The sequence below is a fragment of the Musa acuminata genome, chromosome BXJ1-8, assembly GCF_036884655.1.
Source record: "Musa acuminata AAA Group cultivar baxijiao chromosome BXJ1-8, Cavendish_Baxijiao_AAA, whole genome shotgun sequence".
In the NCBI taxonomy this organism is placed as follows: Eukaryota; Viridiplantae; Streptophyta; class Magnoliopsida; order Zingiberales; family Musaceae; genus Musa; species Musa acuminata.
In genome coordinates this window covers 42,874,000-42,941,043 of record NC_088334.1, presented here as the reverse complement: position 1 = coordinate 42,941,043, position 67,044 = coordinate 42,874,000, and the positions used below count along the sequence as shown (strand labels likewise).

The 67,044-nt window shown below is 38.3% G+C and overlaps 12 protein-coding genes across 23 annotated transcripts in view; 5 read left to right on the top strand and 7 right to left on the bottom strand.

The window, feature by feature from the left end:
* Positions 1–1,095, bottom strand: part of LOC135584666 (protein MODIFIER OF SNC1 11-like) — a 4,470-nt gene extending 3,375 nt beyond the window's left edge. For both annotated transcript variants that reach the window (XM_065079845.1, XM_065079846.1), the window contains exon 1: positions 642–1,095. In XM_065079845.1, coding sequence (XP_064935917.1) covers positions 642–1,027 — 386 coding nt within the window. In that variant the 5' untranslated portion in view covers positions 1,028–1,095. The remainder of the gene's footprint in view (positions 1–641) is intronic.
* Positions 1,096–1,454: 359 nt separating this feature from the next.
* Positions 1,455–4,503, top strand: LOC103995434 (protein IN2-1 homolog B). The gene is made up of 11 exons (XM_009416024.3): positions 1,455–1,570; positions 1,657–1,731; positions 1,826–1,886; positions 2,028–2,111; positions 2,188–2,286; positions 2,370–2,478; positions 2,571–2,647; positions 3,114–3,221; positions 3,714–3,794; positions 3,904–3,941; positions 4,260–4,503. Exons 1-10 carry the CDS (start codon positions 1,548–1,550, stop codon positions 3,910–3,912), a joined length of 726 nt encoding a protein of 241 aa, XP_009414299.2. The 5' UTR covers positions 1,455–1,547; the 3' UTR covers positions 3,913–3,941; positions 4,260–4,503.
* Positions 4,504–5,826: 1,323 nt separating this feature from the next.
* Positions 5,827–10,701, bottom strand: LOC103995506 (protein NETWORKED 2D-like). The gene is made up of 3 exons (XM_009416099.3): positions 10,046–10,701; positions 6,238–8,947; positions 5,827–6,164 (listed from the first exon to the last, which is right to left on the bottom strand). The coding sequence occupies exons 1-3, from the start codon at positions 10,137–10,139 to the stop codon at positions 6,143–6,145; spliced, it is 2,826 nt and encodes a 941-aa protein (XP_009414374.2). The 5' UTR covers positions 10,140–10,701; the 3' UTR covers positions 5,827–6,142.
* A 163-nt stretch (positions 10,702–10,864) lies between these two features.
* Positions 10,865–11,521, top strand: LOC135587956 (histone H4). Its single transcript, XM_065079844.1, has one exon. The coding sequence runs from the start codon at positions 11,008–11,010 to the stop codon at positions 11,317–11,319; it is 312 nt and encodes a 103-aa protein (XP_064935916.1). The 5' UTR covers positions 10,865–11,007; the 3' UTR covers positions 11,320–11,521.
* A 137-nt stretch (positions 11,522–11,658) lies between these two features.
* Positions 11,659–15,711, top strand: LOC135587955 (uncharacterized). 3 transcript variants are annotated; one of them, XM_065079842.1, is made up of 6 exons: positions 11,659–12,247; positions 12,324–13,094; positions 13,191–13,228; positions 13,863–13,906; positions 14,136–14,545; positions 14,738–15,711. In XM_065079842.1, exons 5-6 carry the CDS (start codon positions 14,477–14,479, stop codon positions 15,269–15,271), a joined length of 603 nt encoding a protein of 200 aa, XP_064935914.1. In that variant the 5' UTR covers positions 11,659–12,247; positions 12,324–13,094; positions 13,191–13,228; positions 13,863–13,906; positions 14,136–14,476; the 3' UTR covers positions 15,272–15,711. The 3 variants fall into 3 exon arrangements, with proteins under 3 accessions (XP_064935914.1, XP_064935915.1, XP_064935913.1); XM_065079843.1 differs by lacking the exons at positions 11,659–12,247; positions 12,324–13,094; positions 13,191–13,228 and having other exon boundaries at positions 13,244–13,906; XM_065079841.1 differs by lacking the exons at positions 11,659–12,247; positions 12,324–13,094; positions 13,191–13,228 and having other exon boundaries at positions 13,244–14,266; positions 14,439–14,545.
* A 3,268-nt stretch (positions 15,712–18,979) lies between these two features.
* On the top strand, positions 18,980–20,508 carry LOC135587953 (probable membrane-associated kinase regulator 4). Its single transcript, XM_065079838.1, has one exon. The coding sequence runs from the start codon at positions 19,108–19,110 to the stop codon at positions 20,386–20,388; it is 1,281 nt and encodes a 426-aa protein (XP_064935910.1). The 5' UTR covers positions 18,980–19,107; the 3' UTR covers positions 20,389–20,508.
* Positions 20,509–22,622: 2,114 nt separating this feature from the next.
* LOC103995438 (uncharacterized) lies at positions 22,623–26,469 on the bottom strand. Of its 6 annotated transcripts, XR_672520.3 has the most exons (13): positions 26,331–26,469; positions 26,079–26,191; positions 25,761–25,856; positions 25,270–25,354; positions 25,006–25,127; positions 24,817–24,841; positions 24,643–24,726; positions 24,525–24,554; positions 24,309–24,414; positions 24,158–24,222; positions 23,263–23,297; positions 23,058–23,092; positions 22,770–22,888 (listed from the first exon to the last, which is right to left on the bottom strand). XR_672520.3 is itself a non-coding variant. In XM_065079840.1 (12 exons), exons 2-10 carry the CDS (start codon positions 26,166–26,168, stop codon positions 24,159–24,161), a joined length of 702 nt encoding a protein of 233 aa, XP_064935912.1. In that variant the 5' UTR covers positions 26,169–26,191; positions 26,331–26,469; the 3' UTR covers positions 22,772–22,888; positions 23,263–23,297; position 24,158. The 6 variants fall into 6 exon arrangements, 4 of the variants coding, with proteins under 4 accessions (XP_009414306.1, XP_009414305.1, XP_064935911.1 ...); XR_672519.3 differs by lacking the exon at positions 26,331–26,469 and having other exon boundaries at positions 26,079–26,324; XM_065079840.1 differs by lacking the exon at positions 23,058–23,092 and having other exon boundaries at positions 22,772–22,888.
* Positions 26,470–29,120: 2,651 nt separating this feature from the next.
* Positions 29,121–32,152, bottom strand: LOC135587950 (photosynthetic NDH subunit of lumenal location 1, chloroplastic-like). 2 transcript variants are annotated; one of them, XM_065079835.1, is made up of 8 exons: positions 31,999–32,152; positions 31,811–31,907; positions 31,323–31,406; positions 31,098–31,171; positions 30,839–30,961; positions 30,596–30,667; positions 30,126–30,222; positions 29,121–29,383 (listed from the first exon to the last, which is right to left on the bottom strand). In XM_065079835.1, the coding sequence occupies exons 1-8, from the start codon at positions 32,038–32,040 to the stop codon at positions 29,280–29,282; spliced, it is 693 nt and encodes a 230-aa protein (XP_064935907.1). In that variant the 5' UTR covers positions 32,041–32,152; the 3' UTR covers positions 29,121–29,279. The 2 variants fall into 2 exon arrangements, with proteins under 2 accessions (XP_064935907.1, XP_064935908.1); XM_065079836.1 differs by having other exon boundaries at positions 29,277–29,414.
* A 237-nt stretch (positions 32,153–32,389) lies between these two features.
* Positions 32,390–33,934, bottom strand: LOC135587952 (uncharacterized). The gene is made up of 2 exons (XM_065079837.1): positions 33,506–33,934; positions 32,390–33,087 (listed from the first exon to the last, which is right to left on the bottom strand). Exons 1-2 carry the CDS (start codon positions 33,545–33,547, stop codon positions 32,479–32,481), a joined length of 651 nt encoding a protein of 216 aa, XP_064935909.1. The 5' UTR covers positions 33,548–33,934; the 3' UTR covers positions 32,390–32,478.
* A 502-nt stretch (positions 33,935–34,436) lies between these two features.
* Positions 34,437–46,913, bottom strand: LOC135584650 (aspartate--tRNA ligase, chloroplastic/mitochondrial-like). Of its 3 annotated transcripts, none has more exons than XM_065079832.1 (15): positions 46,488–46,913; positions 46,268–46,411; positions 44,873–44,982; positions 43,252–43,363; positions 42,239–42,310; positions 41,802–41,893; positions 41,338–41,458; positions 41,092–41,214; positions 39,723–39,927; positions 39,452–39,639; positions 38,587–38,658; positions 37,928–38,026; positions 35,941–36,021; positions 35,103–35,160; positions 34,437–34,831 (listed from the first exon to the last, which is right to left on the bottom strand). In XM_065079832.1, exons 1-15 carry the CDS (start codon positions 46,878–46,880, stop codon positions 34,662–34,664), a joined length of 2,040 nt encoding a protein of 679 aa, XP_064935904.1. In that variant the 5' UTR covers positions 46,881–46,913; the 3' UTR covers positions 34,437–34,661. The 3 variants fall into 3 exon arrangements, with proteins under 3 accessions (XP_064935904.1, XP_064935905.1, XP_064935906.1); XM_065079833.1 differs by having other exon boundaries at positions 39,732–39,927; XM_065079834.1 differs by lacking the exons at positions 34,437–34,831; positions 35,103–35,160 and adding an exon at positions 35,197–35,445.
* Positions 46,914–56,239: 9,326 nt separating this feature from the next.
* Positions 56,240–56,911, top strand: LOC135587949 (histone H2B-like). Its single transcript, XM_065079831.1, has one exon. It carries the CDS (start codon positions 56,294–56,296, stop codon positions 56,747–56,749), a length of 456 nt encoding a protein of 151 aa, XP_064935903.1. The 5' UTR covers positions 56,240–56,293; the 3' UTR covers positions 56,750–56,911.
* A 1,172-nt stretch (positions 56,912–58,083) lies between these two features.
* Positions 58,084–60,840, bottom strand: LOC103995443 (short-chain dehydrogenase TIC 32 B, chloroplastic). The gene is made up of 8 exons (XM_009416037.3): positions 60,651–60,840; positions 60,130–60,361; positions 59,970–60,049; positions 59,713–59,866; positions 59,509–59,587; positions 59,127–59,211; positions 58,977–59,023; positions 58,084–58,455 (listed from the first exon to the last, which is right to left on the bottom strand). Exons 1-8 carry the CDS (start codon positions 60,766–60,768, stop codon positions 58,288–58,290), a joined length of 963 nt encoding a protein of 320 aa, XP_009414312.2. The 5' UTR covers positions 60,769–60,840; the 3' UTR covers positions 58,084–58,287.
* Between the last annotated feature and the right edge of the window lie 6,204 nt (positions 60,841–67,044).

The following is a 67,044-nucleotide window of genomic DNA, read 5'->3' as shown; positions in this document are numbered from 1 at the left end:
TAGCAGTCTATTATTTCCATAGTTCTTTTTTCCTAGCATTCGTGGGAATAGGACTTATTATATAAGAAAACTATATCCAACAATTCTATTCATCTTAAAAGATTGATTGACTAGTTTTCCAAAATTTCCAAAAGGAATACTTCTTTTCCTTTTTAGTTATTGGGAGACTTCTTTTCCTTGAATTAGAGAAGCACAAACTACAGGTACAATCCTTAAAAACGCTTTATCTCCTCATTTGACTCATAATTCATATTATAAATCTGACACACCTTTCTATCTGAATAAAACCATCACCAGCCTCTGGAACCTTGACATATTTACTCAGTTGAACTTTGGTAATCTTGACTACTTTCTAAGAAAAGAGGTGACTATCACGAGCCAACATACAAGAATATTACAATTCTTTTGTTTTAATGTTCTCTCTAAATGATTCTTATTAACTTTAGTCGCCAATTCGCCACGATTCCCTTTTGCCACCTGCATACATATCTGTCCACCACCAACCTAAGATAAAATCCTAAAAAATTCTTCTTGTTTTTGAGGAAAATTTTCATCATTAAGATGTGAAATCGCATCTTTTCACATAATCCAAACGAGGGAAGGGAAATCAGAAGAGCTAGTTCAAAGTTCAAACCCTGTACCTCTCAGCTCGAGAATTGCGTTTCTCCTGTTCCGAAAGCATCACGGGCGTCCCAAATCGCTCGGCTCGCCGGAGCTTCTTCTGGAGATCGGTGACAGGGGCTGCCTCCGAAGAACCCGAGTTGGATTGACCAGCAGCAGCAGCAGCGGCTTCAACGGCGGTCGGCGCGGTCTCCTTCTGCCCTACCACGCCGGTTGGTCCTTCCGCGTTCCCATGGATCTCGGGCTTCTGTGGGGCAGAACTAGGGTTTGGGAGGCGAACCGTCGGAGGAGAAGGCCTGTTATCCGGCACCGCCGCAGCAGGAGGGGCCACAACCTCCGCCGAGGGAGGTACACCCATGGCCTTCTTGCCCGACTGTGAGGAACCCTTGGGGTTTTGGGACGCCATGGGAATCTCGAATCGGAGGTGAGGGAGGCCGAGAGGCGGAAGAGGAGGCTAACGGGATTTCGGGGCGCGGTTTCAACAGAGCTAAAGGCCATGTGCGGTTTGCAGCCCACGGCCCAGACCGGTCCGGTTCAGTTAGTCCGGCTCAAGAGTCTTTATTGTTGCCGTTTTACGTGGAAGATTCCTATCGACGATCCGTTTTACTATTGACCCGAGATTTCACTGTAATATTTTGCACCCACTAATTATGATCGAATCTGGACGTTATGTTGTTCGAATACATTGCTTCGCGACGCCGTAGCGGATCACCTATCGGCAAGAATGTCGTCACCGCTGACGCTCTCTCAGAATCAACTCCAGAAGTCCTCCTTGATTAGATTAATCATGAAAAGTCTAATTTGCCCCCATCCTTCACTTTATTTCTTGAAACGTCTTCGTAGCACGCTTCCACTATATAGAGAGTGAGTGGTCGAGGTCGAGCTTTTAGAACGAGTTCTTGTGGTCGATCTTATAGCTTTCGCCAATGGCAGCAGCAGCGACCGCCAGGTAATTCGCGGGATCGTGTTCATTTCTCCAAGCCCTCCTTGATTCGATTAAGTGTTGCTGATCATGGAGGTGTGATGTTGGTGCAGTTTGACGAAGGAGGTGTTGCCTCCGACCCTCGATTCGACATCGGAACCACCGGAACTCTTCGATGGCACCACCAGGTAGTCAATCGATCGATCCATCCGGTTTTCGCTATGACGATGCTATTTGGATCGCAGCTTATTGATTTGATCCTTTCTTATTTGCTTTTCGAAGGTTGTATATCTCTTACATATGCCCATATGCGCAGCGCACCTGGATCACTAGGAATTATAAGGCAAGAAGTTTAGCAGGGTCAATTAGACAATCCTTTTGCATTATTATTTGGAAAGATTGGATTTTGAAGTGTATACACAAATGTATTTTAAAAGGAGGTGTACATGATAAATTTTATTCAATCTGCACCCTTGGGGAGCAGGGATTGCAGGAAAAGATCAAATTGGTTCCTATTGATCTGGATAACAAGCCAGCCTGGTATAAGGAGGTTTATCCCGCAAATAAGGTTTGATGCACCTTGATGTCCTCTATATGATCATTACCTTGTGGTGCTAGTATTGATTTGAACATTGGTTGAATAGGTACCATCTCTGGAGCATAATAATGAGGTGAAAGGAGAGAGTCTTGATCTGATAAAGTACATCAACAAAAATTTTGAAGGGCCAGAGTTACTGCCTGATGTAAGTAATTTCCTAGTATTTGTCCTGATAGGAACGCTACTTCATTCTATAAGTTTGTTTACATCTCGTAATGAAAATTACAGGATCCTGCAAAGCAGCAATTTGCAGAGGAGCTATTGTCTTATACTGATTCTTTCAACAAGGTTATGTACACTGCAATGACTTCCAAGGGAGATGTCGGTGATTATGTTGGTCAGAGAAGACAACATGTTCTTAGCTTCTGTGATATACTTATGGAACATAAAATTAAACAATTAGGCACTCATCTGTGTAAACCTGTTTAGGTGCTGCCCTCGACAAGTTGGAGGATGCCCTTTTGAAATTTGATGATGGTCCATTTTTCCTCGGCCATTTTAGTTTGGTAAGTACTTACATGTGGTTCGAGACCTTTCATCTACATGTCCATATTGTTTTGCTTTCCCCATTGTTTCTGGTCATCAGAATGGATGTAAGTCATGAATTTTTAGATCACTTTATTCTATTACTATGAATTTTTAATGACTTTGCCGATCGCCAATTGGTCCTTACCGAATTTCATAATTTACATATTGCTGGATATACTGGTGAGTTTTACATCTTAGTCTTGGTAATTGATTTCTATGAGTAGACATGATATTTATGTTATGGTGCTTCAACTATTTTGTTTGGTAATATGGTGATAGTTATTTAGGAAGCAATTGTTTGTTACTTCATTTCTTTTTTTCCTTGTGTTGTAGAGATGATATTTTTGTATGAAGACATGTAGTAAATGATGACTAAGTTCTATCATTTTTTAATAATGTTATTATTGCTGCTCTGAACTTTTTTTAATTCCTGATGTAATTTAGGTTGACATAGCATATGCTCCATTTATTGAAAGATTCCAGACTTTCTTGAAGGAGGTGAAGAACTATGACATCACTGAAGGCAGGCCTACACTAATATTGTGGATTGAGGTAGTTCCTTGCCTATTGGGAACATTGAATTCTCTATATTGTGATCTTTCTTATCATGCCAAGCTGTTCATGGTGGTGTGACATTCTCCTGCAGCTGTACATCTGCTTCATTTTGCAATTCTGTGAAAGAAAATTGATTTTTATGTGAAATTTATTGAACTTCTGATCAAATTAGCATGAAATTGGAAGATTATCTCCTTTCACTGTTCAATCAAAAGTTCTAATTTAGTTGGTTTTGGAAAAGAGAACTAATACTAGTCATCTGTGCCAAATTACATTGAATTGCATTAGTATTAAATCCATATTCATTTTGAGGAAACTGCTACACTTGCAAGCAATTACGGTGTGGTTTCTGATTTCTTTTACATAATTAAATTTGTCTTTATTTGTATAACCTCTCGTTTCTTTGCTACACTTACCTATCAAGCTTGTCACTTCTAGACCACCTACTCGTAGTTGTAGATATTCTGACTCAACTTATGTTGTTATGAGGAATTGGGCAAGATTGACGCCTACACACATACCAAGCAGGATCCTCAAGTGCTGTTGGCCAGGACTAAGAAGCGCTTGGGGGTAAAATATCATTATTGTTTCTCAGTTTGAATTTAGCTTCATACATTGGTGTTCGTTGTTCAAAAGCTAGATGATATTTACGTGTTCTTCCAATTTTCTGTTTTTCCAGATTGAGTGAAGAGTCCTCTATGCTCTTTTGTTTTACAGGTTCTGATCTCACCTGTTACATGTTCTTCTATGTTCATATGAAAAAGGACAAAAAAAAAAAAAAATGTTGGTCTGAATTTTCTTTATTCTTTCACTAGGATGTGAACTAACAAAGTGCAAAAGATCATGTTAATGCAGAAGTCGTTTACATCTTTCTCCTATTAATTAAGGAGATATACTCATTGGTGTTTCTGGGTTTTTTTCTCCCCAAAAGAAGTGTCTGTATCTAGATGCCTTTAGTCCCAAACCTACAGCATTGCAATCTATTTTGACTCCTCGATGTCTCTAATTCATAATTGTGATATGTAAATATTGCAGGTGGCTCGAATCTGATATAGAATATAAGATATACTGGGAGCTTTTTCTGAGAGATTAATCTTTGCTTCAGAGTTGGAAACAGAAGTAGAAGACAACCTTGGCCATTTCTGCAGCTAAAGTCATCTATCCTGCCTTTATACTGTTAGCAACATATAATAAATAGTTTGTGTAAGTGATGATGTCTGCAGTGTGTAGTGAACTGTTTGTTTGGTAATAGAAGGTTTATGCTTTAATGTCCTTTTGAGTTGGAGGGTAACTACTAAAGTGAACTTTAGAAGTAATATTATAGAAAATGCACTTACAGTTCCAATTATAAGACAAATTTCAAGGGCATTAGTGCTGATTTCTAGTTGGAAATTATTGAGAAGGGATCAAAGGCTGCCTTTTTTTAGTTGGTGCTCAGTTACTAAATTGTATACACAAAGTGTGTGTGTGTGTATATATATATATATACATATATGTATATATATATGTATACATATATATACATATACATACATATATATACATACATATACATACATATACATATATATATATATAGCATTTTTAGTATGAGTTTCTTGATAACAAATATAGAACAAATGCTGATTGAAAACAAAATTATGAAGTTTATGTCTCTTTTTTGTTATTTCCTTTTAAGTTGGTGGTTAAGTACTAAATTTGATTTTTAAAATAATATATAGAAAATGCATTTACAATTCTAATTATATTACAAAATTTAAAGGTATTATAACATATATTATTAATAGATTATAATATATATTATGAATTTCTTGATAACAAATGCACAACAAATGTTGATTGAAAAAAAAAATTGTGAAGTTTATGTCTCTTTTTGGTTATCTCCTTTTACATTGGTGGTTAGTTACTAAATTTGATTTTAAAAATAATATATAAATGCATATACAATTCTAATTATATTACAAAAAACCATAACATATATTGTTAATAAAATAAAATATTCCATTGTCAGGTCTCTCAGGTGAGAGCCGACTGTCCTAACCAACTAGACTACAACAGATTGATGCATATTGTTCACTTCTTGTTTCTGATTTTGATTAGATTATGAAATCATCGAGTCAATCAAATTAATCTCATCGATCTCAATCGGTTCCAAGAAAGAGGGCACATCAAGAAGAACATATGACACCAAACATTGCTAATACACCATACAAATGAAAGATATGTTGTCGCTATGCACTGAGAATTAGTGCCAGCCAGTGTTGTTTAACAACTGCTTTAAGATTGTGTTACAAGACCTGATGCAAAATTTGTGTTTCCTCATTTCAGCAAAGCATTTGCAGCACACTCAGAAATAGTCGAAGCTACATTTAATGATATGTCATTCTAATTCAGAGATGATTACCTTGATGCACAATTACACATGAAGCATATAAGTAGTCAAATCCAAACTGATCAAGATGAGCAAGAATTCTTATTGCATCTGGAAAATGTATCGATGAATACTATCGAGAATCTTAAAACATTTAAGAGCATTTCGGTGTTCACAGTATGCATGATTATATCTGGTATAAGCCTCATGGAAGAGTGACAAAATGGAAAGGAAAAAAAGAATTAACTTATCAACTTCTAACTACATTTACATGTAAGCTGGGAGCATATCCAGGCTTTTAACAAGAATTTGCATATTAGGATTTATTTTTCTTTGTTCCTCTTCGAAGAATCATTATCATCCAGATTATGATGGAATAACACTCGTTCCAAGGTGCACCAATATAAGAAAGTTAAGAAAAGCTGTTGTTGCTGTTCTTGAGCCGATGCATACGAGGATAACATGATCAGAATTTGTGCCTCTGAAGAGCCTTATGTGTCGTGGAGATGAGATTAATGTCGCTGCCTTCCAACCATAAATGAGCTACTCAGCAGTGAGAAGATTTAGACCTGTTCAAAATAACTCCACAAGTTTATACAGTAGAATCTGACCAGCATTAGGAGTTATTGATATATGACATACCTGTCATCAACTTTCCGGCGCCCAGCTCTAAGCTTACTGTGTTGGATGCGTGATAATAGAGATGGTTTCTTAGGCTTCACACCAAAAAGGAAATTTCGTAATGGTACCGTGTTCCTACTCAGAGCAAGTTCCAAGTCATCATTACTGCTGCTTTTTAACATAAATGGTTGAAAGTTCTCATATAGATCAGACAACTGTTCCTCAATTTCTGCTTGAAGCTCCCTCAGTTGATCTATTCCCACCTGTAATTCACTTGCAACCTTACCGTTCTCCTGTTTCATGTTCATCACCTCACCTTGAAAACTTCCCGCCTGAAAAGGAGTGAACAGGGCTTCTCCAGATTCTGGTTTCATGTTGACAACACTGGATATCTCTTCTTGCAAGTCACAAAGAGATGACAACCTACCTTGAAGCTCCCCACTTAGTAATGCACCTTGTTCCAACCATACATGGAGTTCAGTCTTCAATTCTCTAAGTCTTGTGGTAATTCGTGCTGATTCAGGTTTGCTAGCTTGATCATCACTAACATTATCAGTGCATTCTTTAATTTTGTTGCTCTTCAGCTTACTAATATCCGCTTGTAGGTCTTCGTATTTGGCTTTGAACTCGCGTATGAGATGGAATGATGTGCTGAACTTCAGCCAAAATTCTAAACTTTCATCAAGCAGTGAATTGATATCCCTCCTGAACTTTTCTTCGACAGGAGAAATGCTCTTTGGCTCATTGATGCACTGTGCATCAACGTCATTTGAAAGGGGATTTCGTGTTTCTCTAAACACAACAGACGAAGCTCTTGCAGCAGCCGATTCAATATTTAGATCTTCGGAAACCTCAAAAGCTTGATGCTTCGAGTGCTCTGTGACCATCGCAGAGCTACGTGTGATTTCAGGTCTTCGTTGACCGTGCCAAGATTCTTCAACAGGAGTGTTCACAGAACAATTCCGACTTATCTTTGCAGAGGCTGATGTCTGTCTCAGCAATCGTATTTCCTCATCTTTCATAGCAATGTCGTTCTTCAGTTTCCCTATCAGAGCCATTGTTTCTCGAAGATAGTCTTCATTCTTCTTCTCTACCTCAGAGAGCCTTCTCTTTGTCTCTTTGTAATTTCGCAGGATTGATGTGCACTCGGATAATAAAATATTCTCTTTGCCTTCTAAACCACTTAAAATTAGTTGCTGCAAGTTAAGAGTATCCTCTTCTCCATCAAGCATGATCTCTTTGGTGCTAGTTAGACAGTTGGTAAGATCTACTTTTGACAATTCTTTTTCCTCCAATGCATTTCCCTTCTCTGGGTCCTCCGAAGCACTTTCGAGTCGAGAACCAGCCTCAACCTGGGAAGGATGTTCTAGGCAAGAACCAAGTTCCTGAGATGTATGAATCTCCTCTACCAAATCTCCCTTCATGTCATGGATTTTGGCAGAAACCTCTTCCTCTGGGGATGCATCTCCGACACAAGCATTTTCCAGAGGTTTAGGAGGCTGCAGTTTCTCTAAAACACCATTGAGGCTATGCTGGGCTTCCACATAATTTTCACAGAAATTTGCTTCTTCATCATGGACAATTTTCTTAATTGCCTGAACTCTGCCTATTTCATCTTCAGCTTCTTTGAATCTTTTAGACAACTCATTTGGGTCATCGATCAATATACTTTTGTCCTCTTTAAACGACTGTATGCATTTTTCAAGTTCATCGTTTTCTGAAGTCAATCGATTTATTTGCACAGCATGTGATGAAACTGTGAGTTCCAATGTGATAACTTTGTTTGCAAGCTCTTCTATCTTTTCTGCAATCTCAATCACAGAACTTTCAGGGTTCATTTTGAAATGTTCCTTTATTTTCTCACATACGGACTGTAACTCGGTCCTCATCTTATTTAGAGAATAGTCTTCCTCCATGTTTTCAGCAGCAAAGGTCATTTCTGTGTTTTCATCAGACATCTCTGTACTTTCCACCTCAGATTGGCAATACTCACCTCTGAGAGCCTTCACCTTTGCTTTAGCAATCTTAGTTCTTTCGGACTCTACTTTTGCTTGTTCCAATGATTTCTTCCGCTGTTCCTGCATGTTAACTATGGTATCATCACAAGATTTAAGAACTGTTGATGTCATTATGGCACGTGCCTCCTCATCTTCAATGACCGCACTTGTACTAAACTCATCTTGCAAGCAACAAACTTCTTCTTGCATCTCCATGATTTGCTTCTCAATCTCCCAATACTTAGCTATCCCAGACTCATAAGAGCTCTTGATAAATTCTTTTTCGGTCTGCAGAACCAGAATTCCTTTCTGAAGCTTACTTATATCTTCTTGTGCCTTTTCTTTATCAATCGGAGACGGAGTACTCTTTTTACGTGCTTTTCTTGTCGATGACTCACTTTCCTTTTTCTTGTTCATTAATCCCTCTACTGTTCGCCTGTTAATTTTACTCGGATCAATTGGAGTTATTGCTTTTGGAATGGTATCCTCCTCCTCATCTAGCATTGCATACTGGACACGTTCAGGAAAAGCAGTCGCTATGGTGTGGTTGGCCTTGTGTAATTCTCCTGAAATGTGGTCATATCTATCAGCCAATGATCGATAAGCCTTGTAAGCATCTTCCACAAAGCTTATCAACTCTGGTCTCCTTTTAAAATACAACTCTGCCCTCTTAGCAAAGGAATCAGCATTGGTCTCGATAAGCTTCAGCATTTTTTTCACTATGTCTTCCATCTCTGAAATCAAAGTAAATCCTATTTGTAAGAAAGCTAGAAAGTAAAGCACAATGGCTGGTAACACACAATATATATATTTCTTTTCCATCAAGTAGAGGGCATTATAAAAACAGTAAATTTTAGTTTCATTTGACTTAGTACGCGTCAAAATTATGAATTCTACATAACATATTATCGGTGGACATAAGTTACCATGTCCGTCTTGATCCTTCATTACCAGAAAATAATCCTCGATACATACACTGGTTAACATAGATCAAAAGGCCAAGTTCCTCAGGCCTTTGACATTCTAAATGTCGTCAGGTAAGAACACAGAATCTTGCAACTCTTTTCAATTATACATCTGGAAACACACGAAGAGACTCAACAACGGCAGAAACTTGGTAGAGGCACACAATTTGCTTAATTTATGCATGCAAAAAAAAAAGTTTGACAGAAAAACAGAGCAACTTAAAGGCTACCATGTATCGTCCGACTATTTAAAGCAAACTAATTTTCTAGATTAGTACAATATCAAAGCGCTATAATTCAATCTCATAAATAGAAACAAGGGTTGGAGATTCAGTAGGTAATTGGTGTGGAACTGCTCGTGCAACAAATGATTCCATCCTGTTTGTTATCTGTTACAATAAATGATTGTTCGGTATAGTTGAATTAGAACTTTTCATTAATGTATTTTGTTCCTCAAAAGAGAACACACATCGACATTTTCTTTCAATCTGAAGGTATTCAGAAGGATGAAAAAGTGTAGATATATTGTACATTTTCCGATTGTTCATTCGTCAATCTACAGTTTGCACAAAGAACACTACTTAGGAAACTATTGCCTTGATCAAGTAGTCACTAAAATTCTTTCTATCATCTGTCTGTTTTTCTGTATTCATCTCTCAAGCAAATGTTATTTGGAACCTTGCCAAGAAAAAGACTGAAGATTCTGTTCTTGCAATTGCGAGTACATATAGATGCATTTGCATTTGGTTTGTGCAGATCAAATTAAAAGCAGGTCTAATCCTATTCGATTCAGCTGAAAAAGAAAGCACTTGTGTTGCAAAAGAGCAAAAGGAGACGGGATACAGAGGGGAAGGATCAAAGACCGACCTTGGAGGTTGCCGTCGAGCCATTTCGACTGCTTCGTCCTGATGTGGCTCGCCCACCACCACGAGTACGCATTGCTCGCGGCCCTCTGCAGCATCTCGTTCCCCGGTTCCTGTCTCTCCGCCTCTCGATCCCTCTCCTCCTCCGAGAGAAATATGAACCTGACGAGAAGAGAGAGGGAGAGGAGAGGGGGCGCGCAAAGAACCGTGCTTTCCCAGCTACAAGGCTAAAAAAAGGTGAGGGGATGGATGCAGAATAGGGGGGGTGCAACTCCGAAACAAAAGGAGGGTATCGGTGTGAAGAGGAGAAGCCATCGCGGCCTTCCATCCTTGCATTGCCCTCGCTGCCTCCCCTGGTTAAAGAAAGAAAAGGGAGGAGAGAGAGAGAGAGAAGCCGGCATGACAACAACGGGTGGGCGTGCACTGCACATCTGGTCTTCTTATCTCCACGGAAAAGGGCTTCTTTCTTCTTCTTCTTCTTCTTCTTCCACGACGATCCATCGCCTTGGCCGCCCGTGATTGCCGCCCTCTACGGCGGCGACGGTACTGTCGCCAACATCCGAGCTGGCCGGTGATGGATGCGTGCGTGGCCCAAATAAAACCCATCAACAAAGCACGAATCACTGAATTACGTGGCACCCGGATACCTGCCACGTCATTGATCCAAGTGCACCAGCTTAAGCACAATCTAACCGTTGATCTATTTCAATCTACGGTGATTAGCGTCTCTACATCCTCCAAGGGGGCTCTCATCAGACCATAAATAACCGTCTAATCTTACCCCGCTTCCTAAGTCCAACTTGTTCGCCACTTCTTAAAGCTCTCCGTCCTCAGGTGAGAAGTGGATCGATCCATTTCCTACTCCACTTAATCCTCCGTGTTCTCGGATCTCGAGATTCGACGTTCCGGATGCTCGATTCCTTCACTGCGGCGATTGAATTCTAGGTTTCTGGTAGCCGGGCGACAATGTCGGGGCGAGGGAAGGGAGGGAAGGGGTTAGGAAAGGGCGGGGCGAAGCGTCACCGCAAGGTGCTGCGCGATAACATCCAGGGCATCACCAAGCCAGCCATCCGGCGATTGGCGAGGCGCGGCGGCGTCAAGCGCATCAGCGGCCTCATCTACGAGGAGACCCGCGGCGTCCTCAAGATCTTCCTCGAGAACGTCATCCGTGACGCCGTCACCTACACCGAGCACGCCCGCCGCAAGACTGTCACTGCCATGGACGTCGTGTATGCGCTCAAGAGGCAGGGCCGCACTCTCTATGGCTTCGGTGGTTAGGGCTGCTTCTTTCTTAGACGCACTGTCGCTGTGACGGAGAAAAAAGAAGGGGTTTTTTAAAGACTAATAGAAGAAGAGAGACATGAACTGGCAATCTGTAGTTTGCTGTTGTCGTGAGGTTTGATCAGTTGGTCTTGTAGTGTCCTTTTGGATCAATGTGGAATTTTTATATAGAGTAATCCCTATATCGTTTAGTGTGATACATTCGCGTACTTGGAGTAGCAATTCCGGAAGCTCTCTTTGTGGAATTCTTATCCTAGTATGTCGAGGTAAAGAAGTTCTGACTACTGTGTGAAATTGCTTGCTTGTGTTCTAATTAGTTTCATGAATTTGTGCCCTCTAATGCTAATGAGCTTTTAATTTCCGATACCTGAACTTAGTGCAGAATGGTGAGAGTGTATGGTGCTGCAGATATCCAAAGGATGGCTGTCACTAGGATGAGCATTTATCAAATGTATCTAGTGGTTTAACACAGATAAAGTTCCTATTGTCTCAATGTAACTATTGATTTCCTACATGATAATTGCGTGTCCATTTTTGGTTCTGGCTAGCTATATCACATCCATAACTAGTATATTCTAGATATTGTACACATGTCCTCCTTGCCTGTTGAATGTTTGAATTCTTATCTACCTACTTGAGTTGCAGCATTTTATTTGTTTTGTTATACTCATACTTGACATTTAGATTAACACAAGAAATTCCAAGCATGAGGGAGTATGGTAGGGAGATGAAGGCTGGAAGCAACATGAACTTTTTTGTGCAGAGAATGGAAAAGAGTTAAAGGATTAAGGAGCTAAAGGACCAGATTCTATCAAAGAGGATGAAGGAACAATTCCTAACTGGCTGGTGGGAGTAACTGGATATAAGCATCAAGAAGAGTGGTGAAACCAGAACCACCTGAAGAATGTGGTAGTGGATTCGTTAGGTATGATACTGAACATCAATGAAAATAGAAGCTCAGGATAAGTCACTTTTGTGCTCTAAATGCCTGTTTAATTTAGGTCATGGCATTATTGTGAAGCTGAAGAGATTCCGAACAGCACTTATCTTAGAGATAAAACCTCATATGCTCATAAGGTCCCTTGTTTTAAGCACAGAAGAGTTTGAGGTAAACCATTGGCAAATATGATCTTGTGATGGTGGTGGATGATCAGCTAGTCCAATCAGCTGACATTTTTTATTTGGATGCCTTCTTGACCTAATACCATTCCTTCGGATCATATAACTATCATGTTGTTGTTATTAATGCTTGTAGATCTTGTACCATGTGGTTCTTCTGTGTTCAGGACATTTTTTTCTAATGAGCAGCATCTGCAAGCATCGCAAGAGGTGGTGCTGTCAACTTATCTAAAATTTCAACTTTCCATGGTTTTATGATTTGCTACTCTCTCATGTGCTTTGGATGGTTGGGTGCCTGACTTCTGTACATGCCATTGCCATACTGGTTAGACCTGCGAAAGTTCATAACATTACCCTTATCACTTATCCAACTTCTCATGCTCACAGGCAATACAGGCACACGATTATAAAAAGGAGCATATGTTCTCGATTGGTGAATGATGAAGCTCCAGGAGATCTCTGTATTGTTCGAATTGGATATGTTGATTATGAATTTGACACTAGTGGTTTCTTGGTAAAATGACTACTGGGACTCTTTGAGAGTTATCTTTAATCAGAATCTTTGCTACTAATATCAACATTGTGGTTCACATATGGCTACATCATCATGGAAAGCTCAACCAAACTGCTTTCATATGACTCTTGCATTCTAGGTCTGTTATTATTCTCTTTTTTCTTTCAGTAACTATTATGGCAGGTCAAAACTGTTAATAGCTCATATTTGAAGAATTCTTTCATTTTTGGTGCAGTGTTAACTTGTGATATGGTGGTCGATACGGTCAATAAGGTACAGTATTTGAAGAATTCTTTCTTCCTGGCGCTTAATATGGGCTTTATTGCATGATTGCATGTGATATGTATGCCAGTTAATTGGATGGCTGTTGCTGTCCTTTGATGACTGAAAGAACCTGCACGTGACCAGATCAATGGGAGCCATGTAGTCTAATGCTTTTGGTATCAGTAGCATCTCTTCTATGTTACTTTGTTCTTCACTGCAAGCAGGTTACTGATAGCATGTGGCCACTGGTGATGTTGAAGTTTCATCTGTTATATCCTAATCTTGGAGCTTTTCTTTCTCATTCTGATTATTGTGGCCTGATATATCCTATTCTTAGACCGAGTGATCTGACCCTTTCTATTCATTTATCACTAGCAGTAAGATGTAGGTGTCAAATAAACAGTTCTCTTCATATTAGTGGTATAGTGCAGTTGGAAGAGATCTGTCAATTTATATATTGATCATACTAAACCAGAGACACACAACACTAGGGGAACCTACAGGAAACAGACTTGAGTTTGATACTAGAATTCATACTTGGAAATGAACTTGCTTCTTTGTATGGAACAATTAGTCTTTATATAGTCTAATTCAAATGTTCCCAGCTCAAACACAATTTTGATTGCAGTTGTTTCTCTAGCAGGATCATTTTCAGCTGCAACAACAGCCTCTCTTGCCAGAATGCAGGTGAGGAAGAAACTGGTAGTATACTGGTGTCAGCTTTTTTTCTAGTTGGTAAATCTTGTGCCTTCACCCCTCCAAGTTATTATCTTTCGCCATGAAGTTTAACATCAACAGGACAAAGCAATTTGAGATCTCTTGACATAATACTACATCTTTCAGTAGTGAATGCAGGCGCTCCACTTTTATATTGCTTCACATGATGCATGGTGTCTGATATCTCCTAAACTTGCAGTGTGGACTACGGTTGTATGCAGCCTGCTAATCATCAAGGAAAGGACCACCAGAGCATATGTTTATATATCCATAGCTGCTCTTGTCTCAAATGCTGATATGGTGTCTGATGCATCAAGATCTATCGCCCAGGTACTCAACTATCTTCCCATCCACTTGTTGCTTGTGGCAGTAACTCCATGAACAATGATGAAGTCCTATTACTTGGTTGAAATGGCTTCTCATAATACTGGCTGCGAGTAATCCTCTCGGCCAGTATAATAATACTTGCCGACGTTGATATCTACCTACCCACGCCACGCAGTCTTTCAACATCATCATCAAACCGGTGGATGATGAAGGATGCCAAGCCAGCATTTAAAGCCTTCAAATCATTTGAGGGTGGCAAGGCATGCAACTTTGGGAAAAGAGGTAAGGTTTCATCTCCGATGTCAAACGAGAAGAGCCAACACGTCATCCCTTTGATAGCTCATCATAGCACATCATTCCTTCACACACCATCGCATTTAACAAACAACAGTGCGAGTCCAAATTTGTGCACGCGATTTTGGACCCGTAACGTTATATGCATGCGATTGAGGTTTTCAGAGACCACCACTGCAGAGTCCGAGGAAGAGAGGAGCCATGAACTCGGGGTGCAAGTCTTCCCTCGGCTGCGTGGACGCGCGCGAGCCGGTGAGGGCCAACTACAAGATCCTTTACAAGTGGCCGGAGTCCGACGTCGAGTTCGTGAAGTCGATGGCGTCGGGAAGACGAGGCGAGACAGATGGCCTCGACGGCCACCCCGGCCTTGACGAGTGGCGGAAGCGGAGCGCAGGTCCCAGCGTGGTGGATAGCTACTCCTGCCGGCAGCTGTACTTGAGGAGCTACACCTTCACCAAGGAGGAGTCGGTCCCGGAGAAGACGAAGCGGTGCTTGAGAAAGGTCAAGGAGACGGCCGCCGCCGTGCCCCTCTTCAGCACCAGGAACACCGAGAAAGGTGGCAGCGTCGACATGGGTAGCAAGCGGAGGAGGAGGAAGGAGGAAAAGGAGAATTGCACGAATACGAGGAAGCTAAGGGAGATGACGCACTCCGCGCTGCACGCCGTCTTCCATCGCCTCCTGTTCTGCACCGCCAGCGTCGACGTGGTGGATTGAGGGCGACCTGTGCAGGAAGTAGTCGGCTTCTCTGTGTTGTGTGTGTGTGTGTGTGTCCAAGTTCGGTGGTGTCAAGGCCTGAAGAGCAGAAACGAACAGTCATCTTCTTCCTTAAACCTTGTTGCAAGCATAGAGGCCATGGTTACATCAATGTAATTCCAACAACATTAATGCATATCTCAAAGTTGTATAAACTGTGTGTCTTCCATTTCATGTGGAGTTGTGGTTAGTAACGTGGAACATCATTCTATTCTTGTTCAGCTCATGGTTGAGCATTGAATAGAAGGAAGAAGAGGAAGGAGACTTCCGGGTCCGCAAATTAATTGTGTGGCTGCTCATAAACTTTATAACCCCTGGTGATGACTTCTGGCTGCTACCATAGTATCACTACAACAGTGGAAGATTTGGACATTACAATATAGTATATGTCCCTTTAATTATCTGAGTCCTCCATTGACGCTATTGCTATCAATATCGATCTAAAATCTTCTAACCATGGTTAACATTAGTTTATTTATATAAATACTGCTCCTATGTGTTTAGCACCATAGCAAACTTTTTTAAAGAATACTAATATAAATTAAAATTTTAACAAAAAGTAGCTAAAATAATGTGTATGCAAGTTTTAAGCTCTTTTATGAGGAATATGTCTGCTGAAATTTAGATAAGTATACAAAAAAAAAAAAAGTATGATAATTCTTTTTCCTACGATGACTTCCATGTCAATATATGGAAGCCGTAACGTTCATTCAATGTTCACAAAACCCACAAAACACAATTGAGAGTCCAATGACTATCAACAAAGATAAAATGGGAGATCAGAGTTCGAACAATGAAAATAATTTGTATGTTTGTTGGGATAAGATTATGTATATTGACTCTCTATTTCGATGTTTGAGGTGAGTGGAATCGATCTACTGATTAGATATTTCATATCAATCTATCTTAGGAGAATGAAACATTGCCTGCCTCACAGTATTTGGTGTGGCTGGCTTTATGCAAATTTCAACAGTCCACTTTTCTCCTTAACTCGTTATTCTCCAACACTGAGAGTGTTGGTGATCTCCTGAGGTAAAGGAATTATATGAATTAAGTAAAGAAACACCAGAGAATGAGACTCTCAATCTGAAGGTGACGTACAACGAAAATAAAATTAAAAAGAATACTATTAACGAAGAGGAGAGAAATCAAGAAGATTTTTATAATACTTGAAGATATTATTTCTTGATAATTTTATAGACTTAGGGTGGATCTTTATTTATACAAATTTTACGTATGAAAAATTAGTTAACTAGCAACAGCGTGGGATAAAAAAATATAAAAATAATAAATAAATACTTTTATATATTTTGAAAATAATATTTTTCTACTTATTCCACGTTAATCCCCTCTATATCGATACCCTTCCTTTTCTTCTTTTGTAATATATCCCACCAAGTTGTAATACATCCTTTCAACTTGTATACAACAAGCTTAATTTGTTTGTAATCAACATTCATCACCTCTAAAAGTTCTGAGTTGATCATAAAAATTAGGAAAGTCTACTTTAACGATAATCCTCAAATAGCCTATTTTGTTTAGGTGGTGTTTGATGTCTTTCGTATCTTATCTGATATATTCTTAATCATCATCATATATTATTTGTTGTTGTGGGCGGATAGTACCATGTTGGTTGAGGTGTTGAGGTTGAGCTGCACATGCATCTCTTCTTTGGTTGATTCTGTGATAGTCCACACTTCCTTCTTCGTCTGACTTATTTTTATAGGTTGATTGCGTACATTAGATTGCACACCCGTATTGATGATTAAACTGACCATTAGCATCAATTCCGACACAGTTGGCATCAACTTCGACATAGTTGATCCTATCATCATCATGAATTCTGTTGGTGCCTAAACTTAAGTTAGTGAGTATCTCATGAACCTCTCAGAATTGCCAGGTTATTCTCATTTCTTGGATAGAGTTAACATTCCTCGATTATTATTGTTGAAGTTATTATCATTGCCTCTATCACAAAGATTGTTATCGTCAAAATTGTCATTGTCATTATCGATAACATCATCGTCGTTACCATCATTATTATCACTAGACCTTATTTTGATAGGTTATAGGATTGTACCCAGCAAATTAAGTTTCTGATATATAAGATCTATTGTAAGTGACAAGTGTAAAGTATACTTCTTAATTTTCTAACCAGAAACTAACACAAAGAGCAAGACGTAAAACGAAAATAATATTTAAAAAATATTATTAGAAATGATTCTAACAAACTGACCCTATAAGGAACGACGAAAAAAATTAATTTTGTATAATAGAGAAGACTTTAACAATACTTGAATATATTATTTCTCGATGATTCAGACTTTTATTTATACTAATTTTAGATCTTAAAAATTAATTAATTAATTAATTAATAATATATATATATATAATATAGATAACTTTATACTCTTTAAAAATTTTTCTTTTCTATTTGTTCCACATTAGAACATTAGAAGGACAAGTGAGTCAATCTCTGATCAAAACAGAAGCCCATGGGTGATCTCACTCTAACTGTGTGATAAACCAGCAAGCACAAGCCCCACTTTGTCCAATGGCTGGAGTTAGAATAGCATGAAGATGGGTGGCCCAGTAGATGCTCCAAGATTGAGTTGTGCCAGTGGATCTCACATGCTTTCCTCACTGGTAAAGCAGCCAACTGAAGCATTGGGTTTTGTGGGGAAGCTCCTCCTTGCTATGAGCAACAGTCCTCTCTTTCCATAAACATCATGGCTCGAAAAGCTATGGTCAGAAAGACGGAGAATGGCATCACATGGCACAGCCCATTCCATGGCCTTGCACCAGCAGGCTGATGCACCACAAGGACCCTACTGGATTCTCATGAGAGGCACCCCTCACATGGAGGAGAGCAGCAATCCTATCAATGGAAGGAGAGAAACCCCCACCCCACAGCAGCCTCTCAAATTGCAGGTGCTTCAGATTTGGTAGGGAGGAGGCGAATGTGACCTTATAATGGTGTCACAAAATAGGACAAGGGGGCACACAGATTCTCGCAGAGCCTTTCTTCTAATGAGCTACAATTGCTGCCTTTAAAAGATGTTGGAGGCTGTGAGGGATGCCTACGAGCACAGTGCGCAGCAGTGAAAGGCTTTTTGATCAGAGCTTGCAGGAGAGATTAAAAGTTGCAATCACTTCAGAACTTTTGGTAAAGCAGTGTGTGCAGGCATCAGCATTCCAGCACTTGCTGGTTTTACTGCAGAAACAAGTTCTGCTCCGGTGGTGGTGGTGGTGGTGGATTTTGTGAAGCTAAAAGCTGAATGCAGATGTTGAAAAGCTTTCAATTCCACTGGCCAGTTTGTGCCTCGAAAGGATACACTGTCTTGACTCTGCCATTACATCTTGGTGGCCAAATGATCGTCTGTGCTGTGTTTTGTTGAGATGATTAAGCTTTAACAGTTGCATTGTTGCCATCATGTGTGCCTATTTTTCCAAATCAAAAAGGGGCCATTGAATTTGATGGTCATTAATGGATAACTCTCTCTCTCTCTCTCTCTCTCTCTCTCTCTCTCTCTCTCTCTCTCTCTTCATAGTCAACATTCCTAACCTGCTACTTGGACATTGATTAGATTGCCTGTGGAAATTCTACAAGCTGATCAACAACATGTTCAATGTTCAGACATCTGTGTTTTGTGGAGTAAGATGAGCTTGAGGAACACTGAGCATAGACAAGGAAAAGAAAAGGTTACCTAACAAACAAGTGTACTATGAGCAATTAACAAGGAACACAACATCTGGTGAAGAGAGACAAATTTAGGACAGGGAGAAAGTATGGTGAGATGATTAGGCTGAGGACCCATTCGGTGGACTGTCTATCCCCTCCCATCTCTCTCTTCATTTGTTATCTTGGATGCTTTCTGCACTTCCAAATCCCTGACAGCCTCCTCCATAATTCTTTCTCATTTGGCCTCATCACTACCTTAAAGAAGGATGCCCTCCCTCTCCCACTCCTTCCCAAGGTCGCTACAATCCACTCCACATCAACAACTAGCAGTGGTCGGTCGCTCCGTATGCTTCGACGGATGATGGAGGAGAGGCAAGCAAGAGAGCTATTGCAGATGCAACAGTTGGTTTCTCTTCCCTGTGATCACTTTGCGGAAGAGGAGGATTACATAGACATGGATGTCAGCTCTGCTGTGGACGTGGATTTGGGCGGCGGCGGCGGCTGCGGCAGCACCGCCAGCTTCATCTGCTACACCATGGCATCCCCTCCTCTTTCCAAGGAATTCGAATTCCAGATGAGTGGCAACCCGACGGAGAGGGAGGCCACCACCTCCCCCGCCGACGAGCTTTTCTACAAGGGGAAGCTCCTCCCCCTGCACCTCCCTCCTCGCCTTCGGATGGTCGAAAAGCTCCTCGAGAGCTCGAAGCATTCAGACGGCTTCGGAGAGAAGGATGTCTCCGCAGCAGTCGGCGGTGAGCTGAGTGCGGTGTCGGACCAGAAGCAATCGCCTTGGTCCAAAAAGCTCAAGTCCATCAAGCAATCATCGCTGGGCCTGAAGCTGAAGGCTTCTCGATCGTATCTCAAGTCTGTGTTCATCAGATCCAGGTGCTCCGATGAGTCCTGCGCGGTCCTGCAATGCGACGAGCGCTCCAATGGCTACAAGAAGGCAGCAAAGACGAGCCCGCTTGGCCAAATCCAGCAGGGGAAGTACGTACTTGAAGACACCAATGCCGCTAGTCTCAGGAGCACCGAGAGAGAGAAGCTACTGGAAGAGGACTTGATCCACAGAAAGTCCTTTTCTGGTGCCAGTAGCTGGAGCTCCACTACCAAGCCTTCGTCCTCGTCGACGACCTCTTCCTGCTCGTCCTCTTTGTCGTCCTCCTTCTCGAGTTCCAGCTCGCTCGGGGTGTACCAGCCGCAGGTGCTCAAGAGGAGCAGCAGCGTCAACTCAGAGATGGAGAGCTCAATTCAGGGAGCCATTGCTTACTGCAAGGAGTCTCAGCAGCTGGTCGGCGGCCGGAAGAGTGCCAGCGATGCCGGGCTTTATCCATTGCCTGCTTCTCGGATTGCTGCAGCTTGTCAAGCTCGAGAGAATCCAAGATTTTGCAGGGGATGATGACCGACCTACTTGTGTTACATGCTACTACTTCTCTAGCTTCTGAAACATTTGACTGTCCTTCGGTTCTACTGGAAATGGCACAACTAATGCAGCTTGCAACGTGTGTCCCTGGAAATATTCTTCAGCTCCATCTCCACCGTCGCAGATGTTATGTCATACATGCATCTCTTTGGTTTGCCATTTGATTCCGTTGACTCCAATCTTGGCATTATCGGCACCAGCAATAAGCACAAGAATCACTGCTCTCTGCCAAACTCGCTGTTCATCTACCCCCCTCCATTCTCTTCTTTTCATTTCTCAGGTGATTTGGTCTTACACCGAGCTCGCTTTTGTAACCCGAGCGACCAAGATTTCGAGTTGCAAAACGATGCTTCGATTGCGGCGGTAAGACTGCGTGGCGGAATTGATGGAAGTCTCAGTACTCCTTTTACCAGTTCATCGCAAGCCTCCATGTCTGAGACAGTGAGTTCGCAATGATTCGAGGACATGAATCTCCTAACTTAGCAAGCGGCTAAACTTACAGACCAAATTTCCTATAGTGTGTGTGAAGAGTCGTCAGATTCAAATGAAGGTCTTTGTTGCATGTCACACCGCAAATCAACTCAAACATCGGATCATTTGGGTTGGTGGCCTAACTGAGAAAGCAGGAATGGTCTCTCTCACAACCACTAGCTAACCAACGATAGCCTTTTCTCCACACTCGGTTGTTTCCTGCCCTGGTAAGTTCATATCGAAGGGTCAAACACCATCCTGAGGGGTGAAAGCAACAAGGATGGATCCAAAATGCCATGCAACTTTGAGAGCCTCAGCAGCCAGCAGGGGGGCATTCAATTGCAAGTGCAGGACTGTGACAGATCAAAACAACATGAATGAGCTGCAGCCCAAGCTCAGTAAAGCTCATAAAAGGCCAACAAAAAGATCCAAGGAAGGGTGAAACAATAACATAAGCTCATGTTGCAGGGAAAAAGACCTCTGGGCATAGTCTTGCAGTTGCTGATCTCTGGCCGTGAAATGACCATTGACAGAGATAATTTCTTTCACTGAATGATACAGACAAGTTGCCATGGCATGCTCATTGATACTTTTTTGTCTGTCAGATCTGAGGATGAAATTTCAATAGTATAAAGCTCACTCCAGTTTTAAGAAAAAAGGTCAGACAGTGAAAACCTGTTGAGAGTCTGCCTGCTTCATATTTACTGCCACACAACTGCTAAGCTGTCTGAAAACTTTAGCTAAACTGAGCAAAAAAGGTCTGAAAGGCATGTCAATTTGATGAGAGAAAGAACAACAAAGTGGATCTTAAAAGAACCTCAATGATTACAGCTATTAGTGAACTCACTCACTTGTCCATCATATCTGCTTGAGACTGTGCATTAACAAGTCATGCAGGAGACTGACTGACTCAAAAGGCACAATGATTCCTTCACAATGGCACAAAATGCTGCAACACTTGAGATAGAGTGATGGGATTAAAATGTCAAAGGACACAGCAGCACTAGACCTACTAATAATTCTCAACACTTGCCTCTACTTGTCTCATTCTTTTCCTTGTATATTGTTGAGTAAAATGAAGATATATGGCTTGACTTAAACATCTACATGTGTTTCATACTTTTGGATCATAGATGTCCTGTTTCTAATACTCATGATAACCCAACCAACACCCAATGCCTACTTGAGAGGATTTGATTCTTTTTACTCCCTTGCAAAATTTGCATTACCAGAAACTTTACAGCAAGCAGCTTCTTCAACTTTAGTGCTTTATTTTGATGCTTTCTCCATTAAGAAGTGACCATTTGCAAGATTAGATTTAAGATTTGGAGGAATAGCAGGCAGCCTTCTGCTTCCTTTATCCCTTTTTTCTCTCCCTATCTTTTATAGAGCTCAACTCAGAAACATGTGATCAGAATTCTTTCTTTTATATGTTACTGTGGTAAGAATCAACCAGACAGTGTGATGATGCTATATAAAATGCACATATACATGATGGAAAGTTCTAACACATGTGGCATGCACTCTTGCATTAATAAGGCTTAATGATAGGTGAAACTATAATTTGATTTTCTGAATGATTATATTGTTAAAATTGAGAAAGTCAGATGACATATGTTTATGGTCTTTCTGAAAGCATATTCTCACCTCCCACATTTTCCGGACAATGTGAGATGATCTTTTGCATATCTATTTGTCACCAATCTGTCAAATCCAACACCAAAACTGACATGAAGAAGTGCCCAAAAAAATATAACAAATGAAAGATTAGTTAAATGTTGGTACAGAGGTTGAAAACAATGAGTTGCTGTGTTGCACAAATGAAACATCTATGTTGTCAAGAAACTCATCAGCAAGTTTCTCAATGCAACAACATGGACATGCATCAGAGCAGCTGGGACTCTGAAGCTCCAGAAAAGATGATGCCACAAGAATCTAAGGCTGTTTCCAATTTGATGGCAATCTGATAAGAACAATGTGTTCAATCGACATGAATTGATGAAACCTGCACAAGTTGGAAATAAAAGATCAGCATACAAAACCAACTTTTATCGGCAGTTGATCAAGACAAATGAATTGTCGGTTCAACAGCTTCAACTGAAGAAAGAACTAGAAGAAAAAGTGAAACATAAAAGCAATCTTCAATCTGATAAGAACAATGTGTTTGATCCAACCTAAGCAAATCAGAATCTACATGAATCCAGGAAATCTGCACAAATAGGAATACTAAAGATCAGCATACAAAACCAACTTTTATCCGTAGTTGATCAAGAAAAATCAATTGTCAGATCGACAGCTTCAACTGAAAAAGGAACTAAAAGAAAAAATGAAAAATAAAAGCAATCTTCAATCTGGTAAGAACAGTGTGTTCAATCCAACCTGAGCAAATCAGAATCTTCACAAATCCACAAAACCTGCACGATTTGGAAAACGAAAAATCAGCATACAAAACCAACTGTTATCAGTAGTGATCAAGACAAATCAATTGTCTGTTCAACAGTTTCAACAGAAAAAAGAAGAAAATAATAAAAGCAATCTTCGTTCACTACTAGTGTCTATCTTACTGGTGATTAATTATGTTAAAATGGATTCATGAAGAAAACCAAGAAATTGCAGATCATGATGCTTCAAAACCAGGTGATTAAGACTAGTAGCAGTATCCCAGAGTAGAATAGTCTTTATTTCGTTAAGAATACCATACAGAAAGAGGGATATTGCTGTGGCCAAATACTGGTAAAAATGTGGAAACTTCATTGTACTACTGGAGAGGGATGTTGCTGAGACAATGTTGAATTCATAGATTGATGCAGTATGATTCAACTTACATGTCAGCTCTGACCAGCTCCCCGCACATACAGACAAATACTAAACACGAAAAGTGTCCGTGCTGGATCACCCAGCAGATAGCACATGAAACTCTGAAGAAAGACATTTCACCTCTTTCTTATGCCTATATTATTCTATTGCAGAGCAAACCAAGATAGAAAATAAGTTCTTCTGCAGGCTAAGCAAGAGAGTACATATTTAATTTCTGTGCCTAAGAATTTTGAAGTTCACGGATAGATCAGTTATGTGTGAAACACCAACAAGTATCTTATAGAACATGCACCTTTCATTTTTCACCTGGATGCAAGGTTTTCTTTTGCAAAGTACTGGTTAGTAGTCTAAGCATAATTGCAAAAGTTATTCATGAGTCAACACTAATATATTTAGAGAATCTAATTAAACCAAATGATGAAAGGAGAGAAAAATGCAATTAAATGATAAGATATACCTCAAGACAGAATAACCAGACCAAGGTAAATGGATCCGCAAAGAAATGTAAATGATATTAATCCCCTGGAAGCAAACCCAAGAATAATCATCGATTTAGTGAACCAAGAAAATATGCACGACTGGAAAAGAAAATGGATATCAAATCTCACCAAATAACCCCCCATGCAACACCATTGCAAGGGCAAGGACAGATTTCAGCAAATTTCTCGGCATCACTTGAGTGAACTCTTCGAGATATTAAATCATCATAGATATCTGTAGCAGAGAATACCTCAGATAGTAGATATTGCAACACAATGATTATATTTATGTGTGTTGGTTACTTTGCTTTCTCGTAATACAATGATGTCCAAAATCAATCTTACCATAGACTGAAAATAAGCTGTTCATGACACCTGCATTTACACAGAATCATGGGCAATCATTTTCTATGTAGCTCTTAGCAGATATGAAACAGATATATTGAGGTAGATGTTTTCATACCGATAAACAGAATGACATATCGAAGAATATGGACTTTTGTAGTTTCTTGCAGAAGCCAAATAATGGCAATAAATATAATGAAACCTACAGAAGAAAAGAGCTTTAAGCAAATTTTATTCAGATCTACCATTCAACTTGTGATTACTTGCAAACAAGCAGATTATTAGCGCACACCTATACAGAGTCCTCGAAGCAACCACTGCATGATCCACAAACACAGAATAGGAATATAAGCATACAAGAAAATTGTTGGTTTCAAAAATTGTAATGTACGTTTTGATCTAAATCTTATAATAAAACAACTAGATGATACAAGTCGAGAAAATTTTGAAAATTCTTCGTTAAGTAATATAAATTGCTTACATTTTTGGCAACAAATAGCACGACAACCAATGCAAGTAGAAAGCAACCAGCTGCAATTCTTGTCGTAATAAGATTCGTAGATGCAAGAATGAAGACCATTCCCCAAAATGATGAGCCAAGATCTGCGATGAGAGAAGACAACAATCAACAAGGCCATAAGAACCAACTACGATATTGAAGCATGTCTGAGTTATTAGATTTAAATCATTGGTTCAAATGATCGGGTTGCAACTGATCAGTTCAAAGGAAGAAAAATCTCATTACATCCAGCTGGCAAAATGATCCAATAGATGCCACCACGAGTTTGTGTGACTCCACCCTCGTTTGCATGCACTTGTATGCCCTCAACCTGCGGGAAACATATTAATTGTGAATACTTCACTCCTCCAGTAGACATCAGATTTTTGTTAAACCATAATACAACCTTAGTAGCTTCTTAATCAATCATCAATCATGAATAACAACAACCTAATCTTATGCATTAAAACTGGTGTTCGATATAGTATTAAACAGTCGAAGAATACCGAAAAAAACAATAGAAATTGTGTTTTGATTTTGGTAGCAGGTCTTGAAGCTGAACAGCCATGATTAATCATCCATTGAAACACTCCCAAGTTAAATGTTACAATTTTTAGTCAAGAATAGCCAAAAGTTAACATAGGTCTAACTTAATAAGAATAAAACTTCATATGCATTTACAAGCCGTCTGTTATGCTTAGAAACATTTGTTTCATCTTCGTATCAGAATTGCTTACATCACCGCATGTTAACTTGCAGGCGAGGGCATGACTCGTCTCGTGTAGGAACACCGTGATGAGCTTGAAAGGTGTGAGCAGCACCGTCCTCCACAGCTACAAGACACCAAAAGCAGAGACAGCAAGAGATCAGAGGGCAGCAAACCAGCATGGACCGGCCAAGCCCAGACTCAAGACGAATGCTCGTCAAACCACGGAATATACCACCGAAGCTACAAACTTTACTCGATTCCTACTTTTAACGGGGAGAAAAGGAATTGCTTTTCGAAGGACTAGGGAGAAGCAAAAGGAAAACATGGTCGCGAAGAACGAACTCACGGCGAGGATGACGAAGGTGAAGACGCCGATGGTGACGATGAAGGCGACCTGGTCGTGGTCGCAGCAGTTCTTGAGCTCCCAATTAGGCATCTTTCCTTCTTCTTTGCCTTCGCCTACAGAGTTTAGCCCAAGGCAATAAGTTCTCGGGATCCGAGGAGAAGAGAGATGGAGAGATCGCCGGCTTAGAGAGAGAGAAAGAAGAAGGGAAGAGGACAAGGAAAAGGGTGGCGAAGGGAACGTTGAGGGTGATACCGGACGCGGAAGATGCCTCGATCCCGTGTTGAAAGCTTCAAATACTTCAAATGAACGACTCTGAACACGAGAGAGAGAGAGATTGGGCAGACCCAAGTCTTTGCGTTTCGTCTTCTTCCAAAGGGAAGGGGGGTTTGCTCAACCAAAGCGCGTTTCCCGAACTCTTTTGGCTTTCTTCGTCTTTGTTGCAAAGGGGAAGGATGTACTCGACCAAAGCGCGTTTCCGGACCTAGTCTTATTCCGGGGGAAAGAATTTGCTCCACCAAATCGCGTTTCCCGATCTTCAGCCAAGTGTTTTAGCTTCGTCTTCTTGCGAGGGGAAAGGATTTGCTCCACCAAAGCGCGTTTCGCGACGTCGGCCAAGTCATCGAGTTCGGCTTCCTTGCTAAGAGAGAATTTGGTCGATTCAAAGCGCGTTTCCCGACCGCAACAATTACATGTGAGCACGAATATTAAAAAATACAATAAAAATAATTAATTATGTGAGGAGAAGTCTTATTGTGACCATAGCAAAGATAAAAACAGATGAGGAGAAGCACACCTGATTCCATTTTTTCTTATTTCATAAAAGTAATTTTCGTTAGATACATGTATCTACGATATCACATCTCCTGAAAGGAGTTATTTATTTTGGAAAGAAATAAATAGAAAAATATATATATACATATATAGATGAATAATTTGAGTATAAATTATCTTAACTTGGTCTGATACTATCCTATGTGGCACCCACTTGGATCCCACAAGGCCCCACATGTGCCACATAGAGTAGAATTGTTTGACAGTAAAGCCTTAATCAAACCTACATTCGTCATGTCAAACCAGAGTTGTGGTAGTGCAGATCAAATTGTACAGCCTTGAAAGAGAAGGTCGATCAGCAGTGGTTTCCGACGTGGATGTCTAATAGTTTCAGTTAATCTAAATCCAAGAAAGTTTCTGTTCTATTTGTTGGCATAGTCTTCATCTGAAAAGGATAGGTTGGATTTTGGAATTGATAAGGCGTATTTGAGCCCAAGATACGTCACAGCCGATACCACACGCCAAGTCAGAATCTGTACCGAAACGCTATTCAACATGTCCCGTCCTGAGAGCTCAAGGCGGTGCCGTCTGATGTCGCTCTGCACGTCCCGAGACGTCGGCCAATCAGAAGTGTCGTCCCATCCCTCGATGATCTGCGTCCACACCGAACCTGCATGCAACTGACCCTCGTACAATAGTATAAAAGTCTCTAGCCAGCATCCGATCAGGGGGAAGGCAGAAAAAATAATTTCAACCCACAACTGACTCGCTCGTTAGAGGGGCCAAAGTCGGGAATCACTCTACGAAGGCCTTTTTTGCAGGCAAGCAGCCACCCCCGAGCCACGAGCACCTCGACCCGGTAATTGCCATCCAATGAACGAGGGCGAGCTGTCACCTAGCCCAGGAACGGAGAGATGCAGCTCGATGCAGATGGTGCCCGAACCGAGAAACGCTGACCAACACCCCGTCGCGAAGGCCTGACTTACCTCGGCATCTAGCTCAACCGATAAAGAACTCCCGACATCGACCTGTGGACCAGGCCGTGCTGACTCACCAACCACGACACATTTGTTCACCAACAGGAACCACTGTCCTTTAAAATTAACCTTAATACTACTGTGTTTACGAGATCCAAAATGCAGCCATATAAAAAATATATCCACCTGTTGTGCGAAATTATTTCTTTTAAAAAAATAAGATGAGATGCTTTCCAATCCAAACTCCTCTTTTTCTAATCATCCTACCGAGTCAAATCAAGAATTCGAGCCGGAGACAATCATATTAGAGAGTTTGATATGTCGATAGTAAAAAAAAGTTCAATGTATTATTATTATTATTATTATTATTATTATTATTATTATTATTATTATTATTATTATTATTATTATTATTATTAACTCATTTATTTTTGGTTAATTGCTTAGCATGCATGAAAGATGCAGTAAGAATTTCTCTGTGCCGCAATGTTCTTAATCGCATGCAGAGTTGTTCTTTGATTTTTCTCCAACTGAATAAATTATCTACTGCATATCAGATGATTATTTTCTTGTAAAATTAAATAGATATATTGTTAGGAATACAATATATGATGGTATTGAATTTTAAGATATGAATGGATTATTCTACATGGACTGCTTTGCATTTAGCATGCTTAAATTTCACTTGGAATGCACATAATCCTTTCTAGCTCTCGCTGGAAAAGATTGGCCAATAGTGTTATCATATTTTTGTCTGGTGTTATGATCAATCATGTAAGTAAAATCTCAACTTTGTAGGTCAACTAATTTGTACCAATCCCCTAATAACTCCTTTGTTAATCAACTGAATTTTTCATATGAGAGATATATCTACATTAACTTCTCTATGGTATTGGTTTATGATCTGACAAGAAAGATCTCATTGAGCTAAAAACTACTGCTTCCAATGCTTTTCTGAATGAGGCTATGCTATGGCAACATAACCCAGTGGGGCAAATTGAGTGAGTTTGAGAGACTCACTCTCAAACAAAATGAAATCATAGAAGAGTATTTGTGGCTGCGGAAACAAGAATTTACGTCTTGCTTTCTGAAACAACATTGTCGGCACACTCGCAGCATTTCATTTCTAACTTCACTTGATTGATGACAAAAATCAACAGGGCTGATACGTCAGGATTCATTTGTACTTCCTCAAATGACAACAGAAAAAAATGAAGATATTGATTCATTTTGTTTCTTGAAAGGGCATAACTATGTGTTAATTGGAAAGCTGAGACCATGAGAGTGAGACTGCTAAAGAAACTGACACTCTAATCTCAAATAGGAAAGAAATTGGATAAAAAGTCCATATATGTTGCTCTGAAGAGTGAAAAATAATCACAAGATGAAAGGAAATTTGTAGCAATTTGAACAACCATTGGACTCATGGTTCGGCAGGCAAGCACTTCTAGTTTCATATGTCAAGAATCTTGAAAGAGTCTGCTACCACCTTGAGCTTGTTCCGAAGTCTAGTCCACCGCCTCTCATTTGCACCAACAACTAATGTGTAGTACCGCCCTTCCAAGAAATCAAGAACAGTAGTTATGCTCTGCAGAAATACAACTAGAGATTTTACCTTGTGCATAGCTCAATGATGAAACAAGGTGCATATTATCGTTATTTTTGTTTATGAGTTATTTTAGGAAACATATAGTGAAAAGTTATAAAGTATTTCGGATTGATCCAAATCACAGCATCACTTTGATATCTGAAACAAAGTTTCCGAGTTCTAGATCATTTGACTGTCTTAGTCTCCAGAAAGAAACTGAAGGGTCACTTTGTTCCAGCAATGCATATATCAACTTCCGACGACATGATCTCTCAATCATCGTGCCTTCATAATATTGAAATTACAAGTTAAGAAAAGCTTCTTTCTCTTCCTGTGCCTCTAATTTCACTCTGGATAATTTTTTGTATCTGTAACTGAAATTTTGCTGTTTCAGTAAATTTGTTGTGTTTTTATTTTGCAGAATGTAATGCCTCAATCACACTTCAGCATTTGCAGCAGCACTAAATTCTAAAGCAAATCAATATGTCACAATCAGCGTGAAGCACTAATTCCTGTTTCTCAATTGTGGTTGATTTTACGTTAAACTGCAGCTATGTGATGATCTTTCCAAATTCACAGTATTAGGATCCTTATCCATGCAACAATGAACATAAGATGTATGGTTTAATGAGAATGAAACAGCAAGTCTTAGGATACATTTGGAAGATCTAAAACCATGGCATACATGAAATGAAACGGTAGGAATGGTACCATTGCCAATTGCTATTGTCGCAAAGGCAGTACGGGAAAAGCTTGGGGATTCAAGTTCGTATTCGAATGTCCAATAGTTCTTTCCATCGACAGTTCGCTGCACAGAATCATACAAAGAACTGTCAGTATATGGAGAAGCAAAGGATTACATACATCAGTCAGTACTTATTCACTATCTTAGGAATCAGTTCACCGCATTGATTCTGACCTAGAAACACATTATTGAATTTTGCCACATGAAGATCTTTAGATAAGCACTTGCATATGTTGCGCATTAAGTAGTATTCTCAGACCGCTACATAAAGAAGCAACAATTTGTGTTGTTTACCAAGAAAATGCTTCTATTTGTTTTTCCGATTGTGATTCACTTGAAGATGCAAAGAAACAAGCAAACAGGAAGACAACTAAGTGTTGACATCAATACAAAAGGCATACACTGTAAACCAAGGTTAAACAGAGAAACTACACACCTCCTGCATCTCATATATGCTCGGAATCTGATTTGGTGCAGCATAAATATTTTTTACCAAGTTGAAAATGACCTGCTAAGCGTATGAAACATTAGCGAAAAACATAAGTTGGAATGCGTATAAGCTATTGAGAAAGGATAATTTTGCTGATTATACTTTTACCAATCACAGTCTACTTCTGCATGATCATATGAAAAATGCAGACTGCAATTGGATTGAATGCAGCTTTCCGACTAACATTACCTCCTCCATGGATCCCAAATCACGAATATCTTTCTTTTCGGTAGGAATGAAACTGACTCTGACATGTTGCAATGCTGCAAATCGATCTTTAAATGCTGAATCATGGCCCATGTAATCAAAATCCTGTTATCACATGAAGGCAAATTAATAGATGATCAGATGGTATTCTTCTACCATGTGAAAGTCAGAGATCATATACATTATTCTTTGTTCCGATAACTTAAATGTTTGAACATTGCAGATCGACATGGTGACATACTCTCCAATCGGAAGGATAATAGTATGCATATCCATCTGTAAAATCCACGAAAGCTCGAAAATTCTCTGGTACATCTGCACATGTCAGTAATGAGAAATCAGAATCGACAGGGAGAGATTCTGCCTGTTGTATTAGATTATTCTTTTAGTAGGAATAGTGTACAGGAACAGCAGTATCAAGAAACAGGAAAACACAAGTGAGATTGAAAGAACCAAATGATGATACCTTCAGCAGTTGCAAAATTTGCCCAGGACAAAGCAGCGGTCAAGGAACTGAGTCCAACTAAAACTTGCCTTCTCCTTAAACAATCTGATGGAGAAATCAAGAGAACGATGTTTGAGATGCAGAAATATAATGATGGTTGAATAATTCTCAGGAATTGTTGGATCTAATAGAAATCAATGAAGTACAACAAAAGCAACTTATGATGCATTCCTAATCATTGACATGGTTTGACACAATCTGATCACATTGCAACATATGTTCATCATCGTCTTCCAATCCTTTGGAGAGAGGAGCAAAAGATTACACGTACTACAGTAAACAGAGAATGTAAAGCTAGGAAAGCAAACTTCATTCAGTGAAGCAATATAGAGTCCATTATTCCATGGAATTAAATTAGCACAGCAGCAAACAGAGAAATAGGCATCCTCCGATTCATAGAACTCTCTTCGACAGTACTTACCACCTAAACACTAAACCCTCTCACATACCCTTCTCCGTAAGTGATGCATCCGTCGAGCTCGCCCTGACGACGAACGAAGCAGCCGCAGCGGATCGATGGTTGACGACAGAGCTTGCGACAGCCAACTACGGGAAGCAGCAAAGAGAACGCACGAGTTAGCAGGCTTCAAAGCTGTCAGGTCAGAGAAGGGGAAGCTACGAGATGGCGGTGGCGCACTTGGTTGGGCAGAGAAGTGAGCCAGCCATGTGATGCTGCCATTGCGGTAGCGACGAGAGCAAAGGCTCGAAGAGAAGGGCGCGGAAGCAGAAGAGTCCTCCATCGGATAGCTCACGAGAGATGGGCTTCCAAGGCAACGTGGCGGGTGACTGCAGCGGTGCCACGTCACCCTCTGGCCTTATCCCAAACTATAGTTAAATTTATATTTTAAAAAACAATTAATTAGGAATTTTGTATTATAAATGAAATGAGTTAAGATTATTTAACCAATTTTCTTAATGAATTTCTTAATTTCTTATTTACCTAAAAATATATTTAATTTCTACTCCGTTGGCGATGCTGACTAATGATGACATGTTAACCAAACACAGCGGTTGCTAATCCTCAAACCTCCGCAATCTTACTGGTTGTATTCGCTTGAACAGGGCAAGATCATAGTTGTGTTCGAGCTACACGAGTCGACCTCCATCGGTGTTTTCATTATCTTGTACAGCTGAGAGGACAAGGAATCAGGCCTTCTGGATTGTATTCCAATGGCCCTGGAGAATCATGAGCTGTGACCGATGCCGAAGCAACCTGAGATTGTGGGAATGGCCCCGGAAATATAAGATTCAGAAGCAATGGACCTGCTCCGAGAACAGCTTCCTGAAACCTTCCTCTCTCCGGGAGAGGTCTCTTCATGGCAAGCCTGTCAACCGTAGCAGAAGACATGGCCTCGTACGCTGAATACTTAAGCTGTCGTGAGATGCCCATGCCATCGCAGGGATCACCCATGTCGATGCTGGAGAGCTGTGGAGAATCGACGGTGTCGGCGGGAGATGAGCCTCTTGATTGACCCATCCGTGGAATATCCAGTGGCAGATGCAGAGGAAGAATAGGGATCTGGACCGTGGTGGGTTGTATCATCAGGTTTAGCAGCAGCTGCAGCTTCCTTCTTGCCTCGTCTCTTTCATGGGTTCTCTCCTCGAGGAGGTCCATCAAGCGCCCGATGGTTTCGTTGGCCTTGTGCAGGTCGTTGCGGGTACTGATCCGTAGTTCCTCTCGTTCGGCGGCGGCACAGATGAGCTTATGCTTCAGCTCCTCGTTGCTCTGTTGGCAAAAGATTCGGTATACGTGAGACAAGATGAATGTTGTCTTCAGACATTTTACGAGTCACTGCAGACAAGCATACGAATTCGCTGATCTCTTTAGTATGTAGGCTTTCCTGCACATGACTTGTAATCAGCGAGCAAGACCTCTTTAAGCATGACTTTGGAAGCCACGGTTCGGGTGTTAGAATCGAGGTCGAAGGAGAAATTATAGGAGGAGATTATTGATAGGTATATTTTCGTATGAACCAAACCATGGAGAAAACAGTTCGAAGGGGGAGAGCTCCACGAAGACTAAGCTTGCAATTTATTAACACCTTACAAGGAAGTCCCGTAGACATTCCCATGTCAGAAGAGATTAAAAATACGGAAACAAAAAAGCCACCACAACCGGAAGAGAAAGATGAACAGTGTCGGACCTCATCGTAGCCCCAAAGAGAAGCCAAGCCTCCGTCGTCCATAGCAATCTCCGATCTGTCTGTGTTTGTGCGAGACGACCATGTCGGTGTCTTGTTGCGTGATTGTGCATATAATGGCAGAAACGTTACAGGGGAAGGAAAAGATGGAAGGAATTATCTTTTTTAGCTGCGGTCTTCTCAAGGAAACTTGCCATATATGGATGCGGTTCATATAGGGGAAAAATAATCAAAGAAAGAAACTTCCGCCGGTGAAGGCTGTAAGTACGGCCAACATCACGTTGATGAGGTATTTCTTTACAAGAGTTTTGGAGTGCTTTTAGCAAGATAGTGTTCGCTCTTGATTCACTGCAAAAGAAGACATGATAGGATCCCTCAACTTCATTGATTCCTATATTAAAAGACGATCTAAATTTCTAATTGAGCCGATTTATAGGATAGGATTGGATGGTCCCTCAACTATTATCAATTTGAGACTAACCATTTTTGAGCCAGTTAGTTCATGGCTATCGAATTAGTGGATACAGTATTTCATCTGACTGGATCACGACAAATGAGATATATTCCGATATTAAATGGTGTTATATTCCGATATTAAATGGTGAGGGATGAAGTAGGAAAGTATTGCTCTGACACCATGTATCTATGAACTTGCTTTGTATAAAGCCTCGTATCTTTCAAGAACAAATGCAGAAACTGTGGTGGGAAGAAAAGGCTACTACCAAACACACTTTTTTTTTTATGTTTTACTTCAAGAAATCACCCAAATAGAAACCACATTGACTTTAGATGTTCTCGAGATAGTTTCTTTTGAAAGCATCTGAAACATGCATTGTACATAATCTCAGCCATAGCTCCAGCAATACAGTATTGCAATGACCATTATCAAGAATATTTAAAAAACACACATCTTTGATCTCAAGCACCAAAAAACAAAAAAAAGTTGGACTCTTATTCATCACCAGTAATGGTAACCGAGTAATAATAGTTCATAAAGAGTGACAGTTTCCAAATAGAAAAGCAAGAGAATTTGCTCCTTGACTGACACGTCCCATTATCAATAAATGGTCTCTTCAAGAATGTGATCTGGCTAATGAAATAATGACATGCAAGTTTGAGTGCAAACATTAATTATACGTGAATAAATCATAAATATATTCTACAGAATGGCTAATGACAGGTCCTTCAATTGCTGGGGATCGACTGAAGATGGTGCTTTAGTGAGGGCACACTGAGCGGTTGTGGTCTTCGGAAAAGCTATGACGTCCCGGATCGAATTTGAGCCAGCCAAAAGCATCACGAGACGATCCAAACCATAAGCAATGCCACCTGCAAGATGTTGTTCATCAGACGATCCAAACTCAAATATGCACAATATGGACCAACAACAATTCCTCCAGATTATCTAGTAATAACAGTTAGAGAAACAATGTAATTTAAACAGATTCTCTAGTAAGAAAACAAATTTTCTCCAGATTCTCTCGGTAATTCTGTACTGGTATAAAAAAGTAATTTAAACAGAATGGCAAGGTAAAGCTAATAAATTTGAACTTGCATGTTTAGGATAATACAATACCGTGAGTTTGAAAGATTAACATACCATGTGGAGGAGCACCCATATCCAGACACTCCAATAAATAACCAAATTTTTCTTCTGCCTGCATAAACAAATGACAATTACAAAGGATAGATTCACGCCAACATAACAAGCATACAGTCCCAATAGTCTTCTGATTATCAATTAAAATAGTTCAATGGAGAAAATTTGACAATAAACCAGTTACTGAAACCAAGCATGCATGACAGAAGAAAATAGCATTCTAGCCTACATCATCACACCTTACCCATAGTTGATCTAGGAAGTCATTTATGTTGGCATCTCGTGATGCTTTTGGCTCCCTCAAATTCGATCCGGGACGTCATAGCTTTTCCGAAGACCACAACTGCACAAATTTTCTGGTTGAACTTTTAAAGTTCTTTGCAGTTTGATCTAGGAAGTCATTTATTTTCAGGTCAATATAACTCCTTAAAGTGCATTTGTTCTCATGGAGGTTCTTCCCTTTTGAACTTTTAAAGTGCATTTTCAGGTTAATAAACATTAGGTCAATCACTTAATTCAGAGTCCAACTCTTTACATTCCAGACATGGATCTGATCTCTGATCCATAAAATAATGAAATTAGAACTCATGAGATTAATTTGGGAGTTTTAAGGAGCTGAGGTGCATACAATTTGACCCTGGTTCAATCCATATCATTTTTGTTTACATGTCTATGTTATTATTGGTCAACATGCTGATCATTCAATAGGTCTTGAAAATGCAGCATATACCTAAAAAATGCTTATCATGTGAGTATGCAACCAAAAGAGTGATTATAAAGTCATGAACAATAAAAAAACAGTAAAGCCTTTGCTTCAATATTGAAAGTTAAAGCTCACCTGCATATGAGAAATGCCAACAATTTCCAAAATCTTTTCTTGTACTTCACGCTTATAGATTCTCAAACTCCCACCACCAATCTGTGGATAACAAAGAAAAATCAAAACCCAAACTTTTTAACTTTTTACACCAAGGAAACAAAAACTAGCGGCAATGATTCTACGATGGTCATCCAGAGACAAATATCCACATTTGCTTATTCATTAACATGAAAGGTTAAGTAATCAATTAAAAAGGATCCATCCTGAATAAAAATGATTTGACTGACAAATACTACGTAAAAATCAACAATGCACAAGCTAGTTAAGAAACTAATGGAGCAGCTCTTGGCCTCAACCAGAACACCAACTAAATGGAGCCACATCGATACCTCATATCCCATCACCTATATAACAAGTTCTTTGATTCCACTGATCGTTCCGATGTTCAAAATGGTCTGTCTAACTGTGGAGCTTTAGAAAATCAGTTGGGTGATCTTGAGTTGTGGAGACAAATGTATGAAACCAAAGGTTTTAGACTAAGTAGGACTAAGACTGAATATACAAAATAGATCTTTAGAAATATCTAAAAAGTAGAAAGTATAGACATCAAGTCCCTAGAAGTAAAGTTTTACATGTCTTGGATCTATTATTCAGCAAGAAGAAAAGACTGATGAAGGTATGGTTCAAATAATTATAACAGAAATGATTACAGGAGCCAGAGGCATCAAGAGTTATGTTAAATTATTGTCTGCCTTATATATTAAAAGTAAACAATTTATAGGACTGTTGTAAGGAATCACCTTTACTATATAACTTATATGTTGGACAATTGGGAAACAACATATACAAAGAAGTGTTAAAAAGATATTGAGATTGATAATGTGGAATCACTAGAAGAGAATGGGAAAAAAAAAGGATTCATGAATAACTGGATGTAGCTCCGATGAAGGTTGAAATAAGGAAAAACCATTTAATATGGTGTTAGACATGTCCAAAGGAAACTTCTAAGATAAAAGAAACCCATAAATGTATGCGATTTGAGAAGAGACAAAGAGAGACCTAAAAAACGTTTATCAGAATCCATAAAAAAAATGATATGACTACTCTTGCTTTGACTGGTGATGTTACTCTTGATGGGCATCAAAATATCAAAGCAGCCAAACCCAGATAGTTGAGATATTATAAATTCTTGTTGTTGTTATGTGATCTAGTGAAATTAAACTATGAAAAGAGGCAAATATTGATACCTAAGGAAACTAAAGCTAATAAAGCACATCATCTGTCAAAAGATGACCGTGCATCTCACATAGTCAACTAGATTAGTAGATGGTGACAAAATCCAAAGCTAGATTTCAACTTTTCACGGAAGCGAAATAATTCAAGATTGTAATTGCATGTAAGAATATCCTGTGGATAATACCAGAAGCTTAATTGCAAACTGGGAAGCAAACAAAGGCATAAACAAAAAAGAAAATGTCAAAACCAAGTGCTGGCTATTCTGAATCCTTGCTTTTCTTGTTGTTCGCCTTATGGTCCCCTTTTTTCTCTCAAGGGAATCTAATTGCTTTATACTCAACTAGTGGTGCTTCTAACATATTAACAGACGAGCCATGTATTTAAAGAGTATCCAAGTTTTTCACTAAGTTCAAAAAAGATGGCCTGTTTACAAGCTATTAAAAATATCATATAGATGCAGGTGTAATTCCCTTCTGTTTCATATGTCCTTGCATGAAACCCTACTTGATTGTGAGAAGTCATTGAGCCAAGCAAGATAAACTTTTGCTCATAAGTAGCAACAGTCTGCATGTAATATGTGAGGAAAGCTTAACGAAGCAGATCATCACGATGTTGCACATAAATATATATTGAATCTACATATCTAGAAACAAGAGCAGGAAAATGAGCATAGGATGTGTTAGATGTATACTACTTGCCAGTGAGAAACAAATGCTAATAAGAATTTTATATTGTCAGGATCAACTATAACTAAGAATTTAAGAAGCACCTCGACACCATTGTAGACCATGTCATAAGCCAAAGCACGGGCCAAGGGAAGATCATTCATGTCTTCAGGATTTGGAGCAGTGAAAGGATGATGGAGGGCCTACAAAAATAAAAATCACCAAAACATTTAAATCATCGGAATCATTAAACCCAGCTCAAATATGATCAAATCAAGGTTAGATTTCAGCCCAGTTTGGCCAAAATTAACTTGGAACACTCAAATGTTGAAAATCAAAGTTACCATAATATGCTCTTGTTAAGTGTAACCCTTTATTTCTCTCCTGTCCACTTTTTCATCTTAATCTTATATTTCCTTTATGTGTGACAACATATTGTGCCAGAATCAATTAAGATACTATCACATACTGGAAAGCATGGTTACAACAAAATAGATGTCACTAAAAAGAGTCTCCAGCAAATGTTCCCGAAGAGAAGGTAGAAAAGGTAAACATGTATAAATTTCAATACTTCTTATGGTTGGCAAAGTTCTTAAAAGAAATTAATGTTTTTAAACAGGAATAACCTATGTATAAGGAATCAGCCCATACTAATTAAATCTGTTTGGAAAATTTGTTGATCAAGTATCAAGGACTGAGAATTTAAACGTAGCCATCAGGTCCAGTCTTAATTCTCAAAGTACAATAAAGACAAGAAAGTTACCTCATATCTCTGTTCTGAATCATTCCACTCAAACATTGGAAAGTCTGTCACCCACAGGATTGAATGTGATGTCTAACAAACCCAGAACAACAAGTCAGCATGCATTTATTAAAATAAAATAACTTATATAGAATTGTAAATTGCTTCTACCATTAACAAATCGATAAGTGTTTCATCCACATAAATAATAGAGATTATTTTTCTTTCCAACAATAGCCCTATTATCAGGCATGAAAAAAAAAGTGGAAAGGAGATTATTAACATTCTGCCTGCAAGTTATCACTGAGCATCATTTCGGTTGACTAGCATGTCTTTGTTCTGGTTTTCATTGACCATAAGTGTGAAAATATTTGCAAGGGAAAGGGTAAAACTTAATACTTAAAGGATTGAATTTGTAATTACTGGTCTTGTATTATCGAGAATATCTCACTTATAAATTGATTAGACCCCAAAAAAGCATAGATAATTTAAAGGTCAAGTTCATAAGTTGCAACCATCTCCCTGAACAACAATAATAACAAGCTGTAAGGTCACAATTACTTGTGTTGGACACATGTTATCCTAACAAAGTTTTCTTAGATCTTCCTCTAATTCTCTATGCATAATCACTTTGTTTAACCATTGCATTGCAATGTTATTCTACCATCTGAACGGTGAATACCCATTACCACAAATCCTACCTGATGTTGCATTCTTCAAGAGTATAAGAAACTTGTTCAATTAATTAAGTTATTACTGAAAGTCAAATTCATAAATTATGCAGTATGTTCAAGGTATAAGGTAATAATATTTGAAGACTTGCATACATAACTAAGCCATAAAAATTACCAATGGAGGAAAATTTTTAAATAGTTTCAACACTCACATAATTAATCAACTGCATTTCATGTGCCACATATAATCTGAGCCGGTCGAGTGTCTTGTTAACCATTGCATCATGACCCACTGCAAACAAAATAAGATCATCTGCCTTCCCAGAGCAAAGTCTCAGCAATTCTTCTCTATTTTCAGGTTCTAGATTAGATGTTAAAGCAGCAACACCTTCAAGCTCACCTACACATTTCAGAAACTTTTTATTGACTTTAAATAAAAGGCTTCAAGATAACTACAGAAGCAGAAGACAAAGACAAGCTCACATCCACTACCATTATCTAAAACCTTGACAAAAGGTAAACCCTTTGCTCCTGCTTTAATTGCTTCACTAAAGATAGCACCCTTCTTGAGTGCTGTATTTGAAAATTTTTGTGCACCTGAAGGCACACATAATGCTTTAACGATGCCACCCTTTTCTAATGCATCTGTAAAAACCTTGAAATTACATCCTGAGAAAACTGAGCTAACCTGCAATTTCAAACGTATCAAAAAAAACAGACTTATGAGAACTGATAAAGATCGTTAATAGATCTGTAACTACCATAACAGGGAGACAAAGTGACTCGAACAGTATGTTTTGTATTTTACAGTAGCTAACATGCATCTCTAACAAAATTTAGCGAGAAACACTCCATCCTAGATATTTTAATAGACGGGGCACTAATGATATAAAAGCTATCTAAACATATACCTTCTAAGCAATTTAATTCAACAAAATTTAATGTTTACGTAGAGATATCTTGCAAAAGCATAGAGTTGACGTATGTGAAGAGCCATACAGCCCATATCTACCAACTGGCAGATCAACCAATAATATCATAAAATTCACTGAAATAAATTAACAAGTTTCTTGACATAGAGATGACATACATGCACAGTACAGTGTCCAATTGGATCACTCACATCACTTGCAGAGGTAACAAAATATTAGAATCCTAAGGTCCTTTTGGGTCATATTATCTTCAAAGCAAAAAATTCTTTCAGCCTACTACTACGTGACAGAAGGACGAAGGAGGCTCTAAATTCTGCTTTAATATGATCATTCAGTTAACATTCCCACAATTGTTAAATGAACCATTGCTGGCATAAACTTCAGCTAACTCTAAGGATAGACTAAGGGGAAGTAATGACAGAAGAAAACGCAGAAAGCAGCCTGAGGGCATTCATTGATTCTTTCATCTCTAGAGCCAAAAAACAAGTACTAATATTTGCAGACACCAGAAGTCACGTTCACAGATTTTGACTCCACCTACTGCACGAGAATCATATTGGCATTATATAGATCATAGCGCCATCCATGATTTCGACAGGTAATTGTACATAAATGCATAATCCGACTACATGAATAATGATTCAAAAACCACAACAATAAAATTAGCAATCATAGCTAAACATAATTGAGGTGATGAGGCTTGTAGGTGTATACATGATAAATGGATGGAATACTCAACAAATTATCAAGTTATCTAATTTACCAAGCATATTTATTCATACCCATTTTGTTATAAATTCCATGATGATCAGCTAAGACATTGTAGATTGCCCACCTTTAATTGGCTAATGTTAGTAATTACTCTCCAAAAAAAAGAACCTAGAGAAGCAGCCCATCATATCTCAGCAAGAAAAACTTACATCTCTTAGTTCCAGACTAAAGCGAAGATCCGGCTTGTCTGACCCATATCGACTCATTGCTTCAGCATAGGTAAGCCTTGGGAATGGATTTGGAAGTTGGATACCAGCTATTTCTTGAAAGATCTGATACAATATAGCTTACATTCAGATTCCAAAGAAAATAAAGCAAAGTACTTAAACAACATCATGAATCTAGCTAATTAGACATATTAAGAAAAAAAAGGAGAAAAGCAACAAAAAACAGACATGTCTTATTAAGTCCTCATTAAGTCTCAGCATGTCCTCCAAAGGTGTAAAAGCCAATTCCATATCCAGCTGAGTGAACTCAGGTTGCCTATCTGCTCTCAGATCTTCATCACGAAAGCACCTTAAAAACCAGAACTATTAGGTAGAAGAAAACAATAACAAAAATTATCAACCAATTCCGTTTAGTGGTTCAAGAAGAGTAATATATTTTCTACTAGAAACTTAGAAATGGAAGAAGGCAATTTTTACTCCAAAAATTGAAACTAAATAGGCTTTAAGATTTTCCTACATACACAGATTAAAAAAAGAACATACATAGAGTCCAAGTGACAAAAGGCCACATAACAGACGCAACTGCAATATGCAAATCCTAGGTAAAATGTTCATAAAGATAAGATATATATATATATATATATATATATATATATATATATATATATATTCGATTAGCTCCTGAAAGATACCTTGCAATCTGGTAATATTTCTCGAAACCGGATACCATTAGCATTTGCTTGAACAATTGTGGACTTTGAGGTAAAGCATAAAAAGTTCCTGTCTTCATAAACCATATTATAGAAAATCAGAAAAGTCAATATATAGAATAAGAAAGTATTTGGATATTGCCAAAAATCACCATCTTATTAAAACAATGTATAAAAAAATAATCAATGGCATATATACAGAGATGCATACAAGGACAGCACATATATACAGATGTAATTTCTCAATCCCAAGAATCAGTGACAGCACATCTTTGCAATTATCAAGCAAAATATTCAATTGCATTAAGCAAAAATAAATAGCAATGCAAAAAAATAATTAAAAGAACTGAAAAAAATCAACAGTTTGGTATACAAATGAAGTCACAAAGAAAAAGAATTGAATAAAGAAGTTTAATTACCTGAATACGTGATGGCACAAGATAATCACGAGCACCTTCGGGTGTGGATCGAGATAATATTGGAGTCTCAATCTACCTTAAGACCCAAAATAAAACTATCAACCACAGATAAGCAACACAAAAAAAAAAAAAAAATGAAAGCACTTCAATGGCATATTCTTATTTGAAATAAAGCACAGAAGTAATGCCAATGACATAGCCTGCATAAAAACACAAGGGGAAAAGAGATAACCCCATAACCAAGAACCGATGCTCAAAGGCTACAGTCATAATGGCACAAAGATATCCAAATGCAATCAAACTCCAATAAATGCGAAATTACATGGCCACAACTTCCTAAAAAGGGCTACAATGTTATCAACTGCATATCAAGGTGCAAAGGTTATTTGTAGTTTGGTACTAAAATTCTAAAACTTGTATCAACAAAGGCTTATAGGCATTACTAAGGTGAGCATTTGTCGAATGCTGCAGGAGCCTTTTCGAAAGGAAAAAAAACCTAAAACTGCTAACCTGGAATGTTACACATGTTTATCTTGAATGTTTTTGTTTATTCACTTTCAAAATCCTTCTTGTTTTTGTATTAAAAAAATCACACTACATATTATTCAAATGATAGTCCCCAAAATCTTTCTCTATAATGATTGTAATATCACACTAATTTTTTTCCTAGTTCATGTTAAATTAAGCCAATTAGACAAAAGAGACCACCTTTACACTTAGTTTATATCAACAATTTTAGAAAAGTCAATTATTTGGTTTACAAGAACAGAGGGAGAATGAAATTAGGGAATTTCTTCACTTTCCTAAATCTCCAGCTTTAATATACTGGCAGTATTGACTAAAGAAGCTTAGTTTTTGTTTACATCATTAATCATGTGTACTGCTTAGATCTCATAAAGCATGTGAATTTCCTTTCATGAGTTGAATATTCATTATAAACTTAAGTACCAAAAAGTTGGTTAATGATATTAAAGAGCCAATAACAATAGTTATATAATTCCAACATATGATACCTCCACAAATTCATGTTCATCCTCCAGATACCTCCGGATGAGCTTTACAACCTTATGCCGCAATCTCAGGTTAAACTGCATTTGTGCCCGACGTAGATCAAGGAACCGAAATCTAGTAAAAGTTTGCAATAGTATGTGTTAGAAGATCCTCATACATGATCTATAAATTCAATAGCGATAGACTACATGTACTAAAATCCTTGGACTATAGTACAAGAAACTATACTTACAGACCTGCTCAAGAAAGCAGTACAAGTATCAACAAAGAGTAATGTCAATGTCCAGGGCACCAAATATAAAAAATTGATGTTTATAAAGACCTCATGCGGTAACCTGAAGGATATTTTAACAAATGTCTCCATATATGCACTGAAGGATATTTTGGTAACTTGTGTGCACTAAAATGCATGCAGGGAAACCAAAGTACCAAGTGAAACTAACAATCATGTGGCAAGATCTATCATGAACAGAAAGAACATCCTAAGGTGAAATAAGCATACATCCACTACTACTAAACCTATTGTGATCAACAAACCAAATAACATACCATAATATATATTTAGCAGTAAAAGCAATATCAACTTGCCATCATAGCCATAGGTTAGCACTGATGCATGTCTTATTTACATTAGCAAAGCAACTTCTGATACATAAAAAAGAATCCCAAAAATTGATCTCACCTACTTTCTTGATGAACCCAAAAGCATAAAAATAGCTTCGGTCTAATTTGAAGGTAATTCATCCCACGTCTAAAGGTGCCATGTCGAATCACGAATTTGTTTACAGAGCTAAAAACTAATCCTGATAATATGACCAGACAAGGAATTTGTACGAACTTCATGAGCTCCCAACTGTACTAGGCAGCACATGCCATTCTGCAGCTAGGTGGCATGTAAACCAGTCAATTCTAACCGAAGCTTGATTGTTGCAATTTAAAATACAACTGCTTCGGGCTAACATCTTTTTAAGATTTGAGGAAGGTTCATGTGAGAACCAGCTTGGACCTCCAAAAAAATGATAACCCAAAACCCAACCAGTTAATTCAAGTCTTATAGTGTTTCATAACTAGAAACTATGATGTGGCCATTAATGTTTTCCAATGTTAATTTTCTAGTATCGAGATTATGCCGCAAAGATAGACTCTGCTAAAACTTTCTTATTATATTCAATCTGTATACTGTAGTATGGCCTCCAGATAGGCCATAGTATGGCCTCCAGATAAGCATTTGTTATCTATCTTACAATCAAGTAGAGCAGCCAAAAACAAATAAAAAGATACTCTTCATGTGACCATATATGAGAAAATTTTGACAAGCGACATTTCCCTAAATAGAGTTCTGACAGCAAAAGGCTATGAAGTCAACCCTAAATATTAGAACATTATAACTTGTTGCTGCATTATCCATGATAAAGTTATATTGTCCCACAATTGTTTGTCTCCTCATTGCACATCAAAGTGAGGAAGCAAGTAAAGACTGTAATTATGTTACCACAATCAGCTGAAAGTTGAGATTAATGTCTTGGCAATAACAAAGAAAACTATACATGATGATGCAGAAACAAGTACTTTAATGAAAATGATCTGACATGTTTTTATAAAATCGAATAGTAAATGAACTACCTTAAACGAATTTCTTCGGTGGTGACATCTTTTACACTGTCTGCTGTGGTAACTGGAAAAGGCAATGCACGATTTACAGAATTTAATACAATGACATGCTCCGCAACAACCTATTACGCCAAAGCAAAATAACTTTATGTTAGCACATTGCAACTTTTTTTAGTCCAATGGCAAATTCATCTTACTAAAATCATATTCCTCACCAGTGTAAAATTTACACTGTCATGTAGGACCAAGACAATCTTGTTAGTTGCAATTATTACTAACAGAAAAAACATGGGAGCAAGATAGGTTTAATCAAAACACAAAAAACTCACAAAGATACACATCTTGGATTCTAAGAATATTAGCACAAAAGAACAAAAACATCATTCTCACCATCACATTGATGGCCACATGGTCAACAGTGTTGCAACATCAAATGTAACAACATGCCAAGGTGTGAATTATTATCCAAACCACTATGTATTGTCAATCATATAAAATCCAATCAAGATTCTAATCACATGTATGAAACATTAAAAAGGGCATTCTATTGTACTTTCCATAATTAACCAATCATTGTAAGTCTATTCCATCCACTTTTTGCAAATGCACAACAAGTTAGATACCTCAAGTAAATTAGTTACAAAACACTGTTCCTAAGCTCTAAACCTAGTTCTATACATAGCAATCCAAAGCGTTCCAGTTTCATAAATGGAAAAGAAGGCCATTCCAATTTCCTCCATCATTCTAAAATTAATGAACCAAAGAAGTCTCCTTGACCAAACTTGTGAAACTACAGCATTTGTTGCTAGATGCTAAGTTAAATGCATATGATCGTAGCACGAACAGGATAATTAAGCAGAATCTAATTTCCATGGTCATAATTTTCCATAGTATCAGGATATGGTAGAAATTGTCATGAATCTATGAAGCTCTATTCCAGGTAAGAAAGATGACCGATTCCAGAAAGCAATTAATTATTGCAAATACCACGTGGAGGCTAAGTCTTCATGTTGACTTATTGCTAATTTAGCTACCTAGATACCAAACTTTGCATACCACACAAAATATCGAACGGGAAGTATACTTTGTCTAAATTAATCATGCAATCAGAATGTTTATATGTAAGCCATACTAACAGCATAACACTTGCCCTTTTAACTTTTATTCTCATAGATCTACATGACATTGAACCCAACACTTATGTGATTCCTCTCAGGACATGGAGATCTTCGTGCTCCTAACTGGGCCCAAAACAAGTGCATACAATGGATATCAGCAGAAGCTGATCTGGATATGAAGTAACCGAGCTATGGAAATTGCTTTATACTATAGGTTAACAAAATAAAACGATAGCAGAAAATACATAAAAGTTCAATTTATAGGTGAATCCAGCAGAGTCCTTCTCGCCTCTATATCTCCAGTCTTCATCTTCTTGTTCACAGATTCCTGCGGTCGAGCCCGCACCAAACCTTCCACGGCAACCACATACTCAAGCCTCAACTTATTCGCAATCGAATACGCATCCGGATAATCTTCAGGAAGCGTCGCGACCTGTCCAAGAAGAACGTAAGCGTCCGCAAGAATAAGCAGCATCGACATCTTTATCACGACAAGGAAATAAATATACCTGAACGATTCCAGAGCTGTCCCTGAGGTTGAGAAAGGTGAGGCCGCCATGGGCCCGGTGGAGGGCGACCCAGCCGCAGAGCCGGACTCGTTTCCCCACGTCCTCGATCCCTAGCTCGCCACAAAGGGCCGTTCTCGGAACCCACTGAAGGGGGGACGCGGCCCGAGGCTCCGAGAGGGAATCGGGACCTAGGGTTTCGGCGGTCGCCGACGCCGCAGCCGGAGGAGGTTGAAGGGGGGACGTAGAAGTCGAGGGCGTGGAGGAGGAAGAGCATAGGAGAGGAGAAACGGAGATTGGCCTGGATGAGGTTCGGGGCTTGAAGCGGAAGCGAGCGAAGCGGGCGACGTGAGGGGAGAGGAGGAAGGGCGAGACGCGTAGTATCGCGGCCGCCATGGATGGATGATGCGTTACAGAATCAGGTGCGACGCTTTCTGTTAAGCCAATCAATTACTTAAAAATCCTACTGTGGGCCGAGGCCTTTTATAATCACAACCAAGATTGAGTTGGGCTTCTACGGAGCCCAAAGTGAGAAGCCATATGCAGCTTCCATAATTATTATTATTATTATTATTAAAATTTATTTTATTTTATTTATTATTATTATTATCATCATCATCGGAGCATGTATCATTATTGCTTTTTGTTGTTCTATAGAAGATCTATTAACTTTAGTTGGATGATTTATTAAAAAAAAGATTTTGGTTTTTTATGTGGGAGCACCTTTTATTTTATAAATATTATATTTATTTTTTATTATCCTATGATATGATTATCTTCTTGGTTATGTTCATCGATCAATAATTTCATCGATCCTTTTTATCGTTGAATCCACCTATGATATTTCATCTTTTTCTTAGTAACTTTGGTTTCTCCATGTTTTAACCATGGATGATCTTTACTCTTCAACTCTTGGTTATTGATGATTCCTCCACCATCTCCATCTTTAATTTTATTTTTATTTTCTTATTCCATTCGATTGATCATAACTTGTCTTATAATGATATGACTCTCTTGTTGTTACTATTTTGCTCTACTATTATGCTTTATTGCTTATTATAATCATCACACTAATATCATTTAGGACGTATGATAATCTTTTGCTTTTTAGAACTCTAATTGATTGTATTTGCTATAAGGAAGACAATATACCCTGACATGAATATTATATCATCAAAGTCTCCTGTCCAATCAGTATCAACAAAGGTATGGAGATAAGTCGGGTATGTTTGCGAAGAAAAAGATCATGATTGAGAGTCCCTTTAAGATACCGTAAAATTCGTTTAACCATAGACTAATGCGCAGTAGATGACCGATGCATTAATTATGATAATTTATTGATTGCAAATGAGATGTTTGGACGGGTGAGAGCTAAGTACTGTAAGGAGCCAAACACTTTTCAGTATTGAGTAGAATTCGAAGAATGGCTACTATCATATAGCTTAAGTGATTCACTGGAGAGGGGAGTTATAATCTCTTTTGCATCCTTCATATTTGTCTTTAATAATAAATCTTGAATATGCTTTCTTTACGATAGGAAGAGACCAAGATGTAAACATTGCTTCCATGCCCAGAAAGTAGCTCAAGGTTCTTAGATATTTGAGGGATAATCGATCGACTAATTACTTTAAGAATGCTTGAGTTTTCAAAGAATCATTGCCCATGATAATAATATCATCCACGTACACAAAAAGATGTATTGTGTCTCTATTTTGTTATCATAGGAAAAACAAGATATCAGACTTAGAATTGATGAAGCCAGTTTATGTTAGAAATTAGCCAAGTTCAATATATCAAGCTCTTGGAGCTTGACAAAGTCCATAAATAACTTTTTATAGTTTGTAGACATGCCTCGAATACCGAGGATAAACAAAACCAAGAGGTTACTACATGAAGACATCTTCAATTAGAGACCCTTGTAAGAAGGCATTGTTAACTTTTAGTTATTGTAGGTGTCAGCATTTTGAGATGGTCAAACTCAAGATAAGTCATTTTTTATAGGTTCAACAATGTGATTGCATGTCTTTGTAAAGTCAACACCACATTATTGTTGAAATCTTTTGGCTACTAGATGTGCTTTATATATTGCAACGAATCCGTCTGGATTTCAATTAATTCGAAAGATGTATTTATACCCGATGATATTTTCTATGTGATGAAATGATACTAGGGTCCACGTAGAGTTATGGAGGAGAGCATCATATTCTTCATATATGATTTTACGCCAGCGAGGAGATTTTTGAGCTTAAGTGATTATAGTGGGTTCACTAGCCTCGGGGAAGGGTTTGTTATAACATATAGGTCAAGAACTTGACGTGGTTTGAAAATACCACTTTTGAAGCATGTTGTCATTGAATATCTATGAGCTATGAAAGTGGTAGGTTGTGCTGTTGGTATAGTCGGTGGTGAGTCACTGGCATGGACTAGGCCAATATATGACACTTTAATGTTATTGGATCTAAGAAAAGATAAAGTCAGTGGTGGTGCTACTGAGGGTATTGTTTCGTCAATAGGGAAAACTTATGAGGGAGTGGAGTGAGAAGCTATTGAATTAGAGTAACAATTGTGTGCGAGTCCTGAGGGAAAGGACTGGATGGTGTCATAGGAGGTTCATGTGATAAGATTTGAGGGATACTCTAGCAATGTATGTTTGTCGAAGTAGCCTGTGGTAGTCATAGGTTCCTTGCAAGCCAATCACTCGAGTGAGGCATGTATGACTTGACATGTAGTTTTTTTACTTATTATTATTATTTGATATTTTATCACTTTATATTGCTTGTTACTTGAATATATTATGATGTTCATGGATCTGTGTAATGGGAATCAGATCGTGATTAGATCACGATAATGAGACTGATTCGCCTTTAAACACAAATCATAAATAATCTCGGTCATAGGTTACTCGAAAGGGATATTGAGATAACTGGATAAAGTGTGCTATATACTTGTCCATATGATGAATGCAGTTGGTCTCATAGTTACTTATATGGGGACACCAAGGATATAGTACAGGTGCTCATTGGAAAATGAGTTCACTGATTGATCCGCTTACGGAATGCTGGATGGTTGATGATGCCTTATTGTCAGACAGTAATTATGTAGTCCTAGTGATGTATATAGTCCTTAGACTTAAGACACCAAAGATGTCCTGTATGAGTACTTCATTCTCTGATACCAAACTTATAGGTCTAGAGGTTCCAAATCTAGCACAACCGGTCATCGGGAGTGATAGGCAACCTTATGAGGACTATCGAGTATCAATATAGGATTATCCACTCTCGGTGTCATGAGAGAAATATCTCATATGTTCTTGCTCAGACAAATCCCTGGTTATGGTCATTCAGATCGAGAGATAAAGAGTTTTTCGGGAGAATCTGATTCGAGCGAGATTCAAGCAGAAACCGTATGGGTTTAACAGCACCATATCCAGTATATGGTCTCTAGGATATTAGATGGATGAGAGACTATAGACACACATTAACCGAGGACGGACAGTTATAACTGTGTAGTGGCCTAATACGTCCGCAATCAATGAGTCGAGTGAATTATTATGGAGATAATAATTCACTGAGTCAAAAGAAGTTCTGACAAGTATAACTCACGACCAGCTCGATATTGAGCCTAAAGGGTCACACACATATGGTAGGCGTTGCAATGAGTTATGGTTCAGATATGAGATATCCACTAGAGCCCCTATCTTATTGGATATCCAATAAGCCCCTGAATTATTGGATCATATGGATGAGATCTAATAATAGCCAATAAGAGATTATTGTAGAGAGATCCACTAATCTAAGAGGCTTGGGTAGTTGGATGGAGATCCAAAACCCAATAGGGTTTGATCCATTAGGGTTATGTTGACATGAGGCCTCTATAAATAGAAGGAAACCAATGGCTCATAGGCTAGAGCCTTTTTGAGTTGTCTCTCCTATTCTCCTCTATTTCTCCTCTTTATATAATATGCTTGGAGATTAGAGGAGGATTGTTATAGTTATACTATGTGGATCATTGCTAAAGAGGAGGACGCTTGACCTCCTTCGCCCTCTCCTAGAGATTTGCATGGATTCAGAGATATACGATCTCCCTAAGTAACATAATCTTTAATATACTTAATTTTTAAGTTTCATAGTTTTTACATACCAATATTCGCACGACGATAAACATATCGATTGAAAATTTAGAGATTTTATTTTTTATGTTCTTCCGCTGCACATGTGATGTCGCTCCCTAGATTTCCCAACAGCCTACACGGTAGGATAGTTTTGAAAAGGAAATATATACTCTATAAAAATAATATGATGTAATATAAAGATTTTTTGAGTTTATGTTTTATAGCATCAGAAAGCATTATAGTCAAAAGAGTATTATATAAAAGTGCAAGTCTTAGATTATGGTGTCAGCTTATGTAAAGGATAAGGACATAGCTATGAATAACATAAACAACCAAACACTGAGTTTCTAAAGGTTTGGAAGCTTATGGAATAGTTTTTCAAATGATGACTAGAGTGAGCATACGATTAATAAGATAGACTGCAGTTTGAAAAGCTACTGATGAAAAAGTTAGCAACATGGATGCTTGATGTAGAAGTGAGAGACTAGTTTCAACTATATGTCGATGTTTACGTTCGGTAGATCCAACTAATTTAGGAGTATATGGGGGTTACTTGAGGTGTTATATACTACAAGGTAAGAGACATGATGTGATAACCTGATATTCACCTCAACCATTAGAGTAAACTGGTCTAATTAAAGACTGAAAGCAATTCTCGACCAACTTTCTAAAATTGGTAAAGATCATTCAAATGTCAAATTTATGGTGGAGAGGATATAACCATATATATTTTAGTGAAATAGTCTACAAAAATAATATAAAATTTGAACTTATCAAAGAAAGGGTTGGGGCAGGGCCCCAAACATCTATATAAATAATTTCAAATGATTTAGAGCAAGATATGAAGGATATTTCAAAAGATAGTTTATGACTTTTATTACTAAGACAAGTATCATAATGAGTGATAATAATATTGATTTTAAAGGTAGGAAGAGAATAACAAAAAAGTAACTTTTATTGGATAAAAGATAAGGGATGACCAAGATGATGATGTCACATATCAACTGGAGATGCAACTGAAGAGTGAATAATAGGTTGGGAAATTTATAAAACTGATGGCTACTCATAAATGTTGTCTTTATTCTAGCGTTGGACTAAGGATGTCACTGTGCTCAAATCCTTGACAAAAAAATAATCACGATAAAATATAATTGAGATATTATTTTATTTATAGAATTAAAAAAATAAAAATGATGTTTTGTTTAATATGAGGTACATACAAAATATCATCGAGTGTAAAAGTTGTGGTAAGTGAATTAAGCGTTATAGAACCAATATGAGTAATGAGAATTCCTTTACCATCACCGATGATGATATCTTCATTTCTGATATAGTTGTTGTAGAAAGTTTTGAAGATTAAAGGTGATGTGATAAGAGGCGCCAAAGTCTACAATCTAATTATGTTGTCTAATAGTTGGAGTAGTCATAAGATTTGCTTGAGGCCATCGTTATAGAGCAGGGAGTATGGATCGAGACCGATAGACTTTCGTAGAGTGTTTGACTTTATCATATAGTTGACAAATGACTTTTTATTGACTTGTAAGGTTAGGATGCTAGGGCTGATGATTATGGAAGTTGCTACATTGATAGTGATGATTAAAGTGTTGATGGTGTGGATGAGGGGGGGTTTGGTTTGGGATCCATAGGGTCAGGAGGCAGCTTAGCCAAACCTTTGTTGATATGTTTATTATACTGGTTACTCTTCCTCTTGTATTTTTGACTGACTTGAGCTGTGATAGTTGGTACGAGCAACTTGTCATCATGCTTCAATATATGTCTCATAGTCAGTCTTATTATAGAGTTCTTTGAATAATATTTGTGAGTCACGTGCTCGAATTGCTGTTGCGAGTTCTTTGTACTCTTATTCTACAACTTTAAGGGTACGAATTAAGACTTCTTCATCACTAAGAGAATGACCTATCAAAGCCAAATCATCAATGATAACTTTGATATTTTGTAAATAATCAGCATTAGTACTTTCATCTTGTTTCATTTTCGTTATATTGTATAAAAGTCCGAGCATGCGAGTACACAAGTGATTTGCAACTTATACTATGCTTTTATAGTAGTCGTACATGAAGATATCAATGGGGCAATGGACCCAACGACTGAAGCTTGAATAGCTTGGAGGATGAGGCGATCTTGACGTAAGCATAGTTTATGGGCTAGATTTGATATTAAATTGGGTTCTCCTTGGATATTGACCATTGCATGTGGACAATGGAGAGAGCCATCGATGTAGCCTAGTAAATCATATCCAAATAGGAGATTAGAAAATTATGTATGCTAAGATGCATAGTTGCTATATTTGGATAATTTAAAGGAAATAAGTGCTACAACATTGATGGTGATAAGGTCTGTAGGTTGAGAAATGCTATGGTTCCCTATATGGACAATAACTTGAGTGTTAGAGGTGAACGATGAAGATATTTTGAGGATATTAGTCTAAGGGAGCAAGTTGGGAGTCATAAGCTATAAAAAGGAGGTGGAAGAGAGCTGCGATGGGGAGCAATGCTTCTTCCATAGGCATAGTTGCTGTATGAAGCAAGGCAAAGTTGCTATAGTTCTAAAGATCTTTTGACAGAAGATCTGAGTGGTGAAGAAGTCGTCATCACATCAGATTCATCGAGAATTTGGTTGTTGGAAGCTCTCTTACTGTGACTATGGGAGTTTTTAGATTGTAAGATAGGGGGATGGAGACAATGTTATCGTAGAAGAAGACAGCAATGGGAAGAAAGGTGGAAAAGGGTGCTCGGGGCAAGCATAGTGCCCTACGGTAAGGGGATTACTTTTTTGTTAGAGATGAGAGACTTGAGGAAGGAACTCCCCAGTGCTTTATCAAAGGCTATAGTAAACTGATCAGGGCTGCAACAACAATGATGGGGGCACTATTGGAGATGTAGGTGGCTTCTACTACAAGCGGTGTTTGTGGTAGTTATTAGTAATAGGCGGCAACGGTGGCGTAAAGTACGTCGTGGATTGCTGTTGCCATGGGCAATCGGACGATGCAGATGCGATGGCATCGATCGGCTATGAAATTTGCCAGATGTAGGCTGTGACGATGGGGAAGAGGAAGGTGCAGTAGACAACACTAGGTAGCATGCACTGAATCTGGGTGCTGTAGAAGGAGCGCCAATTTTTGAAGCGGTGACACCTCAATGTGCTTTGGTGTGAGTCAAAGGTGTAGCGTAGAGGAGCAGTTCTGGGTATAATCGATGATGGATGAGAGGAAGCACAAGAGGATGCTCTCCAACAGGGAGTCAACGTAGAGGGTCACGAAGGAAGAAGTAGTAGTGCTTGGAAGATTTGACAACCCAAGCAATTCGAACGAGAGGAACCAAAATGTTGATCCAGCTCCGTAATGTAGTTTGCGTGTGATAATGTATTAAGGTTGATGTCTAGCCTTTGGTTGTATCTTTTTTATCCTGGAGTAGTTGGGTTTCGATTGCAACCGCCGGAGAAAGAGAAGCAACAATCAATCGCAACCGAGGGGTGGTGGTCAGTCGCTTGTTGCAGATCAAGTGAAATGTAATGATAAAAAAGTATACTTAAATTAGTTGAATGCAATGTCTATTTATTTCTTGTTGGAGAAATCTTATCTATTATCAAATTTTTCTACCATCTTCATCTTGGATTTTATTTTTATTTTCTCATTCCATTCAATTGATCATAACTTATCTTATATTGATGTGACCCGTTTGTTACTACTTATTTGTCTACTATTATGCTCCACCGTTCATTCCAATAATCACACTAATAAATGATAATTTTGAGACTTATTTTAAAAATATTCTAATTTTAAATATTATTTAATTCCTTTTTTTTTTTTCAAAGCGGGAAGGACATGTTCAAGATTATGACATTGTGTTAATATATTAAATATGATGATCTATCAAAACATTTATCAATTAAACTAGTCAACATATTAAAAAATAATAATATTAAATTACTATTTAGATTATTAAAGTTTTATATAAATTGGAAAATATTTATATTCATATACTCATAAGTGAATGTTATTATCTTCATTTTTAAAACCATATTGAAAACATTTCAAATTTGAATATAAATATTTATAAATTTAGTGAAAAAAAATAAAAAAATATTGAGTTGCTATCTGAATGTTGTTTGAAAAATGGTAGCTTTATTAGAAAAACAAAAAACCTATTACAGATAAAATTATATTGTACATGTAGTGATACTCGTATTTAGAACCATAATAAAAACATTAAGATGGTTAATATTTGCATCATTACACTTGTTTCACAATCAAGCTCAAAATAATCAATATTTGAATATAAATTTTCTTAAATTTATAAGAATGGAAAAACAAGCACATTGGTTGAGAAAGGCATAGAGGGTAGTCAAATAATAAGCTTGTTGAATAGCAAAAAATATATGTATAAAAAATCTTAGATAATTTTTTTTAAAAAAATGATTCACAAGTAAAAGCCAAAAACACGATGGGAAAATCACCCATTTTAGTTAGATTGGGTAATTTTTTTTATAAATAATATCATTATTGTTTCTAGCATAATAAATTAATTTTAGAGGGTATTGATGTAAATTAGAGTTTCAGCTAATTTACTGTGATTAATGAAGATTATATATATATATATATATATATATATATATATATATATAATGTGATTCTGTATATATATTAAATATCTAAGTCTATTATATATCTTACTCATGTTAATGATAAGCTCAGATAAACTACTTGATGGACATGTATATATATACTGAGAATCTGTATTTTTGTGGTTGTAGGTCAATGGATAATATGATTTTTTTTTTTTTTGTGTAGCTGCTGTAATTAATTAAAAATTATTGACTGAAAAATTATTATTGATTCAGAATGCTTGATTTGGATGCTTAAGAAATAATATAATATTTCATGGAGTCTTTTGAACTCTATCTCAAATATTTACTATCCATTAATTTGATTTGATAATTATAAATTAGAGCATGTATATAGAAAAGATAATCAGGAGATTATTTTTTACTCATTTTGCTTAGTCTTTAATTTATTTTTTAGTTAAAAAATATTTAAAATTTTTTTAATTATGAAGAGGGTGTTAATGTTAGTTCGAGAACAATTAACTATAATGATATATGTGCAAGTTTTTCAACTTCAAAATATTATATTTAAAAAATTAAAATTAAATTTAAAGGAGTAAATATCAAAATATAACTAATTTTAAAAGAATATTTATGCCATTTTGACTATAAACAAGTTAGGAACATATGGTGATATAATATTAATATTGGCTCAATTTTTCTTGTAGTTTCTTTAACCCCTAAATTTATCCAAGCTTATGTTTACAATTAATTTCAAGATGTAAGGGATTAGTCAACTCGGACTTCAATTAGTTGACTCAATATGTTCAATTAACATTAACGGGCACGTGCTCCTGTTTGAATCCCGCACGTGACTTCTCATTTCCCTCCTCCGCAAACACGAGTCCACGGGAGCGATCCGAGCGAAAAAAGTTCACCAATAAAAAGCCGCCACGTTTCACAAAAAACAAACCGTCCAACTCACCGATCCGTGACAAACACACAGCAGCCAATCAAAATCCAGCATCTTCCTCTATAAAAGCCAAACCACGCGGTCTTACTCGGCAGTCGATTTCACTGCTTCGATAGAACTCGCGCCTTTTCTCTGCTTTCCATTTCCCCGGTCGAGATTCCGATGGCGCCCAAGGCCGAGAAGAAACCAGCGGAGAAGAAGCCCGCCGAGAAGCCGGCGGAGGAGAAGGAGAAGAAGGCGGAGAAGGCCCCCGCGGAGAAGAAGCCCAAGGCTGAGAAGCGCCTCCCCTCCAAGGACGGCGCCTCCGCCGACAAGAAGAGGAAGAAGAAGGCCAAGAAGGGGACTGAGACCTACAAGATCTACATCTTCAAGGTGCTCAAGCAGGTGCATCCCGACATCGGTATCTCCAGCAAGGCCATGTCCATCATGAACTCCTTCATCAACGACATCTTCGAGAAGCTCGCCCAGGAGGCCTCCCGCCTCGCCCGCTACAACAAGAAGCCCACTATCACGTCCCGCGAGATCCAGACCTCCGTCCGCTTGGTCCTCCCCGGTGAGCTCGCCAAGCACGCCGTGTCCGAGGGGACCAAGGCGGTCACCAAGTTCACCAGCTCTTGATCGAATCACGATGGTTGTTCTGGGTTTCATTTCTTAAGCTCTCTTTCCCTAGGCTTTGGCATGTGTGACTTGGTTTACATTGTAATATAAGTAGCATGTCTGTTGTAACATGTTGGCTTCTGATTTGGAAGGAAAGGAGTAACTTTTTCTAGTTCTTGTTTATCCTTTTGCCTCTTCTTTTCCCCAATTTGATTCTGAATCTTTGTTAATCTGATGGTTCAGTAATTTTGGCCTCTGCGTGCTCTGAGATGTTGCCATTAGAGTCTTTTATGGAAGCAACTGAGATCATTTCTTAAAGTACTTGTTTCGGTTCCAAACTGATGACCCTGAGGTGTTGTTCTTGGATGTTGCGCTTGCTTGGATTTGTGTTCTTTGTTGTGTGTTGTTGCCTTCTGCTTCGTGTACTTCTTTCATATGATTGATTTGCAGAAAATATTCTTGTTTGCTAGTTTATCGGGCGAGGAGGTCATATATATCACTTCTGCTCATTGGGCCAACTTGCTAACTCAGGTAGTCATACCTGCTCTCCTATCATCTTACGTTTGTTCTCCTGCCTGCGAAATTTATCTTTGCTTGCTACCATCGATGCAGGAACATAGCAAAGTCACTGTATCTTTTCTCAGTGCCTTCTCTTCCGTATGGAGATTTGGTGGGGTGCCTCGAACGAAGATCACTTTGCGAAAGGATTGGCGCCCGAATGAAGCATTCTGGAATTCAGCAAACCAAGCGGATTCTCTCTTAAAAGGAGCACAGCCTTTGAAGAAGAACTCCAAAATCTTTCATTTTCAGCTGCTTCCCTTCACCAAAACTTGAACGAAAAGCCTCGTGAGTGTTTTCATCTCTTTCAACCAAAGGTTGCTTTTTCTCTTCTCTATGCTCTTTGTTGATTGTTAAGAATCATTAATTTACTTATTCTACTATGGGGAATGCATGTTGAAACTTAAACCATTTCTTCCTTAAATTGTTGCATTTATTTTGGGAAATGGTGACAACGGCTAGCGATATATTAAAAATGTGAGAGATAGATGTGTTGCCCAACAGCTCAATTGCTTAGGAAAAATGTTATACCCAAATGTTGCATTGTTTACATACGTGGTGAGATTTGAATCATTCAAAAGCATGGATCAACAAATTTAATTCGAGGGGTTTAGAAACATTTGACATATGAAACCTACCTTTTATGTAAAAATAGGATAATGAGCTTTGATCTAATGAGTAATTTTGATAAGATCTTAGGGTTTTATCATATAAGAAAGAAATAAAAGAGATGATCACTTCGAGTGGATCAGTCTTCTACTGTTTGCTAAAAGCTAGAATAATATTTGATAGATAGATGAAAAGAAACAGATACATCTATATTTATAGAATTTCACTTCTAAATCCATCATACTCTTAATAAATAAATAGATATAAAAAAGTCTTTATCTGACTCTTATTGAACTAGACAAACTTAGAGAACTAACTCATCACAACAATAGTATATTTGGTTGGAAGTATAACAATCTTGTAGATCTCTTAGCCTTTTGCTTGCTCTGGTCTTACTTGGTTGATGCCGCTAGCTTTTCACTGAAGTCCCACAGCTTTTCTGCCAATGTTTCATCTCTGGCCAAGTAACTTGGTTTCTCCTCATTGCAGTCCAAGAAGTACTTCCCGGTCACACCCTTGAGACTTGGATGCAGTGCGACATAGCATGTAGTTGCTGCACCCTGCGATTATTTAAAGGTACACAATGTTGATGTTCACCCCTTGCTGAGTTCTAGTTCCTATGAAGATTTTTCTCTGCACTCCCCATGTTCTACTTGGCATGCAAAGCATGTTACCATACATTTCAATTACATGGGTTTTAATTTCGGTGTCTCAGTGAAATATCGCATATGTTTTTGCTTCTGTTTCATATGCAGATAGTATGGATGGGTCTAACTCATGTTCAGTGATCATTTGTTTTGCCCCATCTCTTCAGAAAATTGCACTAGGAAAGTATTGATTTTTGTAATTTTCTGCTCTTGCTGATACGATGTGACGAATAAGAAATGGTACTTCTTTTACTGCTATAGGTTCTAAATAATGAATAGTAAATTATAGTGAAACACTGAACAAGCTTAAATTATAGCAGGCAATGATCCAAGTAAATTAGTGTAATAGTCCATGAAAACCACCAAAATATTCAGCAGATGCTACCCTTATACATAAGGGAACTTAATGTCATCGACCAAGCGTAGTAACACACCTGGGGAACATTCTTCCAGAAGATGTAAGTGAATAATTTTAGCACCCCTGCAAACAAGCAACAATGTCCGGGTCTGAGTCTAAAACTTTCAATTTCAGAATAGGTTACTGTTCTTAAAACCACTACTGATTTGGAAGTTTAGGAACAAACTCATTAGATGGAATGAGTGTCTCATCAGGTTCGTCATGATCAGTCCAGGATGAACAGAATTTACTGTAATGTTTGCACCATCTTCCTGTGAACCATAATGTGCAGAAAATTAAGGAGTCAGCAAGACATGTCATGCTCCATATCAGTAATCCACACTAAAAAGACAATACAGAAGAAAACAAGTACAAAGTAGAAGCAGCCTATGGGCCAGTAAAATGAAATTGACATAGGAAATGACAGTTGTGTTATGTGTTTGGATTGACACTTATAATGGACAGCTGGTAGAGATTTCATGATGACAATTCTTGCTGTATAATTGTTTTTGTATAGGTAATGCATGTAATGCATCTTGATCTAAGATATGCATTGCAAAATTGAGTACCTTTAAGCGTCTAGAGAGCTCGTTCGCATGCAATATGTTGGCCAGTTTGGACTGCCCATATGCCTTTTTATCTAAGTATCTGAGGAACAAAGATCAGTTGGTGAGGTTGAAGAAATCACCATTTTTTTTTGTAGTGAAGAATACTGCCAGTGCAGCAGAGTTTTCTCAAAGTATTTGCTTGCCAAACAGCCAATGATAACTTACGCTTCCTTGTGATTAAGCTTGTCAAACCATATTCCTCCTTCATATGTATTCAAGTGAGCAATAGATGACAGATTCACAATTCTACCCTCAATCCCTGTCTTCTCGGCTGTGGTTTTCATCTTGTCAAGAAGAAGATTTGTCAAGAAAAAGTGTCCTGAAAGTAGAACAAAGCTAAGCTTTTAGTGCATACCAGTAGAAGAAATTGGAATTGATTGGACTAGCAACTTCACTAGGAGATCACAAACATATCGTTTTACCTAGATGATTTGTTGCAAACTGCATCTCTATTCCATCCTCCGAGAGTTGGTAAGGACAGAACATGACACCAGCGTTGTTTCTGAGAAGAAATCCAAGGCACAAAACTCACTCGGAGACATGATAGCATGTAAGTATCATTACAAGAAGCAGCATGATTACATTAAGATGTTGAGAGGTAGGTCCAACGAGAGGAATTTGTCTGCAAAGGCTCTCACAGATTTGAGTGAGCTGAGATCAAGCTTTAAGACATCAACTTTGGCCATTGGAGTACACTGCAGGATGTGCTGCTGCACATCATTGGCAGCTGCCATGTTCCTTGCAGCAATGATGACATGGGCTCCTCTGAGGGCAAAGACTCTTGCAGTCTCTTCACCAATCCCACTTGCACCCCCTGGATTGCATGTAGACTCAAAAGTCAATGTGAATTTTTTGATGTCATTGCTAATAACTGTTCAATTATTGGATCAAATTGGGGGAGAAGCCATAAAAATGACCCTGAAATATTTGTTTAGGCAGATCTTTATTTAAAAGATTACTTAGACCACCATCAAAATTTGACCCGGTGAAGTCCAGTTGAAGACTTGACCTATCCTAGTTTTTTAAGGTCATCGCCTTTAATGGAACTGCTGAGCTCAAAGCAGAGCAGAGTAGGAAGAAGAAGATGGGAGGGAGGGACGCACCGGTGATGATGACGGTGAGATGGGAGGCGTCGATGCCGTCGGTGACCTGCTCGGCGGTGGAGGCGGATCCGAAGCCGCTTGGCCCCGGCAGCCCGGTGACGAGCCTGAAGAGTCCCATGCTGCTGCAGGAAGTAACGGCGGTAGGAGGTGAGAGGAGGAAGAGGCAGGAGCGAGTGAGATCGAACGCTCATAGGGGTGATGTTATTTATCGTGGGGAAGCGTGGTGGAGAAAGCGGGTCAACCGAAGAGAGTTAATGCGCAACGGTGGGAGATGCGGTGGGGAACGGGGAGAGTGAAGGCCTTGTGGGGCCTGCGGTGGGTTGGGCATTGCGTTCGCGGGTTACCCACCTCAGCTACCTCTGTCGTGATTGGAGGATGCGATCGTCCTTTTCGTTCACGGGTGAGATTCTCTTCGGAAGTCGATTTTAGTATTTACCCCCCTCTAAATTTTGGTATTGTACAAATAGCCCCCTGCCGAACATTCCGACTTTCCATCAATCCTTCTAAAAATTATATTTTCTTGATGTGAATACTAATTATATATTATGCGTATACTAACCGTAATTAGTCGGCATTGATCATTAGTTAATGATAGTTATTCTAAGTTTGTCAGGGAGGATCTTGAAGATTTGTAATGGTAAATATATAATATCGAAACTCTTCAAGGATGGATGTGTAAAAACTTCTTGTATATATATATATATATATATATATTCCTATTCCTGTACCCCGGCGGCCACCCGCTCTGTGATGGGGCGACAGCGATGGCGGGTGGGTCCCATGTGGGACCTCGCCCAATACGGAAACGCTTGGGTCGCCGTCGGAGTACCTTTAAATTTTGTTTTTGTTATTTTATTTTATTTTTACTAATGGTAATTTGATAAGGACGAGATTTTATGTCAATATCTGAGCATTAAATATTAGTCATAATTTAAAATAACCAAACTGAGCATTCTAAATCGACATTAACCATTAATTAGAACACATATATGTATATAATATAAATAGTAAAGAAGTAATGTCATGACTTGTTGTTTACGAATTGGGTTTTGGAATCTAATGATTGCTTTTACACTGTAATAATACATATTAACAAATTAAATGACTGTCACGTTAGATGGAATTACATTTATATTATGAGAATATAATGTTATTTTACCATTCTTTTATTTAATGGGATATTTTTATCTCGATTTCTCTTTGATGAACTATGATATCATTTTCTCACGTTAATAGGATGAAAGATATCTGACAACATGTGGTGCAATTAGGTGAGGATTTCTTTTGGGTCGGCCATGATAATGCCAATTGAAACCAACATGGGCCATACCCTAAACCTAAAATTATTTCTCCCCATCCATATTAATAAATGCCATATCATAATTTGTACTATGAGGTGAAGGCCATAATCTCATAAATAAAGCAGGAATGGTGGATGCCCTCCCTGTAAACCATACCACACAATGCAACACCAACGATAGGGATTGTCATTGTCCCTACGGTTGGAAATGATTTGGTGATTGGACAGTAGCAAGTTGACTATGTCTTCTTAGGTGTTCACCATTTAATAGAAAGCTACCATGACCATTTATTTTCCAAGTTGACAATGGGCAATCCTTTTCATTATTCACAATATGATTTATTTTTTTTTCTTTAAAAAACGCTAATGCCAAACATAAATACACCAAAGTTCAAAATAAATGAGAAGGGGAAAAAAATTCGATTCTCTTGTAATTTTCTTTTCTTTTTATCTTTTGCTTCATTACTATAGTGTGATATCATTATTTCAATCTATTATTCACTTTCTCTATTTCCTTGACCTTCTATTATATAAATAAGATAAGGTATTTGTGGTAATATTAATGCATTCGTTACTGAATTATAAATTTTATTGATTGATAGAATGGGGATTCAATTTTTTTTTTTTCACATAGATGAAATTAATGCATTCATCACTATATTATAATACTCAGATCGAGATGACTAAGGACCCGATGATCAAAGATAGAACCCATCTATAGGATTCCAAAGGAATATTTCGTATATATCTCAAAATATTTTTTTTCCCATTAAACCAATTATAAAAGCCCATCAAATCACACAAATCTATGTTACTTATTCATCTTACTTGAAATTCTCATTTTTTATAACTTAGTGTTGGAAGAACTATGTTTGATCGAGCATCCGAGACCTTCTTAATTTTATTTAAATTTTTTATACACACATGTAGATGTCATCGATATCCCAAACATGAAGCATGCTATTCTGTCATTGATAATTGATTATGATAGTCAATTTTATCATCGAAGTTTTTGTGACAGAATACGAGTCACTAAGTGTGGTTTTACAATCTTCTTCTCACTCACCAATCTGCAAAGGACTCAAATCGTGGGATTCTCTTTCTGGCAGCATCTTGTCATTTGAAGGTCCATAGAAAATGTGACATGATAGAGAAGATGGATCTTAGTAATCATATTTAATGGAGTCTATAAGAGATGGTGTCAAAACAAGTTTGGATCAGCCAATGTGCAGTGATATTATTGTTGAGGCATGGTTTCCTTGCAGGCATCGGACATCCCATCATCTCCAATCCCATGCACAGTTAGAGTAGATGAGAGAGAGACTTTAATGCCATCTGTATTGTAGGTTTAGCCATTAAAGCCACGGTTGCACCGAAAAACACTCCTCCTGCAAGTGACACGCCATTACACAGTGTTAGCTGTGGGGGCTTCTGCTGCAGTAGAACTACGACAGGCGCACGAGCGAAGCAATCGGGAATTGCCAATTCCACTTCCACTGCAAGAACTCAGTGGACCAGAGGAGGTGCACCTCCGAAGCTTGGAAGGTGACGGTGATGGAGGGGGATGGGTTGCAAGGAAAGATATGTTGCGTAGCCTTTGCATGTGCTTCATGCACAGTGTGCTGATGCAACATTAGGGTGCACCTAAGTGGTGATAACAGACACCAAAATATAGGTAGCAATCAACATTTTAATGTCTTGATGCTTCATGTTGGAACATGTGGATTGAGTGCATGTTACAAGGCTTTCTGCTAAACTTAATATGCTCTCCTTCTTCTTCTTCTTCTTCTTCTTCTTCTTCAAGGAAATGATGTGTTTTACAGGTACAATATGGCTAAGATTTGCCTTACGGTGATGTCACCATGATTTAATGGAACCTTAATTGAATGTCTGAGACTTGACTTGGCATGTAAGCTGTTGATACCTGCTGTGACGATTGTCCAAGATGGATGCTTCGAGGTCATAACTCTCTGCCATGTTCACCACAGACACACACACACATCTCACTTTGGCACAAGCTCACCAACAATGGTGACCATGGCTGAATGAGCAGAAGCTTCTCAGCAGCTGGACCACTGAAGTGAGAAGAAGGCAGACGGCAGATATAATTGCAGTCCAAGTAGGGGTTGGATTGGAGTGATTGCAAGCCCATACCTGATAATGAAATCTAGTTTCAGATAGGTCAGACTCTTTTAAGTGGATGCTTAGTTGGGATAGAACATGACAGGTGAAGTAAAAAAAGAGTCACGTATTATTTCTGGGATGATTTGGTCTATCACAGACCTGTTTTAATCTGTGAGTTGGTCTCCCAAAACTATGACATCTCCAAATGCACATAAATTAAAGCATGATATGTGAACCCTATGTTTACCAGAGAAAAGCCTACAATTATCTACCACTTCTTTTTCGTATAAAAGCACTCATTTGAGATGCGATAATTTTCATGGCAAAGAGAACAGACAAGAAATACAAATTATCTGTATATTCGTATTCCTTCACTGTTACTGAGTTTTGGATGTCTGATTTCTGTGAGATTTATGAGGTTTAATTGCATGGTGAGAACAAGAAAAAACACATGAAGACACAATTAATCTGTGATTTATGTTAGTGTAGGATAGACTCTGGATTTTTGGCTTGGATACATGTAATGTAAAACTAGTAAATCTGTGACTTCTGTAGCTTCATGAGACATTAAAGATGGAAGTTGAAGGAGAGCATATTAAGTAATATGCAAAGAAAATTGAGCTATGTCAGTCAATTTATTACAATCCGTGGATGCTAAAGAACTGTTGTTACTTTTCGAAACGAACTGAATTAGAAAAAAAATGCTTATTATATATATATATATATTAAATTAATCTCAAGTTATAATGTTGTGTTTTTCTCTAATATCCTTCTTTATCTTTCTTTCCAAAATAAAAAAAAATAAAAGACATCTTCAAATTTTTTTCTCCATTCAATAACCTCAAATATTTTCTCCATTTGGTAGATTCAATATTCAAGGATCTAACCTGCTCTCAAAAACGGGTAATCTTAAACTCTTAAAGTAATCCAAAATGTTATTTTCATCCCATCGATTTCTATGGTACTCCTCTTGACGCTCAAAGTAGTCTTTAATAACATTAAGACTTTGTATACATCATCTAAGGCATTGGTAGGTGCTGTAGTACGAGATGCATTCTGCATCACAAAAACAGGCAATTCCAAACTCTTAAGGGATCTAAAGTGTTGTTTTCGTCTCGTCGAGCTTTATCCCGATGCTTAAAATAGTATCTAATAGCATTAAAGATTCCATGTACATCATTTAAGGCATTGGCTGGAGCATTCTGTGATGATGGAGAAGTTGTCACGTAATAAGTGATATGTGTATGTAAAGATTGAGTCTCTATCAAAATACGTGAAACTTTCAAGTTAGGATATACTTGAACACCTCCTCAACCGTGTAGACTAATAGCATTATCGTTAGTACTTTACAAGCCAATCACGTGATGACACGTGTGACGTAACACACAGTCTTTTTACTTATTATTATTATTTGACATTTTATCACTTTATATTGCTTGTTGCACAAATATATTATGATGTTCATAGATCTGTGCAATGAGAATCAAATCGTGATAAGATCACGATAATGAGATCGATTCGTCTTGAAACACATATCCTAAATAATCCCGATCATAGGTTGCTCTAGAGGGACATTGAGATAACCAGACAGACTGGTGTACTGTATACATGTATATATGATGAAGGCGACTGGTAGTTGCTCATGTGGGGACACTAGAGATATAGTGTAGGTACTCATTGGAGAATGAGTTCACTGATTGATCCATGTTGAATCTCGGATTTTGATGATGAAATCAATTGATGTGTTTATGATCTAATCTGTGTTTTGAGTGACACAGGAAGCTTCGATCAGAGAGATACAATTAAAAGCAGGAAGAATCATGTTGGGCTGGAGTGGAATATGTCAGAAGATTGGACATCGAGCCAGAGGATCGGTCAACGTATCGACAGAAGGCTTTGGTCCATGGGTTCAGGCATCGGGCCAAGAAATGCGAAAATTACGTTAAGGAAATCGGAGTTGCATAGGTTAACTAGTTGATTGGGCAATAGGCCACAAGAGAGGACGATGCGCCGAAGAATCGGATGAGACGTCGATGAACCAATGACATGCCGAACAATATTTGATTGGCTTTGTAATAATTGTCTAGATCGAAGTAGGTTTTAGGCATAATTGGGTTGGAATTGAGCCAACTCAATTAAGGGCCAGTTGGGCCTAAGTTTGGGCTTTGTTGGGCCAAGTGAAAGGCCGACACAATAAGTGAAATCGTTGTGGCATAGTCTTCGAGACTGTGTCAAGCGATGGTACCGCCCAGACAGTCTCCGAGAGATTGTCAGGTAGTGGTATCGCCCAGTGTCAGTGCTGTAGGTGGTGGTACTGCCCAACACAGGCGATGGTACCACCAGTACCCTAAAAATTGAGGATGAGACACTTTTAGGCTCTAAGTTTGAATCCACTTGAGACCTATAAATACCCCTCTCATCCCTGGTTAAAAGACACAAGAATTGAGAGAAAAAAAACACTATTGTAATGTTGTAAGAACTCCTCTCAAGCTCTAAGTGTTAGTGTGGTTTAAGGGAGGAGTAAGTGAGGGTGTAAAGGTTCTCTCCTGAACCTATCGAAAGGAGAATCGAGTGTAAAAGGGTCATTGATCTTCGCCCATTGAAAGAAGATCGGTAGCGGAAGCCGGTGGCCTCGAGTGAGGAGGAATCGAGAGTGGATGTAAGTTACGACGATCGAACCACTATAAATCGGTGTGCATTTCTATTATTGTCATTTACTTACTTTGCAATTGCTTCACTTCCTCTTTACTTTGCTTTCACTACGCTTACGAGATCGGTTTTTATCGTACGAAAAAATTTCAAACTGACGTTTTTATCCGCTACATTAATTCAACCCTCCTCTTAGTGCCAACTCGATCCTAACAGTTGGTATCAGAGCCACATTTTTCTCATTTGTTTTAACACCCAAGAGAAATTGCTCTTTTCGGCTTTCAAGAGGGTCACTCTATCATTCATCCTCTCATGTTCAAT

Excerpts from the sequence above, each read along its gene's own strand:
- LOC103995443 (XM_009416037.3), bottom strand. The coding sequence starts at position 60,768 with ATGGGACTCTTCAGGCTCGTCACCGGGCTGCCGGGGCCAAGCGGCTTC. Across the intron at positions 59,867-59,969 it reads GTTTGCAACAAATCATCTAG|GACACTTTTTCTTGACAAAT; the intron begins GTAAAACGATAT and ends TTCTACTTTCAG. Across the intron at positions 59,588-59,712 it reads AAGCTTAATCACAAGGAAGC|ATACTTAGATAAAAAGGCAT; the intron begins GTAAGTTATCAT and ends TTTGTTCCTCAG.
- LOC135587955 (XM_065079842.1), top strand. The coding sequence starts at position 14,477 with ATGCCAAGCCAGCATTTAAAGCCTTCAAATCATTTGAGGGTGGCAAGG. Across the intron at positions 14,546-14,737 it reads ATGCAACTTTGGGAAAAGAG|AGTCCGAGGAAGAGAGGAGC; the intron begins GTAAGGTTTCAT and ends CCACCACTGCAG.
- LOC135587956 (XM_065079844.1), top strand. The coding sequence starts at position 11,008 with ATGTCGGGGCGAGGGAAGGGAGGGAAGGGGTTAGGAAAGGGCGGGGCG.
- LOC135587949 (XM_065079831.1), top strand. The coding sequence starts at position 56,294 with ATGGCGCCCAAGGCCGAGAAGAAACCAGCGGAGAAGAAGCCCGCCGAG.
- LOC103995438 (XM_065079839.1), bottom strand. The coding sequence starts at position 26,168 with ATGCCTAATTGGGAGCTCAAGAACTGCTGCGACCACGACCAGGTCGCC. Across the intron at positions 25,128-25,269 it reads GATCATTTTGCCAGCTGGAT|ATCTTGGCTCATCATTTTGG; the intron begins GTAATGAGATTT and ends CTCTCATCGCAG. Across the intron at positions 24,223-24,308 it reads GTTGCATGGGGGGTTATTTG|GGGATTAATATCATTTACAT; the intron begins GTGAGATTTGAT and ends GTTTGCTTCCAG.
- LOC103995506 (XM_009416099.3), bottom strand. The coding sequence starts at position 10,139 with ATGCTGCAGAGGGCCGCGAGCAATGCGTACTCGTGGTGGTGGGCGAGC. Across the intron at positions 8,948-10,045 it reads GCTCGACGGCAACCTCCAAG|AGATGGAAGACATAGTGAAA; the intron begins GTCGGTCTTTGA and ends CTTTGATTTCAG. Across the intron at positions 6,165-6,237 it reads CGCCGGAAAGTTGATGACAG|GTCTAAATCTTCTCACTGCT; the intron begins GTATGTCATATA and ends TATTTTGAACAG.
- LOC135587950 (XM_065079835.1), bottom strand. The coding sequence starts at position 32,040 with ATGGCAGCATCACATGGCTGGCTCACTTCTCTGCCCAACCAA. Across the intron at positions 30,223-30,595 it reads GCATATATGAGATGCAGGAG|CGAACTGTCGATGGAAAGAA; the intron begins GTGTGTAGTTTC and ends GATTCTGTGCAG. Across the intron at positions 29,384-30,125 it reads GACAATAGCAATTGGCAATG|GGCGGTACTACACATTAGTT; the intron begins GTACCATTCCTA and ends ATTTCTTGGAAG.
- LOC103995434 (XM_009416024.3), top strand. The coding sequence starts at position 1,548 with ATGGCAGCAGCAGCGACCGCCAG. Across the intron at positions 1,571-1,656 it reads GCAGCAGCAGCGACCGCCAG|TTTGACGAAGGAGGTGTTGC; the intron begins GTAATTCGCGGG and ends ATGTTGGTGCAG. Across the intron at positions 3,222-3,713 it reads CACTAATATTGTGGATTGAG|GAATTGGGCAAGATTGACGC; the intron begins GTAGTTCCTTGC and ends TGTTGTTATGAG.
- LOC135584650 (XM_065079832.1), bottom strand. The coding sequence starts at position 46,880 with ATGGCGGCCGCGATACTACGCGTCTCGCCCTTCCTCCTCTCCCCTCAC. Across the intron at positions 44,983-46,267 it reads TGAAGACTGGAGATATAGAG|GTTGTTGCGGAGCATGTCAT; the intron begins GCGAGAAGGACT and ends TTGGCGTAATAG. Across the intron at positions 38,027-38,586 it reads ATTCAGAACAGAGATATGAG|GCCCTCCATCATCCTTTCAC; the intron begins GTAACTTTCTTG and ends TTATTTTTGTAG.
- LOC135587953 (XM_065079838.1), top strand. The coding sequence starts at position 19,108 with ATGATTAGGCTGAGGACCCATTCGGTGGACTGTCTATCCCCTCCCATC.
- LOC135587952 (XM_065079837.1), bottom strand. The coding sequence starts at position 33,547 with ATGGACGACGGAGGCTTGGCTTCTCTTTGGGGCTACGATGAG. Across the intron at positions 33,088-33,505 it reads CTCTTTGGGGCTACGATGAG|AGCAACGAGGAGCTGAAGCA; the intron begins GTCCGACACTGT and ends TTTTGCCAACAG.